The sequence below is a fragment of the Macaca thibetana genome, chromosome 18, assembly GCF_024542745.1.
Source record: "Macaca thibetana thibetana isolate TM-01 chromosome 18, ASM2454274v1, whole genome shotgun sequence".
Classification (NCBI taxonomy): domain Eukaryota; kingdom Metazoa; phylum Chordata; class Mammalia; order Primates; family Cercopithecidae; genus Macaca; species Macaca thibetana.
The window spans coordinates 21,009,974-21,082,062 of record NC_065595.1 but is presented as its reverse complement, the minus strand read 5'-3'; the positions used below and the strand labels follow the sequence as shown (position 1 = coordinate 21,082,062).

The 72,089-nt window shown below is 42.8% G+C and overlaps 1 protein-coding gene across 2 annotated transcripts; it reads left to right on the top strand.

The window, feature by feature from the left end:
• The first annotated feature begins 41,605 nt into the window (after window positions 1–41,605).
• SEC11C (SEC11 homolog C, signal peptidase complex subunit) lies at window positions 41,606–60,662 on the top strand. Of its 2 annotated transcripts, none has more exons than XM_050768065.1 (6): window positions 41,606–41,788; window positions 50,991–51,100; window positions 54,399–54,548; window positions 57,519–57,638; window positions 59,417–59,474; window positions 60,462–60,662. In XM_050768065.1, the coding sequence occupies exons 1-6, from the start codon at window positions 41,702–41,704 to the stop codon at window positions 60,513–60,515; spliced, it is 579 nt and encodes a 192-aa protein (XP_050624022.1). In that variant the 5' UTR covers window positions 41,606–41,701; the 3' UTR covers window positions 60,516–60,662. The 2 variants fall into 2 exon arrangements, with proteins under 2 accessions (XP_050624022.1, XP_050624024.1); XM_050768067.1 differs by having other exon boundaries at window positions 41,682–41,804.
• Window positions 60,663–72,089: the final 11,427 nt, after the last annotated feature.

Here is a 72,089-nt window from a genome sequence, read left to right as displayed (position 1 = left end):
GAATGATATCGGCTATATGGGTCTCCTCCTAGCCTGTAAATCCGTGTGAAGCAATGGATTTAGTGGCTGTTGGGATCAATACAACATGGAATTGACAAATAGTGGAGAAGCGGCATGCATGTGGAGTGAATCCTTCTCATATTTCTGATCACAGAGCCTGGCAAGACAGAACGTTCCATTCTTGTTCACAGTATACACTTCACAGTGGGCTTTTACATAAATTCTTTTGCTTGCTCTTCCATAGAGCAGAGAGGGCTGGTAGAATTATCCCACTTCACACAGGAGGACCCTGAAACTCAGTCACCCTGCTGGTTAGAACCAGAGCTGGTTGAGACTGGCTCCTGCTCTTCTTATCTTATGTAGGACTCTGCAGTCCTAGAGTCCTGGTTATTAATCTAGTTCTGATCATCCCATCACTCAGAAGAGTCATTCTGGAATGTTGTACTGAGCAGGAATATTGAAGCAAGGGACAGGGACAAGTGCTAATGTCAGAAAAGTGCTGCTTTTCTTAGAGCAGTATTTCTTAGATCTTCTTAGATCAGTACTTCTTAGATCAGTGGTTTGTTTTGTTTGTGTTTAAGCAGCAGAACATTTTCTAAAAACAGAAGTAGAATCTGGTAAGTCAAACCGTCATGGGCCAAAAACAAAAAAAATCAGATCTTGTGAAATTCACTACCACAAGAACAATATAAAGGAAATTGATCCCATAATTCAGTTTCCTCCCACCAGGTCCCTCCCACAACATGTGGGAATCATAGAAGCTGCAATTCAAGAAGAGATTTGGGTGGGGACAGAGCCAAACCATATCACAAAGTGACTTGTGTTTCCCTCAAAGTTCAGATGTTGACAGCTAACCCCAATACCTCAAAATTTGACCATATTTAGAAACAGGGTCGTGGAAGATGAAATTCGTTAAGACAAGTTCATACTGGAGTAGTGTGGGCCCAATTTCAACATAATTGATGTCCTTATAAAAGGAAACTTTGGACACAGAGACGAACATAGACGCATGAGGAATACAATGTGAAGATGAAGGCAGAGATGGGAGGACGCAGCAGAAGCCAAGGAACACCAAGATCACCAGCCATGCACCAGAAGCCAGGGGAGAGGCAAGGAACAGAATCTCCCTCGCAGGCCTTGGCAGGAACCAACTCTGCTGACACCTTGTTCTCAGACTTCCAGTATCCAGAACTGGGAGATAATCTGTTTCTGTTGTTTAAGCCCCCAGTTTGTAGCACTTGGTTACAGCAGCCTGAACAGATGAATACACCTGGCACAGACAGCCAAGAGGCAAATCCAGGCCAGGCTGCACGTCCCTCTGCAGACTGCAAGGCCGAGGTGGGCCATCCGCATGCTGAGCGGGAAAGACAGAGTCCCCAACAGTGCATCAGAAACATGTGTCTGAGCATTTAGGAAGAATGACTGGGAGTGAGGGGTGGCACTGTGGGTTAATTGGCCCTCGGGGCTTTGTTTTCCATCCTTCTGTTTTCCCAGCACAGGCAGTGAGAAGAGGCAGAGAAAAGATAAACAGTTGCTGCCAGGTTTGATGACAGGTGCCCAGAAGTGCAGTGGGCGTGTGGGGAGGGTCTTCTAAAGAAAGCATGCCCCAGACCCTCACCACACGGTTTCTGAACCAACAGGTAATTGCAAATACGGTTTCGTCCTGTCTTCTGCCAGCTGGACTTTGTTTGCTGTTTGCAAAGGCGGGTCTCTATTAACCTGCATGCTTCCATTTGGACACACTCTTCCGGCTAATAGCACTTCAGCAGGCTTCTTGGAGATAAACAGGCCTAGAATATTGTTGCTTTATTTGCCAGGTAAATAGCGGGAAGCCTGTGTGAGTACAAAGGCCTCTAACTGAGAAGGCAAATAAATAAAGTGATGAAAAATACAAGATTTCTCAAATTAAAATAAAGTTCAACTGATCAGAGGCATTGAGGAAGATCTACTCATCAAATACCGAGAGCATGTGTGGATTTAGGTGCGTGCTTCAAGGTGAGATAGCCTTTCATTATTCAAAGGAAGGTGCCCAAGTCAGTCCAAATACACAGGGAAGAGTCTAAGAGCAAGGCTACTATCTTAGAATAAAAGAAAGGTATTTTTTTTTTTTTTCTTTTTGAGACAGGGTCTCACTCTGTCTCCCAGGCTGGAGTGCATTAGCACATCTTGGCTCGCTGCAACCTCTGCCTCCCAGGCTCGAGCAATTCTCCTGCCTCAGCCTCCTGAATAGCTGGGATTATAGGCACATGCCACCATGTCCCGCTAATTTTTGTATTTTTAGTAGAGATAGGGTTTCACTATGTTGACCAGCTCGTCTCAAACTCCTGACCTCAAATGATCCACCCGCCTCAGCCTCCTAAAGTATTGGGATTACAGGTGTTGAGCCACCGTGCCTGGCCCAAGAAAAGTATTTTCTAATAAATTCGACCTTATCCTTGTCTGTGGCAGAGAGCAGGACACGCAATTTAAAATGTAGATGATTGTTTTTATATGTAGCTCATTTGGTAACATCAAAACAATAACAATTTACCCTGAAACCATTCCTGAAAGCGGAATATTTTTGGGGGTTGGAGGGAGGGGCTAGTAAGTGAACAGATGTTTTAATCTTCAAAATTCCATTTTAAAATTGCCCATCTGGGAGGAAGATTTTTGATGCATGTACTTTTGTATGTTTTGAATTTGAATTTGTGAATATAGAGCTACTTAGAAAGCAAAGCAAATGCCATTAAAACTGCTTTTTTTTTGTTTTTTACATTGCCTGCTTTTCCAAAATATACCACTGGCTTCCTTCTCCAAACACTCCCCCTCCAGGGTTCCTTTCCATCCAAGCTCCCGCTTGTTCTGGTCATTCGTGTGCACAAGGGAAGTTCATTTTCTTGTCTATGCTGATTTATAACAGGTTTCAATTGATTTTGGTATCAGTTGTTTGCTGAACAATTGCAAAAGGCTCTTTCCTAAATTAGATGGTTTGATGAAGACACGAGACAAGACACAGCCCCTTGATAACAAGCGCTGGTGAGGATGTGGAGAGAAGGGAACCCTTGTACCTGTTGATGGGAATGTAAATTACTACAGCCACTCTGGAGAACAGTTTGGAGTTTTCTCAGAAAGCTAAAAATAGAGCATCCATATGACACAGCCATCCCACTCCTACGTCTATACCCCACCAAAAGGAAATCAGTATTTTGAAGAGATATCCGCACTCCTATGTTTGTTGCAGCGCTGTTCATAATAGCTAAGATTTGGAAGCAATCTACGTGTCCATTAACAGATGAATGAAGAAAATGTGGTACATATACACAACGGAGTACTATTCAGCCATAAAAAGAATGAGATCTTATCATTTGCAACATTTATGGAACTGGAGATCATTATGTTAAATGAAATAAGCCAGGCACAGAAAGACAAACATCCTGTGTTCTCACTTACTTGTGGGATCTAAAAATCAAAACAATGTTACTCATGAACGTAGAGAGTAGAAGGATGGTAATCAGAGACTGAGAAGGATAGTCTGGGGCAAGGGAGGTGAGGAGGGTATTGTTAATGGGTACAAAAAAATAGAAAGCATTAATAAAATCTACTACTACTTGAGAGCACAACAGGTGACTATAGTCAATAATAACTTAATTGTACCTTTTGAAAGAACTAAAGAAGTGCAATTGGATTGGTTGTAATACAAAGGATAACTGCTTGAGGGGTTGGATACCCCATTCTCCATGATGTAATTATTATGCATTGCATGCCTGCATCAGAATATCTCATGTACCTCCTAAAAAAAATACATGCCTACTATGGACCTAAAATTAAAAAAAAAAAAAAAAAAGGTTTTAAAAAAGACACAGCCGTTGCCTGCAGGATTTATTGAGGCAAGAGTCAGACCTGATAACACAAGAAATGTATGGCTTTCTACTAATCAGTGAACCTTACCCAAAGAGTGTTTGGCACTTTCACTGCTGCTCCAGAGAGGTGATTTCTAAGCCCTTGGAATGCGATGCCTGATAAGAGCCTGTTTCTCTGGGGGTTTTGAGTGGCACCAAATGGTCTAACAATATGATTTGTGGGGGGATTTGGGTCATACAGTATCAGCTTGACCTTGTGAAGGGCTGGAGACTGAGCTCAGCCACATGGGCAGCCACAAAGGTCCACATGATGGTGCCCCAGTCAAATCTCCTGACACCAGAGCTTGGGTGAGCTTCTTTGGTTAGCAATACTCAATAGTCTGCCACTGTCACCCATAGTTGCTGAGAAAGTCTGTGACTCCACTGGGGGTAGAAACTCCATGCTTGGAACCTCACTGGCCCCTGCCCCAGGGCTTCTCTCCCTTGGCTGATTTTAGCCTGTGTCCTTTTGCTGCTATAAACCATAAACATGGAAGGTTCTGAGTCCTCTTGGTGAATTACAGAACACAGGGGTGGTTTGGGGGGACCTTTAACCTTGCAATTGGTATCAGAAGCGAGGTTCATTCATCTTGGGGGTTCCTAAACTCTGCAGTTGGAGTCAACTAAGTACCAAAGATTGAAAGAGTCTTAGGGGTTTGGTAATTACTCTTTAATCAACATGTATTGAGTACTTACTACATTCTAGGTACTTTAACACTTTATCTCTTTCAAGCCTCGTAAGAAACTTTGAGGAAGATATTGAAATCTTACAGATTATGGATTTGAGACTCTCAGAAATGAAGGATACCATCCAAGGTCCCACAGTGGACAGGACCAAGCCTCAACTGAGTGAGAGAGCTTGTTCCCTGCAGCCATTGCCTGTGGTGGATTTTCACTGGGGGAAAGCTTAGTCTCTACCCTCCGGGGTCTGACTCAGTGCAGGGAGATAGGTGCGTAGACATAGAATCAACACAAAGCACTAAGTGCTGTGGAAGGTCGAATGGACACTTATTTTTTTGTCTAACCAGCAACCCCCATCCTTCCTCTAAGAACAGCTCCCCTGAGTATTTCTCCTTTCCTGTTTCCAATCGGTGGCTCCAACAGGAGCTGCTGTGTCCTTGCACCCCTGGTCCTGGAACAGGCTTGGACTCCTGACCCAGGTTGGGCCAATGGTAAAACCCTGGCCATGGTTGTTGGACTAGGGGTGAGCATCTGACCCAAGCCAGGCCTAACAGAGCTTTCCCTGGCAAGGTAGAGCTTGAACTAGAAACAGGGCCCCTCTCTCTTTCTGGTGGTGGAGTCAGAAAACATGTAGCTTGAGAGCTCACAGCAGACAGATCTGTGCCACGTGGAGGCAGCTGGTCTGTCCTGAGAGGGAAGGAAGAGAAGAGGAGAGGAGAGAAGAGGAGAGGGGAGGAGAGGGGAGGTTAGGGAGGGGAAGGGTGGGGAGGGGAGGGGAGGGGAGGGGAGGGGAGGGGAGGGGGGGGGAGGGGAGGGGAGGGAAGGAGAATCATTGGCTTATCATTCTCTGGCTGCAGTTTTTTTCTGAGGCCCAGCCCCATTCCTCCCCTAGCCAATGTTCCGGAGACACATGTCCTTCAATTCTGGGTGGTATCTCAGGGGCCTGCTAAAAAAGCTCCCTGTTTCTTAAGTGTGTTTTTCTGTCATTTGCAACTGACCATTTTGGGGGAGTTCAGGAAGGCTTTCTATGGAGATGACAATGAAAGAACAGCCATTAAAAAGAATCAGCCTAAAGCACACATTGAAGGACATGGGAGCTTGGCCTGGAAGAGAGTGGGTGGGAGTGCTTCAAAAGGAACTGTTTGTTGGCTAAATAAAAACTATCATATACCTCTATGATTTTCTAGGATAAAGATGCAGAAAATTATTTGAATTGTGAGTCTGGAAATTTTGCTAACTGGCCTGGCTCCACAAAAGTCTCCTGGACCTCCTGAGGTTGCTTATAAAGCTTCAGGGTCACTATGGGATATTTATTTGTTGGGTCAAAGCATCAGAGAACTTGAGCATCCTAGGCTAAAGGACAAAAGTGTGGAAATACCATTGTTTTCTGAAGAGGCCACTCCAACCTCTGCAGCCTAAACAATGAAGAAATGAGAAAGGCAACTTTTAAAAATCTCATGTAACAGGTAGGTCCAGAGACATGGCAAACTAGATAGTTATAAAGTGTGACTCAGTGATGTCATGAGGACCCAGATTCTTAGGTTCTTGCCATCCTTGGTAGATTGTATAATTGTTCCCAAATATTTACAGTCTCCCTGTGTTAGGATTATGCCACCCGCTCTGTTCACTCAAGCTTGGCCATGTGATTTACTTGGGCTAGTGAAATGTGTAAGAGACACGATCCAGTTCAAACAGAAGTTTTAAGTGCCATATTTAAAGATTTCATGTCTCTTTTCCTCTGCTAAGATGAGCAGGTCCCCTATAAGAGCTGTCTCCATAGACTGGCCTCAGAACAGAGACCCAGGCAAAACCCATCCATGTTGGATATACAGCATGAGCGAGCAATAAACCCCTTTGTTGTAAGCCACTGAGATTTGCCCTTCGGTATTAGCTTCATCTCCAATTGGGCATGAGATGGCTACAACGATTCCGGAATCACCTTCTGGCATGATGACACCCAGAACAAGAAGAGAGACCTACTCTTCCCAAGGGGGTTTCTCTAAAAACAAGGGATGTTGCAAGGAGACCCACATAGAGTTTCCCTCTTCTTATTTGCTGCATGGGGGAGGTAGAAAGACATCTAGGTTCTATTGGTGCTAGTAGGGGTAGTGGCGGGGATTCACCCCAGGCAGGTGGTTGGTACTGCCTGATGCCCGCCCAGGGCTAAGGCTTGCAGCCCACACACTCCCCCATCAGGGCTCCAGTGAGTAACCTGAAGGTCCCCTGTGCCCAGGAGGATTGCTCAACCACTGAACTTCTACTATTATCATTAACAATAACAACACATAATCAATAACCCACAAAACTGCACTCCTAACTCCTTTCTTTCTGAAATCACATTCCTATCTAGGTACAGGGGAAAAAAATCGGGAAAGTGTGTGCCTGGTTAAATATTTATGTATCTACGTATGCATTCCGGTCACTGAAGAAATAAAGGATAGTATAAAACATAGATCAAACCCTCAGAAGCAATTTCAGAGTGGTGAAGGAGAGAAAAGAATCACAAAGGACAAAGCAAGCCTGTGTGACCATCTCCAGCGTAGTGTAGACTACTCTGAGCACGAGTGTCGGAACTAGTGTAGGAACTCTGAGCATGAGTGGCTTTTTTCTCCCGTCCACAAGAGGGTGAGGAGGGACAAAGGAGCCAGCAGGGAGTCCATTCAGCTGCACCGTTCCTAGCATGAGGCAGGTGCATAGCAAGTGTTTCTCCAAGGGAAGTAACAGGGCATCCAGGAAACTCTTAAACACTCCCTCACTCTGAGCCATGTTGCTTGTTTCCATACTGATTGACCTTAAAATGGATTTGTGTATGAAATTTGTTGTGCTTACAAGAGGGTGTTTAAAATTTGTCATCCTTACAAGAGGGTGTATAATGTACTTTTATAGCTCAAAGAAAAATAAATAATCATGTACCTCCCACCCATTTTAAGAAATAAAACATTCCCAAGCCCCTTGGATCTCCCTGGGAGCCCCACTCCAATCATTCTCTGTTCACTTTCTTCAGAGGTAAACACTGTCCTGAATCTGAACTGTCTATTACTTATTTTCTTTTTCTTTATTTCTTTTTCTTTTTTATTTCCTTCCTTCCTTCCTTCCTTTCCTTCCTTTCCTTCCTTTCCTTCCTTCCCTCCCTCCTTGCTTTCTTTCTCTTTCTTTCTTTCTTTCTTTCTTCTTTCTTTCTTTCTTTCTTTCTTTCTTTCTTTCTTTCTTTTTCTTTCTTCTTTCTTTCTTTCTTTCGACAGAGTCTTGCTCTGTCAGCTAGTCTGAAGTACAGTGGCACGATCTTGGCTCACTGCAACCTCCGCCTCCAGGGTTGAGGTGATTCTTCTGTTTCAGCCTACTGAGTAGCTGGGATTACAGGCGTGCACCACCATGCTTGGCTAATTTTTGTACTTTTAGTAGAGATGGGATTTCACCATGTTGGCCAGGCTGGTCTCGAACTCCTGACCTCAAGTGATCCACCTGCCTCGGCCTCCCAAAGTGCTGGGATTGCAGGCGTGAGCAACTGCACCCAGCCACTATTACTCATTTTCATTCACTTCAGAGTTTCACCACAAATGCATGTATCCCTAAGCTTTTACTTAGTTAGATTTGCCTGTTTTTTAAACTTACATAAACTTAATCATACTGCAACTTGCTTTTGATCTGATATTATGCTTTTGAGGTATATCCATGTTGATACACGTGGGAATAAAATATTTTTTATATTTAATATTTCATTGCTTGAATGCATCCTAATTTATCCATTTTACTGTGGATGAGCATTTTGGTTGGTTGCAGTTTTGTCAATAGAATACTGCTACTATAAACATTCTGTGTGTGTCTCCAGATGTGGATGTGCAAGAGTTTCTCTAGAATACATACCTAGGGGCAGATGGCTGCTTCACAGGTTTGTGCATCTTCAGCTGTACTTAATAATGCTCATCTTCTTCCACAGTGGTCCTACCAATTTACTCTGTCACCAGCAGAGGCTGATAGCTTTTGTTGCCCTGAATCTTTAACCCTCCTCATCAGACTTTTAAATTTGGTTCAATCTGGGCAGTATGAAATCTCATTATGGGTTTTGGTTGTATACCCTTCCCGGTTACTAATGAGGTTAAAAAATGTTTTATATGTTTATTAGGCATCCATGTTATTTATGTGAAATGCCTTTTGTTAAAGTCTTTTTTTTTTAGAGAATTATAGGATTTCTTTTATATTCTGGAAACTGGTTCTTTCTTGATTTATGTATTCTAAGTATCTTCTCTCAATTCATGGTATGTTTTATCTCTCTCTTTTGATGATGTCTTTTGATTTTAAAAAGTTCTTAATATTAACGTAATTAAAATTTTCAATATTGTGCTTATTTATTTATTTTTTGAGAAAGGGTCTCACTCTGTCACCCAGGCTGAGTGCAGTGGTACAATCATAGCTCACTGCAGTCTTGATCATCTGTGCTCAGAAGATCCTTCTGCCTCAGCCTCCCCAGTAGCTGGCACTACAGACACACACCACCATGCCCAGCTAATTTTTTATTTTTTGAAGAGACAGATGTCTTCCTCTTCTCTCCAGGCTAGTCTCAAACTCCTGGACTCAAGAGATCTTCCCACCTTGGCCTCTCAATGTGCTGACATTATAGGCATAAGCCTGTGTTTTCTTATAAAGGCTTTTCTTAAAGTTTTCCCTTTACACATTTAAGTCTTTGATCTGTTAGGAATTAATTTGATATGTATGATATCAGATAAGTGCTTTTTTTTTTTTTTTCTTTTTTTTTTTTTTTTTTTTTTTTGAGATGGAGTCTCACTCTGTCACCCAGGCTGGAGTGCAGTGGTGTGATGTCAGGTCACTGCAACCTCCACTTCCCGCATTCAAGCAATTCTCATACCTCAGCCTCCCTAGTAACAGGATTACAGTGTGCACCACCACGCCCAGCTAATTTTTGTATTTTTAGTAAAGACAGTGTTTTGCCATGTTGGCCAGGCTGGTCTCGAACTCCTGACCTCAAGTGATCTGGCCCCCTCAGCCTCCCAAAGTGCTGGGATTACAGGCATGAGCCACCACACCTGGCCTCCTTTTCCTTTTCCTTTTTTTTTTTTTTTATATGAAAAATAAACTTGCACAGCTTTAATCATTTGTTAAACAATCCATTGATTTCCGCTGAGAGTGGGTGCCAGCTTGTTTGGTTCCCATATTTGTGTGAGTCTTTTTTGCACCTTTATTCTATTCTGTTTGTCTACTTGTTTTCCCTGCTGGTACTACCACACTATCTTAATTTCTACTGCTTTGCAAATTATTTTACCTCATTCTTCTTCAAAAGTGTCTTAGCTATTCTTGACCTTTTATTCTTCCATATAAATTTTAGAAGTCAAACCTCTTGGAATTTTGACTTGAATTCCATACAGCAGAGAGACAAATTTAAAGAGAACAGACATCTTTTCAAGAGAGAGTGTTCTATCTGTAACTTTGGCATATATTTCCATTTATTTAGGTCTTCTTTAAAGTGTTTAAAGTTTCTAATTTATGGCATAAAGATAATCGATATTGTATATTAGATTTATTTTTAGATATACATATATTATTGTAACAATTTTTAAATTGTTTTCTATTTTTATTTAAAAATGTAGTTTTAATTTTCCATGTACCTATCTCAGAATTGTGGTTTCATTAGTCATCTATAACCCCATAATATTATAGTCAAAGAATGTGATCTGTATGATATTACTATGTTGACAACTTTTGACACTTCTTTTATAACCATGGATACAACCAGTTTTTCTAAAAGTTTCACATGTGCTTGAAAATGTGCAGTTCTTCACTCATTAGTTATACTATTCCACGTATCGCCATTAGATTAAGATTGTGGATTTTATTTTTCTAGTCATATTGATATTATTGGCTGCTTGATTCATGAAGTTTTCATTTTGTTTTTCACTACAGGCTCTCGCTCTGTTGCCCAGGCTTGAATGTAGTAGCACAATCAGGGTTCACTGCAGCCTTGACCTCCCAGGCTCAAGTGATTCTCTCATGTTGACTTCCAAAGTACTGGGATTACAGGTGTGAGCCGCCATGCCAGGCCAACTGATCAGTTTTTGAAAGAGTGTTAAAATCTCCCAGTATGATGATGAATTTTTTTTTTTTTTTTTTTTGAGACGGAGTCTCGCTCTGCCGCCCAGGCTGGAGTGCAGTGGCCGGATCTCAGCTTACTGCAAGCTCCGCCTCCCGGGTTCCCGCCATTCTCCTGCCTCAGCCTCCCGAGTAGCTGGGACTACAGGCACCCGCCACCTCGCCCGGCTAATTTTTTGTATTTTTAGTAGAGACGGGGTTTCACCGTGTTAGCCAGGATGGTCTCGATCTCCTGACCTCGTGATCCGCCCGTCTCGGCCTCCCAAAGTGCTGGGATTACAGGCTTGAGCCACCGCGCCCGGCCTGATGATGAAATTTTTATTTTTCCTTTTAGTTCTGTCATTTTGCATTATGTGAAACTTTTTTATTACGTGCCCACATATTTAGATCTATTATTTCTTCATGGTGAATTGAGCCTTTCAGTAATATGTAGTGACTTTCTTTATCTCTAATGATGCCTTTTAGCTTAAAGTCTGTTTTGTCTGAAGTTAATATGGTGACTCAAATTTTCTTTTGATTAATACTGGCTTGAAATATCTTTTCTTTCACTTTCAACATTTTCATGACCTTATGTTTTGATGTGACACTTAAAAATAGCTTATAGCTGAAATTTTAAAAGTCAAACGTGACAATATTTATTTTTCAATTGGAGGCTTCATTTTGTTTACATTTATTTTAGTTGCATATTTAGATTCATGTCTATCATCTTATCTTGTAGATTCTCTTGGCTCTATTTTCTTGTTTCTTCTCTTTTCTTACCTTCTTATGGACTGACTTTTTTCCCGCAGTATTTCATTTCTCATTCTCTCTATTATTTGAAAGTTAAACCTTTCATAAATATTCTTTTAGTGGAAACTCTAGAAATTTTGGGAACTACTTTATTATAAGTCTAAAACTGATCAATTTTCACTCTCTTGAATAATATGAGGATCCTAGAACATTTTAACATCAATCACTTCTCATTTACAAACTATTATTATAACGGATTTTAGATCTATTTTGATATTTTTAAACTATATATATTAAATGTTATTTACATTGCTTTATATTAGTGTTTATCGGGATTTTACAATTTATCATTTAACCATTTTCTTTGCTCACCATTCATTCTTCAATCTAATTTCTTCTTTCCAGGATCAACAATTTTCCTCCCATCCAAAGGGCATTTTTAAGAAGTTCCTGGAAGGAACTGTTGGTAATACTCTGCTTCTTATTTGTCTAAATACATCTTTTTTCTTTATTTTTCTTAAAAGATAGTTTTGTTACTTACATATTTCTAGATTCTTAGTTATTTTCTCTCAGTACGTTGAAATAATTGTTTTACTATTTCTGGTTTCTGTTGCTAGTGTTGAGAATCTCTTGTCAACCTAATTGTCACTCTTTGGTATATAATTTTTCTCTTTTTTCTAATTGCTTATAAGATCTTCTCCTTTGCCTTGGTGCTCTGGAGCTTTGTTAATATTTGTCTAGATAAGGATTTGATGTTATTCATTCTGCTTAGGATTCACTGGAATTTCTGAAACTGAGGCTATTCAGGCTGCTCTAACAAAATACAGCAGTCTCTTCAGGCTGCTGTAACAAAATACCATAAACTGAGTGGCTTACAAACAACAGAAATTGATGTCTCACAGTTCTGGAGGCTGGGAAGTCCAAGATTAAGGTGCTGGCAGATTGGGTGTCTGGTAAGAACTGGGTTTCTGGAAGAAAGCTGTCTTCTCATTGTAACCATACATGTCCAGTCAGAGGGGAGAGTAGTCTCTCTAGGGGTCTCTTTTATAAGGGACTAATGCCATTAATCAGAACTCTGCCCTGTAATCTGATCACTTCCCAAATGCCCTACCTCCTAACACCATCACCTTGGGGGTTAGGATTTCAATATGTGAATTTGAGGGGACATAAACAGTCCATTGCAGTGTCTTAGGCTAGTTCTAGAAAACACTGTGTCAAGCGATATTATCAACTGTTTCCACAAGGAATAAACTCATGGAGACCCACTGCCACAAGTAGACAATTGAAAGACGATACTGGGACTGTGTCAGACTTCCCAGGAAGCTCTTTAGTCTAGATGCATATGAATTCCCAAAAGCAGACTGCTGATTCAAGATCTGGCAAATAAAGACTTGATGAAGTATGTCTGAATTAACCAATGAAGGAAACAAAATGTGATTATTTGTTTTAAATATTGTTGGCATTGGTTTTATATTCTGTTTTCTGATGGGCATATAAAGAACCACTTTTATTTCTTGATCTATTCCTAATTCTTGATTTACTAGACTCTAGTCTCACTAACTGAAACACCTTAAAAACAATATCCACCAGCTGCGGTGGCTCACGCCTGTAATCCCAGAACTTTGGGAGGCCTAGGCAGGTGGATCACTTGAGGTCAGGAGTTCAAGACCAGCCTGGCCAATAAGATAAAACCCCATCGCTACTAAAAATACAAAAATTAGCTGGGCATAATGACACACACCTGTAGTCCCAGCTACTCAGGAGACTGGGCAGGAGAATCTCTTCAACCTGGGAAGTGGAAGTTGCAGTGAGCCAAGATGGCACCACTGCACTTCACCCAGGGGACAGAGCAAGTCTTCATCTAAAAAATAAAAAAAGATATTTTTCCCTTTGACATATCAAAATTCAGAATCAACTATTTTCCTGAGTCTTTTTTACATTTCATGGCAATGTAATTATTTGCATAAGCTCAACAAAAAACTGTCTCCTCATTTTAATTTTTAAACTAGAATATAATTAGACAAAATGATTGTATAACCAAGGGCAAACCTGGAATACGTTATCTGAAAATCAATCTCATTTTGTCTGATATGATAAACCTATCAGCAAATAGGCCTAACTTCACAGGTAGAACAAATGTCTGCAAAACACTCCCAGGAAACTGATCTGGTAAAAGGAAAGTTCCTTCTTGGCAGGCCAGGAAACTTAGGAAATGTGGGAACCACCAAGGAGAAAAATATTAATTTATAGATGCTATAAATGAAATCTAGTGGAGATGAATTTTGGTTTTGTAGCCTTAGAATAACTGAAAAAAATAAGAGTGAATTTTTAAATCTCTGGAATGATGGAGGCTATTGAGAATGCAAACTTGGATTCCTTAAGACCTTGCTGGAAAGAAGCTAATTGTCTGGCTTTAGTAGCTACTCAGCTCTTGCTGATCACACAATAGAGAGGCTTATATGTCCTAATACCACTTGCTGCTCTTTCTATGTATGGGAACCAGGCCAAATAGCAAACACATAATGACACTTGCCCCCAACCCCCCCCTTTTTTTTGCATGCATGTAATTTTAAATAATCTTTGGAGAATACCTAGAAACACAATGGGGAGTATTAAGAAAAGTTACTTGAAATTTGGAAGTAAGGCAAAAAGATGATCACCTGCCATACATTGTCATTTAGGGCATCATTTAACAAGCTGCCTAAAAGTCATCTGCCTTTCTAGACAGGGGAAGGAAACTTTTCTTCTTTTGCAATTTCTATTGATTAGAGCCCAGAAAGCTTATGACTCTGGAAAGTTAGATGTTAGTTTATAGAAAATAATTGCTGATGAGATGCAAACAATTTTTGTCTGGCAAAGGAGATAATTCCAAAAGTTATGGCTTTTTTTTTTTCCCCCTGTAGGACATTAAGCCACCAAAAATTATTCAGAAATCGTAATCCAACATTACATGTATATTTATACACATACACAAACAGCACACATGCACATTTAACGTCTCTTCCCTTGAAATGGCAACTGGCTTTGTCATTCTCTGGTTCTCTTATTAATGAGTCAAATAAACATTACCATGTATTTGTATGAGAAAAAGTGGTTTTCTTTAACATTTTGAAAGTATACTTGGCTATTCTTGTCCCCTGTGCATATGGCCCATTAAAATCCAGTGTCTAGGCCACCAGAGGTCAACAAATACCAGCAATAGTGTTGCTTGCACTCTGGGTTCAGGCTTTATTGAGGAATTTCTTTACTTTCCTTACAGTTCAACTGTGCATTAAATTTTTAAAAAATGTTCAGTGTGCTGTACTGAAAGGAATCTCTCTGAATACCTAGTCTGCCATATTGATTAAAATGCAAGCCCTTTCAATTACTTTTTAGGAGTTAGTTATGTATTGTATTTTGCTCATCAGGACATTCCTGGACAAGGAAAATGCCTCTGTGGGTTTCATATCACCCCTACTTCCAATTTATCTCAGGACCCTAAAGGGTGAGAGGATGGCTAGGGCAGGAAAGGGCAGGATGAGTTCGTTCTGAGTCTGGGTCTAGTACAAAGGGAGGATTTGGGCAGCTGTGGGGCAATGTAAAGGCTCTGGATGTCTAAGCCACTGGAGGGAGGGAGGATTGAAAGGAAGGAGGGCAGAGGTGTAGCAGGGTAAGGCATTTCATATCCACATCAAAGTCTTCCTTTGGAACTGCAGTGTGCTTGGCATGATTCCAGGGTGAAAAGGAAGATCATGCAGAACGGCATCTGCAACATATCTGCTGCCTCCTGAGTGATCAGGTTGGCAGTGAACTCGGCTGCTGTGCCAGAGCTGGAAGGCACCTCCCTTGGTTGCTTTCTCCACGAAAGCCGGGTTTGCATTGCATTCACTCACACTTTCTGAGTTTTGCTCCCAGGACTTGGGGAGCTGACTGCAACAGGCAAACCGAGAAAAGGTTACACGGTTTAGGAGTGAGTTGCTATCCTTGGTTATATACCCATGATGTGCCAAATCTTTGCTTTCCCCCTTGGATGGCATCCTAAACTCTAGCAAGGAGAGGATGAGAGATTAAGAATAAAGAAAAAAATAATAAAACACTGTCAAGTTGTGAAATTCAGTATGTTAGAGCATCTACTGTATGTGAAGCACTTTTTTAGGAGTATATGGTTCTTAAGAAAAAACTGCAGATTTTCTAAGACTGTCCTGATTTCGTATATTCTGCCCCAATTTCAGACTTATTGTCAGCATTTTGTCTTTGCTTTTAGATTGCAAACTATGTAACTATACCCAGATGTTCTTAGTTGTTTTTCTTTTTTTTTGTAGTCTGGGATCTGCCACTTACTAGTTGAATACGCACAGACAAGTTGCCCACTCTCTCATTCTCTGCCTCCTCTTCTGTAAAATACAAAGACGCCTATAGAGTGGATATCTGTTGTTTGGTCCTGCCTAGAACCTCTTCTGTCTTTTGAGAACAATATATTTATTTGGGGAACAGCCACTTTCACACCGTAGCCTCCCGATCATGGGGGTCTAGAGAGGGCTCCAGTTGTAGTTCCCATTATCCCTGGACGCAGAGGTGACACATTTCCCAAACCAGTTAGAATCCTCCAGAGTTTTCCTTCTGGAATTAAGGGATTCCTCTCCTCTCTGGAGATAAAGCTGGGAAGGTAATGGCCCCCTGAACTGCTAGATGCTAGGTTTTGGCCCCATGGAAAAAGCCATTCTGAGAGAATAAACTACCATGTTTGGAAAATGAAGAGAGAGAGAGAGAGAGAGAGAGAGAGAGAGAGAGAGAGGAATCTTGAGTCCTGGGGCTCAACTACTCTGCCTTCACAGAGATAGGCTATAGAAACCAGTAGAAATGCCCCTTTCTGCCTAATCAGCTTTGAGTTAGGTTTCTGTCACTTGTAACTTAAATATTTCTGACAACTCCTGATCGTAAAGATTATCCAAAGATCATGTAAATTTGTTAAGCTAAAAATACTACGCAAATGTACAACAAAATTATTATTGTTAAATGATCCTGCATTCAGGGACAAGGCAGATGTAGAGACACTTGACCTGGAATACATAGTTCTAGTATCTGAAAACACTCCCATAGGCATAGAAGTGGACCGGAAGTATATGGAAGTGGACCGAAAGTAATCCAGAAATGGACCAAAGTAGCCCCAGTGAGCACGTTTGCTAGTGAGGTTGAGGCGTGAAGTTATGAAAATCCTTGAACTTGTTCAGACCATGTTGCTCCTTGTGTGAAACTGTTATTAGAGAACGGGTTCCTGCTGCAAATGCAAAATGTATGTGGCTGGGAAGCTCTTCTTGGCAAATTCGAACCCATTATTAATTGCTTCTAATCAAGATCTAACAAAGAAGAAAATTTGCTTCAAAGAAAAGGACTGTTGTTAACTGGAGAAGTCAAATAAATCTCACAGCATATGTGTGAGGGAAGGGAGTGGCTGCTTTATGTCTTACTGAAATTAGCTAAGAAGAGAAGGAAAGCCAGTTTGATTATTGAGAACTGACTATGAACTGCAGGTAAAAATGTAGATAAAAATGCACTGATGGCTCTCCCCTTTGCGCATGGAGTGGGAGCAGCATGAGGTCTGGAAAGGTGTGGACATTAGGAGGTCTCTTATTGAGTCTCTTGGGCTGAGTGATTCATCAGCAAAAAGCTATCCCTGGGGCAGATCCCAGTTTGGTTTGGGGGGACTTTGGGTGCATGTTGGAGGCTCCCAGGGAAGCGCAGCTTTGTGGGGAACACTGTGTTTTCTTCCTGCTGTGGAAAATCAAGTGACCATCTGCCAGGTGGTCTGTGACCCTCTCCAGGGCTCTCTGGGATCCTGTTCAATTTTAACGAACATACAACCCTGATGTGCTGGCACTTCTGGCAAAAACATGTTTTGGCAAAGGCAAAATTGCTAATGAAATTAAGTAACATTCTATGTAGCATCTGTTCTATGACCAATTTACCAACTTCTAAGTAAACTGGCACTTGAGCATTGTCTCAGCCATAGCCTCAGATGTTTCTTACCTGGACTGCAGAGAGCCCCGTGGGGAGAAGGGGCAGGAAGGTTCGGAGGGGAAGAATGCTACGGCCCATCATTTCCTTCCGTGATTGAAGCCTGCACAGCCTTTCCCTTCCCGCTGTTTCTATCTGGCTCTACCTTGACAATTGTAAGGAGGTTTTGAATTGGCTAAGACTATATTTACCAATATACTAAGTGACAGAAAGCTCATTTAGTCCAGCTTAAACCAAAGGGAGACTCTTATGAGGATACCTGGGGGTTTTGCGGAACCCGGGACAGGAATGTGGTTATGGCAGAATTTTTGGAATGTGGAATTCAGCAGGGTCAGGGCTCACTCTCCATTTCTCACCTCCATCCCTCCCTGTGCATACCTTCATGGTCCCTTCTCCCTCTTTCTACAAATGCATCATCTCTACTTCTTTGGTTCATGGAGGAAACATGACAGCAGGTAGTGTAGCCTCAACCACTGAGGGAAAGACACTCACATCCCTAGATTCTGGGAAAAAGCTCACTGTGCAAGCTGAGTCAGGTCCCCCAACCCAGACTGCCATTAAGGTCATGGCAATAGGCACTGTGCTCAGTGCAGCTGTGGTCAGGCATCTATGTCAGGATGTGTGACTGGGGTTGGCCATATCCTACTGGACTATGAGGTTGCTTCTGCAGCTATGTGGGTAGTGAGTGGAGGGGTAAGTTCCCAGAAAAAAAGAGATTAGGGGTAACACAACCCTACAGCTGTCACTACACCACCTGACTGGCCATGTGGCCCGAGTCCCTATATCTCCATTCTACTTTACTTGCCAATGAATTGCTCTTTCTGAAGCCCATCCTCCGTATGTGACTCCTGCTCAGAACGTTCTCTGCCATCCATGGCTTTGACAGTTAGGTCTCAGAGACCTAGAGTCTCTGACTATGAGGTTCTTTAGAGCCCATCTCAACCTACACTTTATCAAATGCATGAATTTCTTCTATAGTTTCCCAGAAGTCTCTGCTGGTATATGTCGAGGGACCAGGAACTCACTACCACTACAGGAAAACCTGTTCCATTTTTCCAACTGCTAATTGTTAGATCTGTTTTCTCTCTAAAGTGACATCTTTCACTCATTGATCCTGGTTCTTCCTTCTGGGGTCTAATGTCTGATGTCCCCTAGAGCTAGTTTAAAGTGGTTGTAATTCCATCCTTACTTCCCCTTCTGCATGTCTTCTTGTTTACAGCCAGAATACCCTCCTTTTCACTTTCCCATGTCCAATTCTTCTGTGTGTGGTTTTTCTTTTCTTTTCTTTTCTTTTTTTTTTTTTTTTGATACGGAGTCTTGCTCTGTTGCTCAGGCTGGAGTGCAGTGGCATGATCTCTGCTCACTGGAACCTCCGCCTCCTGGGTTCCAGCGATTCTTGTGCCTCGGCCTCCTGAGTAGCTGGGTCTATAGGCGTGTACCACCACGCCAAGCTGATTTTTATATTTTTAGTAGAGATGGGATTTTGCCATGTTGGCCAGGCTGGTCTTGAACTCCTGGCCTCAAGTTGATCCACCCGCTTCAGCCTCCCAAAGTACTGGGATTACAGATGTGAGCCACCATGCCCAGCTCCCGTATATATTTCTAATGTGCTGTTACATTCCAGTCCTCTCCATTTTAAAAACTCCTCTCCTGAGGTGCTGTAGTTCGTCAAGGATCCTCTTAAAGCGTTTTGTTCAGCACTGAAAACCATGTACCAGGAAGGCCTCCTCTGCCGAGAGAGGAATGGATCCATTGCTGCAGACATTCTGAAGCTGATATTTGCACTCACGACTCTCACCTTGGGTAGTCTCATCACACTCATGATTATATTCAATTTCAGTCCATGGAAACTGCCTTAGTTCCTGTGATTTAGTCTAATGTTGAACACAGGCCAGTTTCTGTCCCATTTCTTCCTGTCACAGCTGTGTTATTTGGCCTTGCTGCAGAATCCAGAGGCCATCCTGACCAAAAGCGGGAAAAGCTCCCGCCCCATTGGTCTGGTGCTGGTTGACCCAATGTCCCAGTCTGAGAATTGCCTTTCACCTTGTATTTGAGATCTGGTTTCCATCTCACCCTTGACAGACATTTAGTGACTTGATCTTTGTGAGAATCAGCTGAAGATCCTGGTCCCCATATTAACCCATTTATGCTGGAGGTTGCAATGTTTTAAATTTTTGCATGAGTGAAAAATCAGACCTTAGTGATGACCTTAAGCAGTAGGATATGAGTAACTCTCACATGCATAGCATTCCAATAATGGAACACTAGGCATAAGTGGGTTTTAATATCTTAAAGCTCTGCTAGGTGGATGAGTTTTTCCCTTGCTGAGACATTTCCTGCAGATGAGCCTGCTTACTGAGCTTCCCCCATCGCCTCTTCCTGGCTCTCCTCTAGCTCTGCTGTCTGTCTGGTTACTCTGTTCGCAGGTGTTGGACCCAGAAGCTGAGGCTTGATTACACACCCACTGTCTTCTCTTCAACCACATAGGACACTGAGCTATGCCTGTACTGTCTCCCACGACCTGCCATGAAGACTGAGAACCCCTAAGCTGTCCTGCTCCAGTGGGCAGTTGTAAATTCAGATCCTAAATCTTCCCAAGTACCCTCATGTCTTTAAAAGTTTGTCAAAATGAATTCTGCTATGAAATCAAGGAAAATTTTTAAAAAATGTTTTTAGTGCACAGGTTAGGGTGTGTGTGGTAGATTATAAAAATGCACACAATTCTTCATTGTTCTTATAATGAAGAGTCTGTTTTCCTATTCCTTGAGTATGGGTTACCCTGTGACTTTGTGACTTTCTTTCCTTCTTACGCCCATTTGTCCCTGTGCCCACCCACCCCCACCCCCTCAACCTTCTGAAGCAGTGATGGCTTTCATTTTTTTCTTTTTTTTTTTTTGAGACAGAGTCTCACTCTGTCACCCAAGCTGGAGTGCAATGGCGCAATCTCGGTTCACTGCAACCTCTGCCTCCTGGGTTCAAGTGATTCTCCTGCCTTAGCCTCCCGAGTAGCTGGGATTACAGGCACACACCACCACACCTGGCTAATTTTTTTGTATTTTAGTAGAGATGGGGTTTCACCATGTTGCCTAGGCTGGTCTCGAACTCCTGAGCTCAGGCAATCTACCTGCCTTGGCCCCTCAAAGTGCTAGGATTACAGGCATGAGCCACTGTGCCTGGCCAGTGATAGCTTTCTACATGCTGTTATGGTCAATAACAAACAGTCAAGTTATTACAGGCACTTAAAAAAAAACAGCTTCATTGAGATATAATTCACATAACATACAATTCACCCATTTAAAGAATACAATTTGATGCTCTTTCCAGACACTAAATCTGCTGCGATCTTGATTTTGGATTTCTCAGCCTCCAGAACTGTAAGAAATAAACTCCTGTCCTTTATAAGTTACCCAGTCTAAGGTATTTTGTTATACAGCATGTACAGACTAAGATATGAGCCTATAGTTTAGTTTTTTGCTTAAAAGGAATATTTTTCTCAAGAGCACCCTTAGGCTTGAACTTCCCCACATTCTGTTTCAAATAAAGTTGGTTCTTCTGGAGAATATTTTGGAGTTCTTTGTTTTCACCTACTGCCTCTTCCCACTTGTCAAAATCTCTGACCTGCTATCCAGGGAGCTGAGCAGGAGCAGTAGCCTCTGGTCTTCTTGGCTTATCTCTCTTATCATGGAACCACTGCCTTGGGAGTGAGCTGGGGCAAAGGTGACCAGCTCCAAGTATTCATGGGCTTCTGTACCTGAGGTAGAGGCTCCATCCCATGAATGGGAGCTTGACAGAGGAAGGAGGAAGGTATATTAACCTCTTGGTTGCACTCATCAGAAATTTAGCCATTCAACTTGTAGTTGGAGAGGATGAGACATGCTGATGGCCAGTCCCCCATTATGAGTTATGGCTACCTCAGATTGAATAAGAAGATGGAGCTCCATCTTCTTGGTCATACCCACTTGGAGTGGAACTTCCATTAAGCTGAGCTAGGGTAGGGTGAGGGAGGGGTTGGGGTGCAGTTCAAATGCCATGAACTCTTATTCTTCTTAGTGACTTCAATAGATTTTCTTGAGTAAATGTTTCTTCATTTGTTGTGTGCCCTTTTGACAATTTCCAGACACGTTGAATGGTTTGTTTAAATAAATTCCACCAGTTTTTCTTTTTTTCACTGGGGACTGCATCCATGGAATTCCTCATGCTACCATATGGGAAGGGGACCAAGTTATTATAGACTCCTAAACTCCCAGTAGAGACCACAGTCTTGAAAATCTGGACTTTTAAGAACTGGAATCTATAAGAGAGAAATGGCTTTTATTTTCCTTTTTGGTCCAAAACCTTGGGTTTGAAAAGCAAGTGCTGAGTATTCTTGAGGACTGCTGGTTCTCTTTCAGTACATCTGTTTTCATTTCCTTTAGACTTACTATGGTGCAGTAAAAATTTGTGTGTGTGTGTGTGTGTTTAACACATTGTACCTTGAATGTAATTATTTATACATGTCTCAATTCCTTCCTTAATTTGTAAAATTTTGGGGGGCAAAGGCTATGATTTTGTTTGGTTTTGTAACCCTTAGAACTCCCCATAAGTCCTTATAGAATGAATTATATACCTGAATAAATGATGCAAATAAACATATCACTAAATGACATTCTGGTTGCTCCTATGTCCCTACCATCATCTCAACTTTGGGCAACCCAGCTTCGCTGAAATTCACCATTCTATCTGAGTTTCCATATGTGATAATGTCTTTTTACTGTTCTGATCATTTATCCATCTTTTGCAGACAGTTCTAAATGACATCTTTATACTCTAGGCTCTTTTCCTTCTCAGGGCTTTAGCAATTGCTAATCCCTGTGCCCAGGGTGCTCTTCCCCCAAAGCATGGAATGGCTGGCTCCTTCTCATTACTTACAGCAGTATAAATGTCTAAAATTATTTCTCATCTGCTAGTTTACTGTCTTTCTCCATACTAAAGCATCATACAAGCAAGGACCTTGACCTGTACACAGTTGAATCCCCAGTTTCTATAAAAATGTAAGTAGCAAGAATTAAAAATATATGCTTTTTAGTGACTTTAGTGAGTTTCCTCAAAGAGAAGCAAATCTTTAATTTACTTCTGTTTTTTTTTTTTTAGACAGAGTTTTGCTCTTTTTGCCCAGGCTGGAGTGCAACGGCGTGATCTTGGCTCACTGCAACCTCTGCCTCCTAGGTTCAAGCAATTCTCCTGCCTCAGTCTCCCGAGTAGCTGGGATTACAGGCATCCACCACCATAGTCGGCTAATTTTTGTATTTTTAGTAGAGACGGGGATTCACCATGTTGGCCAGGCTGGTCTCAAACTCCTGACTTCAGGTGATCCACCCACCTTGGCCTCCCAAAGTGCTGGGATTACAGGTGTGAGCCACTATGGCCAGCTGCAAACCTTTAATTGAAAACTTAGATTTTCTTTTTTTAAACAGAGTCTCACTCTGTCACCCAGGCTGGAGTACAGTGGCATGAATGTGACTTACTGTACACTTGACTTCTGGTACTCAAGTGATACTCCCACTTCAGCCTCCCAAGTAGCTGGGGCCACAGGTGTACACCACCAGACTTGGCTAATTTTTAAAATTTTTGTAGAGATGGGGGTCTCACTTTTTTGCCCAGGCTGGTCTTAAACTCCTGGCCTCAAGCAATCCTCCCACCTTAGCCTCCCGAATTGCTGAGATTATAGGCATGAACTACCGCACCTAGCCTAAAACTTAGAATTGATACTTAACCAAGTCAAGTCATCCAATCATAGAATTATCATACTGTCATATGTAGTATTGATAGTTTTGCTCCATTTCTCCATGTGTCCATTCTTTTAATACTGCTACATGAATCCCAGGATGCTGTTCTTGCCCCAGTATAGACAGCCAGACATGAACTACCTACTTTGGTGGAAAAAAAAAAAAAAAAAAAAAAAGAGGTCTCTCTAATGCCTGACACTGAAGTGGTGAATTCTTGACTTCTAAGGCTAAAATCACCATTCAGATATAAGGTCAGAAAGATTTAAATGGGGATGACATCGGAAATAATCCATTTTTTCCTTGAAATCCCTTCAAAACTCTAGACTGAGGCTCAGGGAGGAGAGTTAGAGGAGAATCTGAAGAGTTCCCAAGGGCTGTCTTTACATTGTCCCCCGTTCAGCTTAGTCTTGAAGGTGCAGCAATGTATGAAGATAGCTGCCCTTTCTAGGGTTGATAATTCCACAGTGGAAGTGTGTCACCTATACCTCTGAGTGTCAACAGCCTTGCCAGTGTCTCCTGAGCCACAGTGGCATAGGATATTAGAATAGAGATGGGCTCAAGATGTTAGCCAAGAAAGGCCCCAAAGAGAGAGGACTTGAAGCAGCCTGGGGCTTCATGTTTGATGGTTGCAAGTGGGGATGAGGACCACAGCTGTAGCAGGACCTCAGGCACTTCAATGGGGACAGTGAGGACAGGAGCCAATGACTCGGAGGGTGCCACTGTGGAAGACACTTGAGGCCCAGCTAAGACAGGCTACCTTTCAAGGGATGCTAGAACCAGAGTGAGATAGATCAAGAGCGAGAACCAAATACAAAGAGCTGCCCCTGAAGGCCACATTACACCTCCTTAAACTCACTTGTCATGTTGGGGGGAAAAAATGGGCATAGGAGACAATCTTAAAATAATTTCAAATTATTGAGATTACTGAGACGCAGTTTTAAAACTGAAAATGTTGATATTCAGTTGTTGCCAGCCAGATAAAAGGGACTTTAATATAACTTTTTTTTTTTTTTTTTTTTGAGATAGAGTCTCGCTCTGTTGCCCAGGCTGGAGTGCAGTGGTGCGATCTCAGCTCACTGAAACCTCTATCTCCCCAGTTCAAGCTCTATCTCACCAGATTCTGGTGGTGCCTCAGCCTCCCAAGTAGCTGGGATTACAGGTGCCTGCCACATGCCCAGCTGATTTTTGTATTTTTAGTAGAGATGCGGTTTTACCAAGTTGGTCAGGCTGGTCTCGAGCTCCTGGCCTCAAGTGATCTGCCTGCCTCAGCCTCCCAAAGTGCTGGGATTACAGGGGTGAGCCACCGCGCCCAGTCAACTTTTCTAAATGACAGGAAAGTAAAGTTCTGTTTTTGCTCCCTGGAGGCCATAATTGCAAAATTTATACTTGGCACAGAACATGAGAGGCCACCACTTGGTTTTTACAGATGAGAAAACTGAGGCCCAGGGAGTAAGATGGGTGGTTCAAGGTGACACTACTATGTGTGGGTATAGCCAGGAGGATAGCCTGGGTCTCCTGGTTCTGGTTCCAGGCTGCTCAGTATCACACGGTGCTGCCTTCCTGCATCTATCAAACTTATGCAGAAAGTATTAAGTCTCACTGATGCATCAAGTATAAGAAAATATCTCCCAGCATTAAAAATAAAAAATACAGCATTCAATTAAATTTAGGAGCCAAAATTTAACAGCTCTTGACTGTTTCATGACAGTTAAGTAGCATGGGACATAAAATCAAAATAAGCATCTTTTGCTAAGGAACGTTATTTTTCTTTCTATCTTTTTCTCTCTCTCCCTCCCTCTCTCTCTTTAATTATTCCTGACACTTTTCTTAGCATAAAATTCCACATGGCTGCTTGTAGCATCTACAAGGAAAAGCGAGGCAATCAGAACAGTCAGCTGGGGTAGAAGAGGGTGGTAATTTGAGAAATGGCTTATTTTGACAAGAGCACTTAGGCAGCAAAGCGGGAGATGGACTGAGGAGGAGGGATAAGGCAGCCCACATTTCCACCCTCTGATTATGACATCTCTAGGGAACAGAGCTGTTGCTCTGAGGCATACCCTTCCACAGATGCAAAAGATGGAGAAGGCAGGGCGTGACTCAGAGAGCCGGTGTCTGGCACCATTAACCAGCTGCTTCTGACTCAGATCTGAGACGATACAACTCATTCCTATCCAGACAGCTTGCAGTGTTTTTGCTAGGGTTGACCAAATTCTCAGTCATTCATCATATGTCTTTCTGTTTGTGCTTCATTGAAGAATGAGTTCTACCTCTCTCCATCAGGAAAAAATAGAACAGGATCCCTGAGGTTCTGCAGCACTCATGACTTGGAGCTGCTGTTGGTCTCCCCCACCATCAGTCTATAGGCAAAAACTTGAACTCACAAACTGGAAGCTTTACCTGAGGCTGGGTTTGCTCATGCAGCCTAGTGGCTTCTAAGGGTAGGAAAAACTGAGGAGAGGCTGTGTGGTGCAGCAGATGGCAGTTTGGATTTGGCAGACCTGTATTCAAGTTAGGCACCGTCATCTCTTAGCTCTGTGACGTCAGCCATGTTGCTTACCATCTCTGAGAACTACTACCCATTTTCTATAAAATAGTGTTTTTTTTGTAAGAATGACATTGATAGTAAATATAAAGATGTACTTAACTGATACAAAATAAACACATAGGAAATGTTATCTGGCATTACTTCTGTAGCAATTCACCCTCCCCACTCATAAGGGCTACCCTGGTATGCTGAGAGTGCGTACCTTTGATGATGGCCTATCTTGTTCACCTGTTATCCCATTACAGATGTCACCCTGCACATTTACAGCTTTAACTGGATCCAAGGACAGTGTCTTATTCACCTCTGGTTTCCTAGTGCCAGATGGAGCAAATAATTTAATAAATAAGAAAGAGAACAAACTGTTGCATGAAAGACTTCTTAAATTTCTATTTCTGATGATCTCACCTGAAGAAAACAAGGCTGTCTAGGAATTATAAAGAGATGGTTTGTGGTGTGTGTCAGCCTGTGTTTATGGAATTTCATATGGAAAATGTACATGTTTATTTTTCCATGGAAAAGGGAGAAATAAAGCAATACTATGCTTTGATTTAACCTACATAATCAAGAAAATGCTATAATGACCAGGACCTAAGCAAAGAGAGGATTCTTGATTTCTAACGCTAGTTAAACTAGATCTCCCCAGATGCTGGCAGAGCCAACGGCAATCAGACTCTGCTTTTCATAGGTCTTTGAAAGAACAGGCCGATTAGAGCTAAGACCCTGTATTTGATATCGCTGCACAATTGGAGATGGAAAAACGAAGAGCTAGGAACAGAGAACAGAGAGGGAGAGAGCTGATCCCCAGCAAAGGGTGGGGACTCTTTAGGTGCTTGATGAACCTGTGAGGTTTCACTTGACTTTACTGACTTCCTTTGTAAGCACAAGTCAAGAAGACAAAACTAGGGGCCCAGCAGCATCAAGAATTGATCCAAGAGGCATCTTCAAGATCACATCTGTCACAGCCACATCCATGCTGAGGGACCGTATGGATGCTCAGAGTGTACCCTTCCTTGTGAACAGGGCTGTGAGGTTGGAAGGATGGGTGGTTGGGTGTCACTGCTTCTGCTTTTTTGCTTTCATCACTTAGGCCTCTTTTCCTGTTTTTTAAGGGCCTACCGTTAAGGAAGTGCCATATGAACAGTGTTGAGGATAATTTTTGGTAAGTGCTTGTCCCTTTGCTCCATTTTCACTAGTGAATTTAGGAACTGTTCAGTAACATTTCAAGAGAGGTTCTAGGATTGCCTAGTCTTTTAGAGAAGATGCTGCTGTAGGTAGAAATTTGACCTTGATGGATTCTAAATCCCTTTGAAGCCTTAGGTGTTATGATTCTAAAAAACAACTGGCCAATAGCTGGGTGATTTGGACTGCAAATTCACCCATGGCCAAGACGCATAGATCATTTTGTTTGAAATATAGGGCTGTTGGAAGAGTGGTTATACTAAGAGTTGCCTCAGTTCTCCACTTTGCTTTGGGTCAACAAGACTTAAATATTGAACCATTATTTTGAATATAATTCCTTAAAAGCCTAGTCCAACAACTTAAGTTTCCCCCTGCCTTCTAGATTTATTATTTGTATGACATTGATGAAAAGTCATTTCTCTCTCTCAGCCTTAGTTCACCATCAGTTAGGTGAAAAAGTTTTACCCATGTGATTTCTATGGTACCTTCTAACTTTGACATACCTTAATTGTCTACAATCTTTTTTTTTTTTTTGAAATGGAGTTCTTGCTCTGTCACCCAGGCTGGAGTGCAGTGGCACGATCTTGGCTAACTGCAACCTCTGTCTCTTGGGTTCAAGTGATTCTCCTGCCTCAGCCTCCCAAGTAGCTGGGATTACAGGTGCATCTACAATGCCTGGCTAATTTTTGTCTTTTTAGTAGAGACGGGGTTCACCATGTTGGCCAGGCTGGTCTCAAACTCCTGACCTCAAGTGATCTGCCCACTTCAGCTTCCCAAAGTGCTGGGATTACAGACGTGAGCTACTGCGACTGGCTAAAATCTTATTGTGTGGGATGAGAATTTAGTTTATTCTTTCCGGAGGGAAATTTAAAATTTAAATGTTAATGCTCTTTGGCTAAGTGATCCAATTTCTAGGAATTTTATCTTACAAAACTACCAAGACACCGCCACCCCCCCACCCCCAGCACGCCATAACATTGCTTCAAAAGCAAAAAGTAGAAATAAATTAATAAGAAGGGAGAGGGGCTAGGTCTGGAAGGACACACATCATACTTCCAACACTGGGAAGTAACTGGGATTGCATTGAGAGTGGAGTGGGGTTAAGGGAGATTTCATTTGTGTATAATTTGGGTTTTCTATGGGAATATTTATGTGTTACTTGTGTGACTATATGAAAAAAAACCCACCCAGCTTATTAAGTCAGATATTGTGTTTTGTGGTTGGAGCAGCTTCTTCAATGATTAGTTATACGACTCAGGGTGCAGTCAAGAGACAAAGATCACACCAGTAATTTGAACAGAGAAAATTTAATATGTTAGTAACTAGCAACTAATAACAGTGGATTAACTACTAAGGGAGTAAAGAAAATTCTAAAGAATACAGGACTAGCAGATACAGGGAGTAGCCATGACTTACAGGGCTGAGGCAGTATACCTAAGAAAAGAACAAACTTGAAAGAGGATCTGCCTCCTAATGTCTGAGATAAGATTTCAAAGCTGTGGCTGTGTCCCCTGGATGGTAGAGAAGTTCTCTGAGGTGTGATGGGCTAGAATGGCAAGTAGGAAACTGCCCACAGAAGTGCCAGTGAGATGCACTGGAAGGCCATCTGGGGCACGGGTGAAACTCAAAGGGGAGCCAACCTCTGTGCAAACATTGCGACTTGCTGGAGGGTGAGCAGCACTGGGAATCTCGCGTGCCACTGGTATCTAAATACCACAGGCATCTACATCCCACAGGAACAGGGGAAAAGGCACGCGAGGGCCTGCTCTCCTCCAGTGTGCCCCAGTGCTCTCTATTGGCAAAGCTTAACATTGCGTCAGCTGGCAAAGGACGAATATTCACAGGGTTCAGCTCTGTATCACAAAGCAGGGCAAGAAAGGGTAGATTTAGAGAGCGGCCATAAATTGTTCAAAGGCACAGGTCGCTTATTTAGCTAGTCAGCTTCCATATGCATCCTCCTATACATGTTTGAACTTCTGGAAAACAATTGAACAACTCTATATTTTCAATGAACAAGCAGCAGCTAACCTTTGAATAAGTGAAAAAGTTCTCACTTTCTCCAAAATGAGGACATATGCAGTCCCAGTCATTGTATCCTTGCTGGTTATATTAGTTATTTTTAAAATTCAGTCACAGTTCCACTGAATATTCTGTTACCTAAAGACTAAATTGTAAAGTTAACCTCCAAGAACTTGCATGTAAATGGATAATAGGTAGAAGGAAGAAGAACAAAATGGTTATAACATGAAAATTAATATGTACATATAATAGACAAAGAAAAAATATGCAACTCTAATATAGCCCTCATTTCTATAATTGGCCACAAGGTCAAGGTGATGATTTTCTTCTACCACTACCCATTCCCTTATTTTCAGTGCAAAACTTGGCTGGTAAGTATTGTTTATATGGTGAAGTAACCAAAAACTTTGTTTCTCAAAGGTCTGAGTCCTCAATAGCTGTCTTTTAAAACATTTTTGGCTGCCGTAGCCTTTTTTATTGATCATGAAAGAACTAAAAGACATCCTAGAGTACCCAATGGGTTTCAGATAGAGCTCTCCTTGGCCGCGTTTTGTAGTGGCAATCCGATTTTCTTCTGGTAATCAGAATCAGTTATTCCAGCCATTTTTCTGCTTTCTGATTCAGTGTATAAGGAGCCCCAAGGGGCTAGAGGGTAGTTTCATCTTCCAATTTGATGGAGCCATTGCTGTGTCCCTAGCAGGAGCATTTCCCCTTGGAGAATAAGATTTCCAACTAGTGGAGTTTAAGGTTGCCAAAACGGGAAGCAACTTTTTGAGCGTACATTACTGGGTATAATAGTGAGAGGAACCAATCTCACCTCTGCTCTTTTATTTCTGTACTCATGTATTCTGGCTGTGGAAACAGCACCACATAATTGTTATCAGTTGAAAGCATACACTGCATTCTATAAGATGAAACTAAAATTTTTAGAATTGTCTCCAAATTGATATCATTATCAAAGCTTCAGGGAGCCCTCCTACTTTTCAGTCAGGCCAGCTGCTTATGAGTGATGAGGTACGTAGTAAAAGCAGCTTATTACATAGGCATGAACCAATGCTGAATATGTTCTTTGCTGTGAAATTAGTTCCTTGATCAGAAGCAATAGTGATGCTGCATGTAATGCCACGATGTTGGGTGAGGAATGCTATGAGTCCACAGATGGTGTTGCTAGCAGAAGTATTTGATGCAGAGAAGGCATACCCATATTTGGATATGTATCTATTTCAGTGAGAATAAATCTCTTCCCTCTCCATGATAGAAAATATCCAATGTAATCAACACCTGTGACCAGCTGGCTGGTTAGCCCAACCAAAAAATTTTGCCATATTGGGGCTCAATGTCAGTCTCTGCTATCTGCAGAGTAGGCAATCAGCAGTGGCATTATTCAGGTCAGCCTTGGAGAAGGAAAGGCCATATTTTGGCGCATACATAACCTCTATCTTGATACCGTGTCCAATTTAGTTACAGGCATATTGAGCAAGCACTTGGATGGCTGAGAAAAGAGGCTGATTGATATCCATGGAGAATATAATTTTGTCCTCTTGGTTATTAATAGCCTCCTCTGTATGATACGCGTTTGATAAGCATTCACTTGGGACACAAATATCTTCATAATTTGCACCCATTTTGAGAGAGTTGTCACATACCTCTTCCAGAGACATTCTTGTCACCAACTTTCCCGTACAGTTCCTTCCACATCCCTGATGATCCAGTCAAATAATTAGCAAATGTCCACAGATCACTGTAGAACCATGCTTCTGGCCCCCTCTCAACCCAATGTACTACTTTAAGTTTTGCCTACTGAGATGCTTTGCCTTCAGGTGTCCTTTGGAATCGCCTCTATGTGGGGCTGTCAGGTGGCACAACTGTCCACTTTCAGGTGGTACCAGCATATCATGCAGACCCTATTGTAAACCAGGCTTGAGCTTTTTCTTTTTTCTTTTTTTTTTTTTTTGAGGCGGAGTCTGGCTCTCTTGCCCAGGCTGGAGTACAGTGGCCGGATCTCAGCTCACTGCAAGCTCCGCCTCCTGGGTTCACGCTATTCTCCTGCCTCAGCCTTCTGAGTAGCTGGGACTACAGGCGCCCGCCACCTCGCCCGGCTAGTTTTTTGTATTTTTTAGTAGAGACGGGGTTTCACTGTGTTAGCCAGGATGGTCTCGATCTCCTGACCTCATGATCCGCCCGTCTCGGCCTCCCAAAGTGCTGGGATTACAGGCTTGAGCCACCGCGCCCAGCCGAGCTTTTTCTTTATCAGTTAACTGCAGATGGGAAAATTCCCAGAAGGGGACTGAAAGTATGGACTGGAGAGGACGCAATGCAGTAGTATTGAAGGAGTCTGAGCCACCTGCTTATTCAAATTATTCATTCCTTCTGGATCTGCCTGAGCTTGGTCTTTTATATACCATTTCCACTTGGTGGCAAATTGCTGCTGCATACATCCATCCTAATGACTAGGTGGGTCATTAAATACTCAGTACATGATAAGAAGCTTGAGTTGCATGGTCACCTGAGGTCCCACATTTGGATTTTCAGTCCCTCCAAGGACCAATGGCAATACAGAAGCTGTTTCTTAAAAAGAGAAGAGTTATCTAGAGACAGGGGCATAGGTTTCCTCCAAAATCCTAAAAATCTGCTCTGCAATTTTCCTTTGGTAGTTGCTAGAGTTTTCATATAGCTTTCTTATTTGTCATGCACACTTTGAGTTATTATTGTATCTGTTGGATAATGAGATCTAAGCAGTACAGTAGCTTTCACAGGAGCTGGATTTGCTGCAGAGTCTTCTCTTTTTATGGTCCCTTCTTAAAACAGAGGCTTCACTTTTTATGTTCCCCTCTTAAAACTGGCAGCCTTGTGGGTTACTGGCAGCCTATGAGTCACAGACGGGTTAAAGTAACACACTCAAAGTGGTCTATGTTGTCTCCAGATTCCAAAAAGACCTACCAACTGTTGTGCATCTTTACTTGCAGTAGTTGTTTAGAGACATAACAACTCGTCTATCACTTTGGAAGCAATACCTCAACATTATCCAGACCATTGAACCACCAGAAACATCACTAAGATGGCAGATGTGAAATTTGTGTGTGTGTGTTTTTTTCTCACGCCTTCTAGTTTGCGTGAGATTCTAAGGCATCGCGTGAGTTATTTCTAAGGCATCTAGTGCACTTTCTAGTTCCAGTTCATCAGCTCCAATCAGTATAATTTTACCAATGTAGTAGAAGAATGTGATGTTTTTCAGAGTGTCAAGATGATAAAGATTTCTGTAACTATATTATAGCAGGCAGCAGGAAAGTTGACATAGTCCCAAGATAAGATTGTGTGGGTGTACTACTGGCCCTGCCAGGTATAAGCAAATTGGTTCTGCTGGTTCTTACAAATTGATATGAGGGGGAAAAGTATTATTTAAGTCAACAGCTGCATACCAAGTGCCAGGGGCTGTGTGGCTCAAATACAGATCTGGAATAGCAACACAATTAGAATCACCATTTGGTTAAGTTTATAATAATCCATAGCCATTCTCTAATATTTACCCATATTCTGTACAGGTCAAACAGGTGAGTTAAATGGGAATGTGATAGATATCACAAACTCTGTATCATTTTATTCATTAATAGTGGCCTTGATTTCTGCTCCCCCACCCCCAGGGATGCAGTATTGCTTCTGGTTTACTATCCTGGTGAAGAGGGAACTTTCTATGGGCTTCTTAGTCCTTCCTACCACAATGGCCCTTACCTATGGGTCAGAGAAAGAACTTGGGGATTCTGAGAGTGACAAGTATATCAATTTCAAATACACATCCAAGAGGTGAGGAAAAATCCACTGGGGGAAGGGAAGCATAGACAAATTGGTCCCACTATAAGTCAGATGTGGGCTAAGGCTTAATCTGCCACCTGACTGCTATAAGCCTCCACTTTGACTTGTGAGCACGGTCACATTTTAGGTCTCTAGGAGTTAATCAATACAGAGACAATGTCTGCTAATTCCCAAAATATCTGGGTAGTTCCTTTTCCCCAGTGTACAGTCACTCTTATAAATGACTACATGTTCCACTGGGAAAGCTTACGAAAAAAACCTAAGGTATACAGTACCCGACTGAGTATTAGTTATCTGAACTGTGACAGACTGGGACTGGCAAAGCGGAAACTGCCTACTTTGGTGCTGATGAGACTCCCTGAGAAGCCACCCTCTGAGGTATAATTTACACTTGCTAGGGAGCCACTCTAAGTGGTACTGGGAAAACTTGCTGGAAAGCATGTACCCCTGGGTGTCCCACAGGCCACTGGAACTAGAAAGAGAAGCCCCTTCCTCCTCTAGTGTCTCTGCAGCACCATCTACTGAAAAAGCTTAACAACATTTAAAGTTATTCCAGCTGACAACGGAGAAATGTTTCCAGTATCACTAAGCAGAATGAAGAAGGATGAACTTGGAGCTGAGAGGCAAGAAATTGATAAGGGTATTTATTGTATCAGTGTTTAAAAAATTGAGCACCTGTTACTTGCCAGGCATGGTATTTGCTGCCAGGCATGCAGAATTTAAGAGATCCAATTGATGGCAGTGGCTGCCATCACACTAGCTGTAGCAGGGAGGTGTGGCTGGGGCTGCACACCCCATGGAGCTGGTGGGAGCCCTGCTCCTTCTGAGTTGGGGAAAGAGCTCCCTGCTTATTGCTGCAGCCCCCCAAACTGTGGCTGGTGGTTTGGGTGGTTTAGTTCTGGTGCTTCTTATAAGTTGATATGAAGGGGAAAAGCATTGTTTAAGTCAACAGTGTATACCAAGTGCCACGGGCTGTGTTCCTCAAATACAGATCTGGAACAGCAACACACAGACGTGCAGGACCTGGGTGTCTCTCCAGCCTGCACCCTGGGGGGCCTGGGAATCCGCTCCCCCGCCCCTGCAGGCTCAGGGGTGTCTGCTCCTGCTGCCTGGCCTCTCTTCACTCCCTGTGCTGGCTCTGCTCTCAGAGTGGGCAGTTGGGGTAGAGCCCTAGGGCCATGAATGGCAGGGTTCAGGCCAGGGCCTGAAGGCTAGGGGCTGGGCTGCCAGTCCTGCTGACCAGAGCAGGGACTTGTGGTGCCTCTTCCAGGCCTGGCCATGGCTCCTCATGGACCAATCAGCAAATACTTCCTCCCCTTTGAGGTTCATAAAAGTCCTGGTCTCAGCCAGAGCAGGGCTCAGCCAGAGCAGGAGAGAGGACAACCAGAGCAGGGCAGAGAATGGAGAGATGATGGGATGACCACCTCAGAGAGGAGCTATCCTCTTTGCTGAGATCTTCAGAGACATGCAGAGATGTCTGAAGAATCCGCCTGGGAGAGGAGCCACCCTCTCCAGGGTTGCTCTTCTCTGCTAAGAGTAGCAGACATCCAGGGTCTCCTCTCTGCTGAGAGCAGTAGATGTCAGGATAACCAGTGGGCAGAGACAAGCCACCCTCTTCAGGGCTTCTCTCTGCTGAGAGATGAACACACGACAGGACGACCTGCCTACAGAGAGGAGCTAGCTACCCCACTGTGGGTCTCCTCTGAGCTGTTCTAAAACTAAATAAAGCTCCTCTTTGTCTTCTTCACCCTTTACTTGTCTGTCAACCTCATTCTTCCTGGACGCAGGACAAGAACTTGGGCAAAGGCACTACCAGTTGCAGAGGTTTCTGGGAAGAAAACTGACATCCCAAAGATCTTGTAACACAATCTCTACCCTAGGGAATCACATAGATCCATGAGAAGATAGGAAATATACAGAACAACTATAAGAAAAGGGGTGTCTAATGGACAGCAGGGGAAATAGGAAAAGGGAAATCTGAGAGTACCAGGGAAATGGCTTCCCGCAGAGAAGTAGGGTTGGGCCTTTTTTCTTCCAGGGTGTGGAGGAGTCTTCTAGACAGAGAACTGGGACAAAGGGAGGGCATTATAAAAAGGGACTCCAGCAGGAAAAAGACAGGGAGGCATGATCACATACGGTGTTCAGAGCACCATGAGTAATTCAACAATGATGCAGTACAAATTTCAAGAAGGGAAAGATTAAAGATGAAGCTGGTGTCATTCTACGTGTATGTGTTTAGGACTCTCCCCTGTCATGCAAAGGAGTTGGATAAACTCCACAAAGTCACATGGCATTAGCTAAGACACAGGCTTTGTTGGAAAACATGCAAACTCACAAAGCCAAGGTCTGCAAGCAGAGGTGCGTATAGTTCTCCAGTCTTCTCTTTTTCCCCATGGACAAGTCTGCTAGGGTATGTGATAAACATGGCATAAGTTCTACTCCAGTGGATGGAGCCTTAGCCTATCTGGGTTTTTATGGATCAAGCGAGAGAATGTTCTTGTCAGCAGGAGAATACACAGGCTGCTTAGCACAAGGCTGGATTTGAGAAAGCCAGCTGCCCTGCACCCTGGGAAATTTGGAGCAGTGTGATGTTAGAAGTTTTTATTCTAGAAGGAGGAGGCTGTGGTCATGTAGGAAGCTAGGCTTGGGTGTCACCCTCTTGTGGAACCAGAGGATCCCCTGGGACTCAGCTAGCTGCCTGTTTGGGCAACTCATGGTGGGCCCTCAGTCTCATTTCCAGACAATATTGCCCTTTGCATATCAGACAAGCATGCAAAGGCCAAATAATAAGGATTTTATTGCCATGTTAAGTAGTTTTGCTTTTAACTGGTTAGGCAATAGAGACCACCAAAAAATTCTGAGTGGCAGCTTTCTCAACATCATTGCACTTGCAGATTAAAAAGAACAGTCCAGTAGCAGTGTGGAGGTTAGACTGGAGGGGTGTGAGACCAGAGGCAGAGAAATGAATAAAGCTAAAGAAAAAGAAGAGGAAGCTTGAGCCAGGGCATTGACAGAACATGAAAAGGAAAAGATATGGGAGATATTTGGAAGTAGAATCAACAGGCTTTCCGGCTAACAACTAGATGTGGGATTAAAGTACAGGAGATTGCAGGAGCAATCAAGGATTAACTTCCAGGTTTCTAGCTTAGAAATCTTGGTAGATAGAGGTGCCATTAATCAAGAAGAGGGATATGGGAATGAAGGAGAGTAGCTGAAGATTTAAAAAGGAAGACAATGATGAATTTCCATCTTGGAAATGTTGAGTTTGATGTCCTTGGGACACCCATGAGGTTGTGTCCATATGCAGTTGGATTTATGGGTTCAGATCTCTGCAGGAAGACCTTGCCTGGAATATAGATTTGAGAATCTCCAGAATATAAGTGTAGGCTGAAGGTTATGATGGGGGAAGAAACTGTACACGAGTGTAAGTATAAACTCCCCCGCAAAACTGCCAGAATAGTGACATTGAGTTATTATGGCAGCCCCAGCCCAAGGTCAAGAAGAGTAACTCAGTGAATCTTACGAAAAGGCTTAGAATCCTCTAGAGTTCATGGAAAAAAGTACTTCATTTGGGAAGGGACCACCAGTGACAGAACAACGAAGAGAATGCTCTAGTTCTCTAAATTACTTATCATCATGGATTAAGAAAAAAATAGTAATGACAATTCTTACTACTGCTTCTGAGAGTCTATTTTGAGTCAGATAGGTGTTTTTACATATTACCTCACTTGACTCTCACAACATCTCTGTTAGGTAGTTTCATTAGCTTCATTTTATTGCAGAAGATACTGACATTCAGAGAGATTACTTCACTCGCCTAAAGTGACCAGTTAGTAAATGGTAGAGCTGGGATTTGCATCCAGAACACCATCAACAGTGCACCTTTCACTATGGTTTAGGCATGGGGTAAAAATCCATCCCTGAAATGCTTTGTGTCAACTTCATGGTGGAAAAGCACCAGCCCAAGGACCTGGTATCAAGTCTTGGCAGTGCCTAGGTTGGTTGTTTGCCATTGGGTGCACCCCTTACCCTCTGCGAGAGGGGACGTTCTCAGAAAATGACTGCAAGAAGCATAGGGCAGGGGCTGGCACATAAAGTCACAACAAGATCAGGTAAAGAGAGGGAATATGGCCAGACCAGGAGCTGAGAAAGTGGCCTGCAGGGTAGCACACTTATCCCAGAGCCATCCACCCATGCCAGGAAATTCAGATTGAAGTTACTATTAGGGCAGCCTCAGGGAGGAAAAGACGGCACCAAAGAGCAGCCTTCTATGTGCCAGGGGATGGGTGGGTATTAATGTCTCCCTCCTCGTCCCCCAGCAACAGTGTAGAGCTGGATGGACATCTTGATAAAGGATTCCCCACCTAGCACTGTCCCATGAGCCTTGCTTCATCACGGTGCTAGATGCAGGGCAGGGAAAAGCGTACTTTCCTTGCTGTGGGCCCTGGGCTGGTGCTGGCTTCCATCTTAGTGGTGCTAGCCTGTCTATTTCATGTAGTCTTCAGTGGCCTCCCTGTCCTTCACATCCTATTTTTTGATGACCGTCTCTGGGTTCACCGCAAATGGATTCATGGTTTTCCAATGGCAAAACAAACATGAGAACAGCTCAGTAGTTAGAGGACCTGATGAGTGTTAAAATGGAAGTTTATGACGCTTCTCTCTGGTCAGGAAAGCACCAGGTGTATGTGAGTTACACTAAGAACAAGCTGCACCTGCCATTAGAATGTCTGTAATACATGCAGAGAGATGGTAAAGACTTCAGCTATGAACCCGAATGGTGGTGATCATTGTGCTGATCACTGGTAGTAATTAATGATGATGATGATGATGATGACTAACATTTAATGAGCACTATGTGTCACACACTGTTCTATGTGCCTTACATATAGAGATGACTCTTCATAACCTACTCCTGTGAGGTAGGTGTAACCATTATCACTGTAAAAAGAGGCAAAGAAAGGTGAGATAACTTATTTAGGGCCACACAGCTAGTAAGTTTTAGAACCTGGATTGGTACCCAAGGCTGTCTTTTGCTTAGAGCTTAGGCTCTAAACCTCTCTGCTAAGCTATTATTCCAGTGTACAAACTACATGTTATGGGTCAAATTGTGTCCTCCAAGAAGACATTTTCAAGTCCTAACACCTGGTACCTGTGACTGTGACCTTATTTGGATATAGGGTCTTTTATTGCAGATGTAATCAAGTTACAAAGAGATCATGTTAGAGTAGGGTGGGTTCTAACAAATATGGCCATTAACCTTAGAAGAGAAGAGGAAAGATACATACACAGAGTGGAGACAGCCATGGGAAGATGGAGGCAGAGACTGGAGTTATGCTGTAGAAGCCGAGGAATGCCTAGGGCTACCAGAATGTGGAAGAAGCAAGCAAAGATCCTTCTGTAGAGGATTCGGGGGAAGCAAGTCTCAGTAAAACCTCCAGAATGTCAGAAAACAAATTTCCGTTGTTTTAAGTCACCTGACTTTGGCATTTTGTTACGGCAGCCCTGAGAAATAAATCTGCTGTATACCAGTCACAAAAGTGGGGGAGACATCTTCGCAGGGCCCATGCTCTAATGGCTCCGTGCAGGCCAACGTGGTTTATACCTCCATTTCCAGGGGCTGATTCTCTACATGCTTGTATCTAACGTTTATAACATTTACAGTCTACAAAGCATTTTTACATATCCTACCTGTGATTGTCATAACCATCAAGGCAGATGCTACCGACAGTCAAAAAACTTTTTAAAACTAGACTTTATTTTTATTATTTATTTATTTCTATTTCAATAATTTTTGGGATACAGATGGTTTTTGGGTTCTTTACGTGAGTGAGTTCTTTAGTGGTGAATTCTGAGATCTTAGTGTACTCATCACCTGAGCAGTGTATGCTGTACCCAAAATCTTTAGGCTTTATTTTTTTGGAGTAGTTTTAGGTTTACAGCAAAAATGAGTGGAAAGTATAGAGATATACCCATCTACTCCTGCCCTCCACACACGCACAGTCTCCTCCACTATCAACTTCCCCTGACAGAGTAGTACATTTGTCACAATTGGTGAATCTACACTGACACATCTTTCTCACCCAAAGTCCACAGTTTACATCAGGGTTCACTCTGGGGTTGTACAGTCTATGTTTTGACAAATATATAATGATATGTACTCATCATTATAGTCTCATGCTCTCCCCTCTACCCCTGGTAACCACTAATCATTTTACTGTCTCCATAGTCTTGCCTCTAGAGTTCATGGGAAGGAGTACTTCATTGGGAAAGAGGTCACCAATGACAGAACAATGAAGTTAACACTCTAGTTCTCTTAATCACTTATGTCCTGGATTAAGAAAAAAAATATTAATGGTAGCCATAATTCCTCCTACGGGTTCTGAGAGTCTATTTTGAGTCAGGTAGGAGGGTTTTTTGTTTTTTGTTTTTTTCATATTATTAATACCTCACTTGACTCTCACAACATCCCTTACCTTTTTCAGTATGCCATGTAGTTGGGATCTTACAGTATGTAGCCATTTCAGATAGGCTTCTTTCACTTAGTAATATGCAGTTAAGCTTCCCTCCTGTCTTTTCATGGCTTGATATTACATCTCTTTTTTGCACTGAATAGTATTTTATTTTCTGGATATCCTGCAGTTTATTTATCCATTCATCCACTAAAGGACATCTTGGTTACTTCCAAGTGTTGACAATTATGAATAAAGATGCTAAAAACATCCATGTACAGGCTTTTGTGTGGACATCCGTTTTCAAGCTGGTATTTGGGTAAATACCAAGTAGTGCAATTGCTGCATCATATGGTGAGAAGATGCTTAGTTTTGGAAGAAATTGCCAAACTGTCTTCCAAAGTGGCTGTAACAAATACAGTTTTTATTTGGTGGATGAGCAAAGGGTTCATGGAGGTGAATAAATTAGTCTAAGACTGGACAATATGCAGGGACTTCTACCCAGTGTCTTCCTGTGTTGCTTCTCACCCAATGCTCAACCTAAGCAGGAGCCTGGAGGCCGGGCCAAAGGTTCTGACCTGAAAATATCACACTGGGTTCTAGGTTTATTGGTCACATTTTGGACCCTTACTCTGTTTCCACAAACCTGTTCCACCCACAGCTTTCCTCATTGCAGTTGAGGGGAACTCTACCCTTCTAGTTCTGTAGGTTAAAAATCCGGAGTCAGCTTCAATCTCTTTTCTTCTTTCATGCCCTATATTTATTCTTTCAAAAAATCCTGAAGACTCTTTCTTCAAAATGTATCCAGATTCTGAATCTTTAGTGCTGCCACCTTAGTTCCAGCAATTATTAGTGACGGCGTTAACTATCACCATATCTTCCTATGTACTAAGCACTGTGTCTTCCACTTACAATTTTATACATCTGATATTTGGAAGAATTTCACACAGACTAGCTTCTGAATCTGTACATTTCAAACCTTAGTTTTTCTCTCCTACCCACATACTTCCAAGGCCAGGTGCTGCAGAACACTTTCATATCAGATGCCACTTCCAGTGCTTCTCCCTGCCACGGTGCCAGGTGAGTTGGCACAGTGGATGGCAGTATTCCCAGAAGCCATTTTTTACACCAGGATGGCAGGAAAGACCGTGAATCACATAAAATACATTCACCAAACTCAAACTAAATGTATCTCCAACTCGTTTCCTCCTTAGCTGGATCCCCAAAATTCTCTTTGTCCCTCCAACAGCAGGTGAAATGTAATGGAGGTGAAGTTGGAATGCAAAGAAACAGAACTCTTGACCAATGGCAATTGCAATATCTTGTTTTTGAAAATTTTACACATTCTGTGGTTAAGTTTCTCCCACGCCTTGGAAAACACCTTTGAAACTGAAGGGACCCAAAACTTACCTTTCATTAGCTTCATGGTAAGTCAGCTTCTGGTATATTTTAAATTGCAACCTGATCCTTTCCCCCGGACCTCCCCATTCAACTTATCTGCTTTTCCTGTTGTCATACCACCTCCATCCTTTAGGTACTGTATAAATTATCTATTATATCTGTCTTCGGTAGAATATAAGCTTCATGAGGGCAAGAATCTTTGTTTGTTTTGTTCACTGATGTTTTTCAAGTGCCTAGAACAAGGCCAGGTGCATGATAGGTGCTCCATAAAGATTTGTGGATAAATAAATACAATAAATAATGCATAAACGAGTGAGTGAATGAACCAAAGGTAATCTAGGATCAGAATTGTGATGATCTAGGACTTCTAAATTTAAAACTTTGAGTTCTATTCCAGACTCATTTCCACTTAACCTTGGCCATGTCAGTGAACCTTTCTGGGCCTCTGCTTTCTCGTGTATGAAATTAGGTGGTTATGTATTCTTTTAATTAATATCCATTGCAACCCAACTGTGGTCAAGGCATTCAAAGATACCTCCTTGCATTCAAGTGGTACCACTCAAAACGCAGAATTCATTGGCATCAAAGTCCAACCTCTTCCAAGCCCCGCCCACCTCACGTCCATCTTTAGGCCCTGCCCCGATTCGGTTCAGCCCGCCCCCAGCGTAGAGGCACCACCTTTCCTCGTTGCAGTCATCCAATAGCCAAGATACACGGCTAGGTGATTTGCGAGCGGGAGTTAGGTGTCCTCTTGGCGCCTGACCAGAGTCGGGAAATTCGGCTTCTCTTGAGTAGTCCCTTCCCCGAGTTGGCCCCGAGGTATGCGGGGTCACTCGCTGCTCGATGTTCCCTCCGAAGGGTCGGACAAGGCTCCGGAGCCCTGTCGCTGCCCTCCCTAGGAGCCCTGGGTCTTCACTGGCCGAGGTGCCCGCCCCGCGGCATTCTGGGAGTGGTAGTTTTCTTCCTTCAGGTTCCTTCCTGGCTGGCCAGTGCCCAAGACTAGCGAGACTACGATTCCCAGACGCCCAAGCGAGTCGCCGGTCACGTGGCCGCAAGGACGCGGGGCCGGTGGGCGGGGGCCGGCAGGTGCCCCGCTGCTGTCTGTCACATCCAGAGCCGGCGAGCCGCTAGGTCCCCAGAGACCCCGCCATGGTACGCGCGGGCGCCGTGGGGGCGCATCTCCCCGCGTCCGGTTTGGACATCTTCGGGGACCTGAGGAAGATGAACAAGCGCCAGGTGACGGAGGCGGGTGGTGAGCGCGCCCAGGCCGGGACCGGCTGTGCTTGCGAGGAGTTGGGGCTTCCAGTGCAGGGCTCCAGGAAGGGCAGCTCCCAGTGACTGCGGCCGGGAGGCCACCCGAAGCTCCCGCGCTGGGCTCTCAGGCCCTGGGTTCTACGCCCACGTGTGGGCATGGGTGTGCACTTCCTTGCCCTGACAAGAGCACAATTAGGGGAGGGTGTAGGAAAGGGGAGAATAGAAACCCCGTGCCATGGAATGTCAAATGTGGATGAGAAAGCCATAGCCACGCTTGTGGGAGAGTTGACTATGTGAACGACAGCTGTTTGCGCGTATTTGAAGGGCCACCCGGTGAAGAGGGAACCGATTTCTCTGTGGGGCTTCAGAGGCCTGACTGCCTGCGGGTGGAAGTGGCAGAAAAGCAGGCGAGAGGGAAGAACTTTCCTACAATGGGAGCTGTCCAGCGATGCCTCCCAAAGCAGTTTCTTTCCAACCTGGGCAGTTGTTTTTCCTCTGACCGTGGGTCTGGACTCAATAATGCTCCCTGTGCCTAGAGAGCTCACAAGCGGTGCGCAATCATTGTGGACTCAACCCATGTTCCCAGCGGGATTCCAGAAGCCTTCGCTAACTTCTGAGATGCCATCATTCTGGCTGCACTATGAATATAGGAGGCAGTGTAGGGTCTTTGGGCAGCTGGGGTGGTTGAATTCCCTCTCCTTTGTGAGAAGACCTAAGAGGAAAACGTTCCTCTTGCTCTCTCCTTAGCCACTTATTAGCCATCATCACTGTCTTTGGGTCCTTATCTCTTCACTATAAGGTTAAGAGTGAGTAGGGATTGGAAAGGAAGCCTTCTCAGTCAGGAAAAATACGATTATGTAAGCTTCTAGGTAGAGAATTTGGGGGACCTGCAGGGCCTAAATATCACGGTGGATACTAATGCCACTATTACTACTAATAAATTGTGCTAAGAAAAATGGGACCTTCCAACCAAGGGATTTTGCTTGTCTTTGAAAATGGTATTAATCCCCATTATTTTGAGGGCATCCAGTTTCATTTGCTCCATCAGTTGAGATGTGGGGTGATGCCCATGGGAAGTCACAACTACTCCTTAAGGCATATGTGTTTTTCCCCTCTCACTCTCCTCCCCCTCCCCCAAGTAGAATTTCAGACTAGTGCAGTCGTGTGGGAAAGTATGATAATTTCTATTTCATCAACCGTGTTTAGGATGTGGTAGTGTCTAGGTGTGCACAGCTGATATACTCCTGTTTCTGGAAGATGAGTTGTAGTAGAGATTATCACCAGCTTAAAAAAGTAACTGCTAATGTCCTGAGCATTGATGCTGTTCACAAGAATACCCTACAGGAAGTAGAGCTTTGTTTAAAAATTTAGACTTAATGGCTGGGTTTTTAAAATGTCTCTAAAATTAGTACTGACTACTGATGGCTGTAATTGCAGACTGTTAGAAAAGGCCCTCTGATGAGCATATTGATCCCTAAACCACTTTGCCCTTTGAAAGATCAGTGTGTTTTTTGCTCTCAATGATAAGGCCTGCCAGTAGCTGGCTGTATTGCCTGTTTTGCTAGTCTTCTAATTAAAATTCAGCAAGCTCAAATCTACTGCTTCTCGGTACTTTTTAAAAAAGCTTTGTCCGTTTGCTTTTTTTTGTTGTTGTTCCTCTTCTTCCCTCCAAAATAGCATCTTATGACACCTTGTCAGGCCTGCATGCTCCACCAGTCTTGAAAGCAGGACCTTCTTTCTCTGCCGCCCCTGCTTACTATTAAAGCAGGACCCACATGCAAGACAAGGGCTCTTTGTTTCTGCAGTGAGGAAGAGAGGAAGAAATACAGCTACTGGCAGTGCTGCTGCTGTCAGCCAGAATCTTTGGTCTGAAATGTTTGCTTAAAACTCTTAGACGTTGGCTGTTTCATCTTTGGTTGACAATGACTGAGTGTGGACTTACTTCTACACTCTTGTCGTGAGCATTAAGTGCTGAGCATACAAAGTTGGTAGGCAAAGGTGAACAACAACAAAAGCACCCGTGAAACGTGGTGGTGGTTTGGTTTTTTTAGACCCCAGTCAGCTTGTCAGGAGTTCAGTCAAAATTACTTTTCTGGATTCCAGGATTTTAAGCCTAGAATCTGATTAGTAGATTTCTTAAAGTTAAGGTGTTGCAAGTATGATCTGTGGTTTCTTAGTTTGATTTTTAGATTTTTGTGTATTTGGGCATTTCCTTAGCAGGTAGATGGTTTGCTCAATGGAAGCTTTTTTGAGGAATTGATTTTGCTTCCCCTTACTGAACTTTTCAAGCTTGGGAAATTATACGGGAAAATATATTCTTGGTACGAGGTCTTTACTGGATAAGTGGCAAGATTTTATAATTTGCTTTTATCAGGGTGGAACCAGATGGCTTGAAAACTTGCCTAAAAACGGCAATCTTTGTTTAAAACCATGGTTTGGGGCTTTCCTAATTGGATATGTAATTCATTATGGAACAGTGGTGATTTATCAAGTGCTTTCAGTCAGGCAGAGCAGCTGGGGAGGGTTTTGAATGTGAATTCCAGTGAACAACTTCTGCTTTAGCGTGGCGTGACTTGTAAGGCTGATTTTACTTTAGAAGCAGTGTTTTGTTGTTGTTGTTGTTGGACACTCAATATTTATTGAATGAAGACATGAATTTTTTTATCTCTTCTAAATGCTCACTTCGTTGCATTCTTAAATATTTGCTTTGTGATTTTTGATTTTTTCTGTTATGCTCTTTGAGCTTACGGTGAAATGGTGTAAAGACTTTGATTGTTTCATGGCAACTTTCTGGTAAACATTCTTCATTTGATGAGAGATAAAAGACCACATATTGGGTACAGTGCACACTGCTCCAGTGACAGGTGCACTAAAATCTTAGAAACGACCACTAAAGAACTTAATCCATGTAACCAGAAGAAGCAATGGTTTAACGTATTATAGCCCAACACTTTGACAATGTCTGCTTAGCACTCCAGTTTCATTTTTCAGTCTCCTGGGAATATAATGATAGTTTCATAATTTGCTATTGACACAGTAGCCAAGTCGCTTTAAAAAATGGTGTGTAGGCTGAGTGCAGTGGCTCACGCTTGCAATCCTAGCACCTTGGGAGGCCGAGGCAGGTGGATCATTTGAGGTCAGGAGTTCAACACCAGCCTGGCCAACATGGTGAAGCCCTGTCTCTACTAAAAATATAAAAATTAGCCGGGTGTGGTGGCGCACGCCTATTATCTCAGCTACTCGGCAGGCTGAGGCAGGAGAATCGCTTGAGCCAGGGAGGCGGAGGTTGCAGTGAGCAGAGATCGCGCCATTGCACCCCAGCCTGGGCAACAGAGTGAGACTCCATCTCAAAAAAAAAAAAAAAAAAAAAAAAAAAAAAAGGTGTAACTTTAATGTTGAATTATATTTATGTTCCTATTTTGATTTATTGCACCAAATACACTAACTATTATCTTAATTCACTTATGTCCTCACTTTCAGTTGTATCCTTCATAATTGCATCAGATTACCTATTGTTACAGTTTTAACATTAACAAGAGACAGTTTTGAGCTCTGCTTTTCCTACCTTACATCAGTCAGAATACGTTTTCAGAATAGAGAAAAGTTTAAAGAAGAAAAGTCAATGACTCGTAATTTCACTATCCTAAAATAGCCTCTCTTAGAGTCTTGGGGCATCTCTTTGTGTTTGTTTTATCGTTTGGTGAGCTCCTACTGCAGCTTACATTTTTCACTCAACATACTGTGTTTGGTTGTGTCATTAAACTTCCTTTTTATTTTCCTCCCCTAACCCAACCCACTTTCTCCTCCACTCCCATTAAGTTCTTTATGCATTGTTTTAAATAGCGGACTAATCTGCCATTTTCTTTTTCTTTTCTTTTCTTTTCTTTTTTTTTTTTTGAGATAGAGTCTTGCTCTGTCACCCAGGCTGGAGTGCAGTGGTGCTATCTCGGCTCATTGCAACCTCCGCCTCCCGGGTTCAAGAGATTCTTGTGCCTCAGCCTCCCGAGTAGCTGGGATTACAGGCGCATGTGCCACCATGCCGGGCTAATTTTTGCATTTTTAGTAGAGTTGGCGTTTCACCATGTTGGCCAGGCTGGTCTTGAACTCTTGAGCTCAGATTATCTGCCCACCTCGGCCTCTCAAAGTACTGGGATTACAGGCGTGAGCTACACCGCACCTGGCCCCATTTTCTACTCAGTTATTTCCCTGTTGTTGCTCATTTATTGCCTTTTCCACATTATTAGAATTAAGACTGTAATGAATGTCTTCGGGCCATAATTCTCAACCTGCACTCACCATTAAAGATGGTTATTTTATCACTATTTGTTCAACAAATTGAATACTTAGCTTTTTGCCAAGCCCATGTTGAATCTTGAGGATACAGCTATGAGCAAGGCTGAAATGATGCCTACTTTTGTGGAATGTAAGGTCTAGTGCAAAAGACACTTTAGGTAATTACATGCTTAATTATGATGCTGATGAACGATATTAAGAAATACAGGATGCAGTGAGAATATGTAATAGGAAGACCTAGGCTGGCCAGAGTGGAGGTTGGCAAACCCCACTGCACCACCTGTTTTTGTAAAGTTTGATTGGCACACAGCCATGCTCTTTCTTTTACATATTGTCTATGGCTGCCTTCCCGCTACATTGGCAGGGCTGAGTAGTTTCAATGAGACTATGTGACCCGTAAACATAAAATATTTACTGTCTTACCCTTTACACAAAAAGTTTGCTGATTTCTGGTCTAGCCGGTCAGGGCAGGGTTCTGTTGGGCACTGGCATTTAATGGTGGATGTAAAGGTGAGTGTTGGTAAACTGAGGGGTCCAGGGAGGGAGCCTTCTGGGTGAAGGCCCTGGGGTGGAAAGAAGCATGTGAGGTGGAAGCATGGACAGTACCACCAGTGCAGCTGGGGTGAGGCGAGCTTCAGCAGCTGAAGTGGGGCTGGGGGGATATATCAGACAGGGCATTAGAGGCCATATTGTAGTTTAGTCTTCATCCTCAGAGTAGTGGGATACAATCAAAGGGCTTTAGGCAGGGCATAGACATGACCAGGTGACCAGATGTGCATTTGAAAACCAGTACAGTCAAGCACCATATAATGATGTTTCTGTCAATGATGGACCACATACACGATGGTGGTCTCATAAAATTATACCATATTTTTACTCTGCCTTTTCTATGCTTAGTTACACAAATACTTAGCAGTGTGTTACAGTCGCCTGTAGTATTCAATCTAGTAGCAAGCTGTACAGGTTTCTAGCCTAGGAGCAATAGGCTACACCGTATAGCTTAGGGGTGTAGTAAGCGACACCATCTGGGTTTGTATAAGTACTCTCTATGATGTTCAAACAACAATAAAATCATCTAACAACGCATTTTTTCAGAATGTGTCTGTCATAAAGTGGCCCATGACTGCCCTGATTGTAGCACAGAGAATGGATCGGAAGAGGTGTGCACGGGCATTAGGAGACCTGTCATGAGGCTGTCACAGCAGCCTGATGGGCCCCGTTGGTGATATGAGAGTGGCGGCAGTGGGAATAGAGAGAACTGTACAAACTCCAGACATGTTTGGAAAGCCAGAATGTATAGAATGAATGGGTACGGGGTGGCCCCAAATAACAGGGCAATAATAATGTCATTTACTGAGAGAAGGATCACTAGCACTGAAAGCTTTTGGAAAAGGTAAGTTTAATTTTGACATGTTGAGCAGGAGGTATCTTTAAAGACATCTGAGTGGAAACGTCAGGTAGGCAGTTGGAAGTCTCTGAATTGGGAGTAGTTAGCATGACGGGACCCATGCCAGCATTCAGGTAGAGGAGGTGGTTCAGGTGGAGGAGGAGCAACTGGCAGGAAGACAAGAAAGTGGTCAGAAGTGGATGGCATGCCATCGTGGAAGGCAGGGGCCAAGGGTTTGAAGAAATGATCATGTGTATTGAGAGCTGCTGGAAGGTCAGGTAAGGTGAGGGCTGACAGTTATCCTTTGCATTTAGTGAGCATGTGACTGATTATGTAGGTTGAGGACTGAATATAGATGGTGAAGAAGGGGAGCAACTTGGGGTAGACACTGTTTTGAGAAGAGCTGTGAAGGAGAAGAGAGAGTGTGAAAGCTGGAGGAGGATGTGAGGTGGAGGAAGGGTTTGCGATGGGAGAGTCTTTAGCTGATGGGAGGAGGAGGTATAGAGCCATGATTCAACTTTCACTGCACCTCAGAATCACCCCACCCCTCCCAGCGATCCAGCTGGTCTGGGATGGACTTTCCAGGGCTTCCCCGATGATTCTAAGGTGCAGCCAAGGTTGAGAACCAATGGTATAGAGCAGTGGTTCTCAGCTGTGATTCCCACGCCAGCAGCTTTCATGTCGCCTGGGAATGTGTCTGAAGTGCAGTCCTCAGGCATCGCCAGCTGATCCTAGTGCACACTGATGCTTGCACGCTGCCGCTGTAAAGAACGGTCCATATACCCAGAAGTCAGAACCACGTAGAACCACCTGGGAAGTCTCTATTTGAACTTCCTGAGTGTCTTTCAGCCTGACTTTTCCAGGCCTTGTGTATTTTTTTTTTTATTTATTATTTTTTTGGAGATGGAGTCTCGCTCTGTCGCCCAGACTGGAGTGCAGTGGCCAGATCTCAGCTCATTGCAAGCTCTGCCTCCCGGGTTTACACCATTCTGCCTCAGCCTCCCGAGTAGCTGGTACTACAGGTGCCCGCCACCTCGCCCGGCTAATTTTTTTGGTATCTTTTAATAGAGACGGGGTTTCACCGTGTTAGCCAGGATGGTCTTGATATCCTGACCTCGTGATCCGCCCGTCTCAGCTTCCCAAAGTGCTGGGATTACAGGCTTGAGCCACCGCGCCTGGCCGGCCTTGTGTATTTTAAACTGTATTTAAACTGTGTTTAAAACTGTATTTTAAATTGTACTCAATGCTCAAAAAGAGTTCATACCACCACATTCCAGCTCAGTTAAAATTGAATTTGGATAGTTGAGGAAAATGATGTTGCCCAGAGCCACGTGATCCAGGTCCTCACTCCAAACTCAATTCAAAAGGATGTTCTGGAAAGCTGGTAGGGAGCTAAGGTGGGATCTAACTTGTCTAACATCACTGCCTCCAAAACACTAAAACTATATTAATAGCAAGGAGGTTTTAGAAGTTATCAGTTACTCCAGGATATGCCCAGGAAAGGAAACAAGATCAGCCAAATACTAGAAGCTGGAAAACAGATGGAAGAATGGGAACTGGCACAGCCAGAGAAAGCCAGGATCTGAGCGGCACTGGGGGAGGCTGTGGCTCTTCAGGTTTGTGAGGCAGAGAGAGTCCTGAGACCCAGGAATTGGTGTCCCCAGAACTGAAGGCGAAGGGGAGATAGGGCTGAAATAAATTTGATTGGGTAGAAAGGCATAGAAGCAGTGAGACCCCCCGCTCTCCTGTCTTCCACCCAGAGGCCTCACCTTCCTCAGCAGAGGTCTGGGAGTTCATTGCCTGGAGAGGGGAACGGAAATCTCTGGAGGAGGGGCTGCCAGGCCTGGTAGGGTTGTGGCTCCCACCCTATAAGTGACTGTGCATGCTACATGCTGAGGGTAGAAAAACAGAAGTGAGGGGTGAAGGACCTGACAGAACATGGGTCCTCAGGTATACACAGAGCTGAGCACAGGTGCCAGGAGAATAGGCACCTGCGGCCCGGTGGAAGGGGGTCATTGAACCAGTGGGGATAGACCCACGTGGGGATAGAGCCATTTTGGTTCCGGGGTGTGTTGCTGAGAGTGGGTGGCCCCAGTGGAGGGGAGCTCTTTGGAGATGTGGATGGGGGCCCAGGAATTAAGATAGCACAGTGTTGATGGACCACCCACCTGGCTCTGCAGATCACCCCAACAACTGCAGGGGTTGTGAAGAGGAAGATTGAGGCAGGTACCAAAGTAAGGAGGCTCCCTGGTGGGCGGTGCTGGCGATGCCACGAGGGGCTTTGATTTTGAGTGGTCCTAGCCACAGCAGCGTTAGGCCCTGTCGCGCCTGGAAGGAAGGCGGATGTTTGGGCTGACAGGTCAGCTCCAGCCCGACAGGGTGTTGGCACATGGGCAGGTGTTGTTTTCTCCTTTAGTCACCAGGAGTTGGCAGGTGCAGCAGGCAGCTGTCAGCAAGGAAGAGCCTGTGCTTCAGCTTGTGCCATGCCGCAAGGAGCGAGGCAAGCCCAGTGGGTCTAAACGCAGTGGTCTGAGGTAGAGTGGGTGGGCTTCTACCTCCTTCTCAGAGCTGATGTAACTAGTGCTTATGCGTTAACTCGTGTGACCTGCCCACCTGTACTCTTTTTTTTTTTTTTTTTTTTTTGTAACGGAGTCTCGCTCTGTCGCCCAGGCTGGGGTGCAGTGGTGCGATCTCGGCTCACTGCAAGCTCCACCTCCCGGGTTCACGCCATTCTCCTGCCTCAGCCTCCTCCCAAGTAGCTGAGACCACAGGCGCCCGCCGCTACGCCCAGCTAAATTTTTTTTGTATTTTTTAGTAGAAACGGGGTTTCACTGTGTTAGTCTCGATCTCCTGACCTCGTGATCTGCCTGCCTCAGCCTCCCAAAGTGCTGGGATTACAGGCGTGAGCCACTGTGCCCGGCCCCTAACCACATATTTGTTATTTACCTTTTAAAACATTTATGAAAAATTTAAACATTAAGATGTTTAGCATTTCTGTTCACTGGTTTTAAAATGTCATTTTTAGATGCAGGATGACCTCATTGCCAAGCACTATAGGAATCGGAAGCTTCCGTTTGAGGCTAAAGGTAGTTGTAGGTGAATCCACAGTGTGCGGATCTGGGTGAGACCTGTGCTCAGCATGCTGCACTGTGTCTGGGAATGGTCTTCATCGGGAGGCTCTGGTGGCAGGCCTTGAGTAGCGCAACCCTCTAGGGTCTAAGGTGCTGGGAAATCCCGAAGAGGTGATGAGGGCCTCCTTGGGGCTTTAACAAGACAGGCCTCACAGATTGCTCTTTTTTCCTCCCCTCTCTCTCACTTAAGGAGAGATATTTGCCAGGCTCTTTCCAGGGACAAAAGTTGAAATACTGCAGAATTTTGTCCCTTGTGTTAGTTTCCTGTCCTAAAACCGTGTCTTTGGAAAAAGTTTGATGAGTGCATCTCCAGCTTCAGGGTGGCGGGTCTTCTGCCACTGGTTTTCACTGTGGTTCCTCTTTTTCATTCCAGCTCTATTACCAGGTTTTAAACTTCGCCATGATTGTGTCTTCTGCACTCATGATATGGAAAGGCTTGATCGTGCTCACCGGCAGCGAGAGCCCCATCGTGGTGGTGCTGAGGTAGGTCCCCCAGGCTGGCCTCCAGCCTCCAGCCTCCATCACAAGGCTGCCCTGGGTCTGAGGAGCGGAGCAGCCTTACGTGAAAACCTGTATGACAGCTGAAATTCAAGATTTTAATTGGATAAATTATTAGTCTTTATTGATATCTATTTTGAGAATGTTTCTTTTTTTCTGGCTTTTGAAAAATCTTATCTTTCTTAGTAGACATTTTAGAGCTTTAACCATGTTGGTGCTTGTGCACCTAATCCATGTCAAATGACAATTTAATAATATGGTATTCATGCATTATTTCTATACAAATTGATTTTTAAACATAACTAAAAATGTTACTTCATTTTCTTTGTACCAAACAGGCAGGGCATCCGTATCCCCAGTGCGTAGCATTGTGTCTAGTATTTTTTTCAAGCTTCTTCAGTACTACTGGTGTATTGATGGCTACTATCTTCTTGAGACTATGATGCTTATAAAAGTACAGCATGTTTATTTTAGAAAAGTTACCACTAGAGTTAACTTCACACAGCCATAAAGCCATCCAAGGGGAAAAACTTAACATCAGTTTGAAATCAAATGGCTGTGTTTGGGAGCTGGTAGGTGCTTCAAGATGCCGTCTGTCTGGTGTGTCTTAGGTCATCAGATCTGTTGTTTTCAAGGTGGCATGGTGGGCTGTGGCAGTAACTTGGGCAGAGTCACAGCTTACCAGTGCAGGAGCCGAGGCCAGAACATAGGGCTCTTAGCTCCCATACCAGTGCCCTTTCCCTCCACCGGGCCTTGCCACCACCTTGTGGGGTCATAGCCATGATCCACGCCCCACCAGGCCGCCCTCATGTGGTTGGCCAAGGGGCCCACTTCTAGAGATGGAGTTTCCGTGAATTTAGAAGAGGCCAGCCTAGCTCACAGCAGAGCTGTGGGACCTCCGACCCACTCGTGTTCACACTGTGCTTTAGGGAGGCCCCTGGCGTTGGGGTGGGTGGATTAGGAGTGGGGAGAAGGGAGGTACACTCATGGATTCAGGAAACCTTAGCCTTGCTTCACGTGTAACAGTTCCATGCTTGTGTGTTTTATGTGGTTACACTTCCTGGTAAGATTTCATTTGAAGGAAGGATTTTAAGGCTTTTTTTTTTTTTTTTTTTTTTTTTAAAGAAGAAGGAAGTTAAAACCTCAAATTTAGATGGACTCTCTCCTTTAACAGGAGAGATGGACTCTCTCCTTTAACAGACAAGGAACCTGAGGCCCAATGAGGCCAGGCCTCAAGCATCTCCCAGTAACTTTTGGCAGAGCCAACACTAGATCTGAGATTTCCTGGCCCTCCTCAGATGTCACAGACACACTTCCACACAGGAGCTAGTGTGAAATTGCTGCACTTAGGGACTTTTTTTTTTTTTTTTTAAAGCATCCTTTGTAATGTTAAAGCAATTTGGTTTGTCAGCATAAACCAATGACATCCCTAAGGGATGTGTAGTTTTTGGGGGAATCTGGCCCATGAGGAAAGCAAGCAGACATTGATATTAGTGAAACATTGAAGAGAACTGCTGTCCTGATAGGACATGATAGTGACCCTTGATGTCCAACTTCAGGACACCCATGGCCTCTGTCGTCTGTGCAGGGATCTTTTCCTAGCTGCAGTTCTCTTACACTGTTACTTTTCTATCAACATCTTCCCACTGTATCTTCAGGAATTTTGTCGAAGGAGTAAAGATGAAGCCACAGATGAAGAAATTATCTTAAGCATTTTAGCTTTTTTTTTTTTTTTTAACCCTGAAACAACGATGTTTTATTTTCAGAAGAAGACAAAATAGAATTTCATATTGGGGGACAGAACAAACTCAAATTTGTTGACTGTGATGTTTTCTTTTAAGTCAGTTGTATTTCTAGCCGTTTTCCCCTGTCATTCAGATTGGCTGACTTTGAATGCTTCATCCATGACCATACTTAGTGGCACTGGTTTGACAGGCTGCATTTCTCCTTGCCACCTTCTGCACCTGCTGAGATGTTCGAGGTGGGCCAGGCTGGAGGGAAGGAGGGCAAGCTTCTCGAACTCTTGTTGGGAGCCATGGTTTTCTTTGTTTCCGCTAGAGCTCCACGGAGCTTCAGTGGTTCATTCTCCTCAGGTTCTTCCTGCTCAGCAGCCGTTACTCGTCCTTGGTTGCACAGCCCCCTGTCAAGCTGTATTTCTAGGTCTTATTCTCTCACGTATTAAAGCAAAGAATTAGCACACACATACGTGTGTGTGTGTATATATATATACTATATATATATATTTAAAAAAATGAACTTTTCAAATTTTAGCTTCCAGCATATTGCAATTTACTTTGAATCCACCAAAGATTTTGGCACAGGTTTAAATTGGTATCATGTGGAATTATTTATTGACTTCCACAATAACTCAGTCCATATTTGTTAGAATTGGACTTTTGTAGAATATGGTGGAATTCTCCACCATATTCTCCTGCTGCTGCAGGAGGCGAAGGACTTGGGTTCCCGTTTTGTCCCAGCCTCAGTTTGGCATCAGGGTGGGTTGTGCTCCCCAAGTGCTTTCATGTGTGCCTCATTTTTTTTTTTTTTTTTTTTTTTTTTTTCTGGAGACGGAGTCTCGCTCTGTCGCCCGGGCTGGAGTGCAGTGGCCGGATCTCGGCTCACTGCAAGCTCCGTCTCCCGGGTTCACGCCATTCTCCTGCCTCAGCCTCCCGAGTAGCTGGGACTACAGGCGCCCGCCACCTCGCCCGGCTAGTTTTTTGTATTTTTTAGTAGAGACGGGGTTTCACTGTGTTAGCCAGGATGGTCTCGATCTCCTGACCTCGTGATCCGCCCGTCTCGGCCTCCCAAAGTGCTGGGATTACAGGCTTGAGCCACCGCGCCCGGCCGGTGTGTGCCTCATTTCTTAAGTAAGGATTGCAGTATCCTAAGTGCTGGGGATCTGCTCTAAATGAAAGGATTGCCCTAGATGATTAGCTGTAAGTCTGCAGTTCTGGAGGAAAACGCTACTGTATTTGTAGATGCAGGACTTTTTTGAAAGCTAAAAATTGGTAGCTTTTACTTCAGAGTTGACATTAATCCTGCTTGCTTTTCTACCTGATACGAACTGCAGAGGGTCCTGCCAGTGCTCATGACACGTTAATGTCAGTAGAAGTCATTTCCTTTCGCACATGTTACTACCTTGAGCAGTCAGAAGGAAGCCTCAGTGGCTTGTTTTATAGCTCCTGAGACCTACTTGACTATTGAGTTTCACCTCTGACATGTTTATTCTGATCGCCTTTTGGACACAGGGTAATGCTGATACTGACTTTGTGCTTCTTTCTAGTGGCAGTATGGAGCCGGCCTTTCACAGAGGAGACCTCCTGTTCCTCACAAATTTCCGGGAAGACCCAATCAGAGCTGGTGAAATAGTTGTTTTTAAAGTTGAAGGACGAGACATTCCAATAGTTCACAGAGTAATCAAAGTTCATGAAAAGTAAAGAGGCTTATTTCTTTTTGATTTTGTTTTGTAAATTTTTGGTAGATTCGTGGCTAATTAGAAACTAGTAAAAGCACAGGATGATGTCGTGAGTTCTGCTATTTTCTCACTGGGTGACTTTGGACCGACTGCGTAACTCTTTCTGTAGGATGAGAGTTGTGGTAGTTAAACCCTCAGTAACTCACAGAGTGATTATGAGAATTGAGTGAACTAATGTTTACTAAAGCAATTCAGAAACTTAAATTGCTGCACAAATGTAAGGTGTGATATATTATGACATGGTAGTTATTTGAAGGAGTTCAAAGAAAATCAAACAGTTTTGATATGAAAATTATTTTCTGAAATGCAAAAAAACTAGCTGTTTTTTCTATGTTTGGCCAAAGTGGCATTTTCAGCAGTAATATTAGTCCTGGATGGATAAAAATTCCTTTTCCAACTCATCTCATGATTTGGTCGTTGCATATTCTGCATTAATTTTCCATTGCCACATCCCCCACTCCCCAAACAGCCTTGCTGTTAATACCAGCCATGACTTACTTATTAAGATCCTTTTCTGGAACCGGAAACATTTGCTTCTTGCTCAAATATATAAAGTTCCCGTGAGAGAGTACTTCACATGATTAGTAAAAGTGTTACATTTCATATATACTTGGTTATTCATTTACCTTTATGCAGCTTAGCATGGATTTTTATCTGTATGAGTCAGAATTAAATTCAGGTATGCCAAGGTATGTTTTTAAATAATGGAGCATTTCTCACTCTGTATGTGTGTGTGAGTTTGAGAGAGAGAAGTAACTCCTTGTACATATCTGGTATTAGATTCCCATTCCATTCACTGCTGCTTTTTTTGAGATGGAGTCTCACTCTGTCGCCTAGGCTGGAGTACAATGGTGTGATCTCCGCTCACTGCAACTTCCGCCTCCCGGGTTCAAGCGACTCTGCTGCCCCAGCCCCCTGAGTACCTGGGACTACAAGCATGCACCATCATGCCTGGCTAATTTTTTTTTTTTTTTTTGAGACAGAGCCTCGTTCTTGTCTCCTCGGCTGGAGTGCAATGGCGTGATCTCAGCTCACTGCAGCCTCTGCCTCCTGGGTTCAGGCAGTTCTCCCTTAGCCTCTCAAGTAGCTGGAATTACAGGCACGTGCCACCACACCTGACTAATTTTTGTATTTTTAGTAGAGATGGGTTTTCGCCATGTTGGCCAGGCTGGTCTCAAACTCCTGACCTCAGGTGATCCACCCGTCTCAGCCTCCCACATTGCTGGGATTATAGGCGTGAGTAACCGCGCCTGGCCCATTTACTGCTTCTTCACAAGTGTACCCCACAGATATGGATACTTATTCACTTCACATTACTCTACACATGAGAACAATCCAGTTTCATCCTGTGCTGATACACTGGTCCTGTGCTAACGGTTACTTGATGCCTACCTGTTAGATTCCTGAGGAAGAAGCATCCTCAATCATGATGTGACAGTACTTGCACTGACTTACAATTAATTTCTAAAGATGATCCATTGTTCCAAGTTGAGGAAATGATTATTTGCTCTAATTTGCATGAATTATGAGACACTGTCAGGATTTTTATCCTGATTTCCTTTATAACCGTGTCTGCAAATCAGCTTGCTCTTTTTAATATGGTTTCAAATCTTTGGGGGTTTTTGGCATTTTATCACATTATAATAGTGCATTCTTTTTTCGTCTCTCTTATTGAAAGAAGACCCTCTTTACAGCTCCATAATACTACAATATTATGTTTCTAGAGTCAAGGCTATCTGAGCACCAGTTTAGAATGCTTAAAATGGGTCCCACATGTCTCTTTAACACACTGGTGTTATGCCATTTGTGATTCTTGTTTCCCTGCAAATTCTACTTTATGCTACCGTGGTCAGTGGTGAAGGAAGTAATGCAGTAACAAATTGTGCATTTGGCAAGGAAAAGGAAATCTGAGGACAGCCTAGAGCACAGTTGCATTTAAATTACCTTGTGCTCAAATCTGTGTGATCTAGGATTAAGTTTATATCTAGAGTGAAGAGGAATATCATCCATGTTAACAAATTGGTCTATGAGGCTGGGCATGGTGGCTTATGCCTGTAATCCCAGCACTTTGGGAGGCCGAGGCGGGTGGATCACTTGAGGTCAGGAGTTCTAGATCAGCCTGGCCAACGTGGCAAAACCCCACCTCTACTAAAAGTGCAAAAGTTACCTCGGTGTGGTGGCTCCCACCTGTAATTCCAGCTGCTCAGAGACAGGCAGGAGAATCGCTTGAACCTGGGAGGCAGAGGTTGCAGTGAGCTGAGATCGCACATGGCACTCCAGCCTGGGTGACAGAGCAAGACTCCATCTCAGACGAACAAACACACAAACAAAAAACCGAATTGTTCCATGAGGTCTAAGAATGAAAACAGTTCAAGTCCAGCACAGGTTGTTAAACCACCTTCATGTCCTGACTTCTGACCTGTTCTGACTTGAAGTGAATGAAGTGAGCCTGGAAAAGCTCCTTGTCAGCAGTGTTTTTGTGTATTACGAATCTGGACTTGAAAGAATTGCACAGTGGTGATTCACATGATTTTACCTACTGATGAATGACACGAATACACTTGTTTACAGGTTAAAAAAATATTAGGTCCTAGTATATTCGTCATTCCCAGAAGCCATGTGGTGAGATGGAATTCTTCATTGTGTGCTGTGCTGGAAGCAAATTGTTGCCCTTGTGCTTGGTCATGCTTTTTGTTGTCACGGTTACTTGAATGTTTTGGAATTGAAGTCTACAAAATGGTCATTAGATTTGTGCTTCAGTTGAATGGTTGTCTTAAGCAGTCATCTTAGATTTAAAAAAGGTCAGGTTATCTTTGACTGTTTTTCTAAATGCTCCTGTCTGACAGTAAACTCTTGGGTAAACTAATATTTTTGTAAATGACGCTGTGCTGAAAATAATTTTTGAGAGGACATTATTTTGCTTTCCAGAGATAACGGAGACATCAAATTTCTGACTAAAGGAGATAATAATGAAGTTGACGATAGAGGCTTGTACAAAGAAGGCCAGAACTGGCTGGAAAAGAAGGACGTGGTGGGAAGAGCACGAGGGTGAGAATTCACCTTTAAGTTATATAGAAGGCTATGGAAAACACTTAGAAATGAAGAAATTAAATCGATAGGCTGAATCGTTAATTACAAATCAGGAGAGTTCTAAGCAGTTCTAGTTTATCCTGTGAAGACAAATACAACTTATAAATTCCTAAAGACCTAAAATCTAAAACGGAGCCCAGTTACCCGTATGATGGGTTCAAATCTATTTAAAAATAAATCCAGCCAGGCGCAGTGGCTCACACCTGTAATCCCAGCACCTTTGGGAGGCCAAGGCAGGAGGATCACTTGAGCCCAGGAGTTCAAGACCAGCCTGGGTAACATAGGGATACCCCATCTCTATTAATAAAAATTATTAAAAAATTGTTCTTAAAAAATGAATAAAAATAAATCCTGAGAGATTAGTTATTTGTGGATTTTAAATAACCATTACAAGAAAGTCTCCCAGAGATAACCACTGTTTAACATTTCAGGGAATGCTGTAGATACTCTCTGGGCTGGTACAGATGTGTGTTATACATATATATAATTTTACTTAGAATTTGATTGTTTTTCACCCAGCAGGAAGTTGGAAATAGCTTTTCGTGTCAAATCTACATCTATATCTTTTTAAGTGGCTACAAGCTGTTTTATTGCGAATACAAATTTATTTAACCAATCCCCTTTTGGTGGACACTTAGATCATTTCGTATTTTTCGTAACTAGAAACATTTCTGTGATACATCTTTTAGTATTCATCTTTGTATAGTTGTCCAGCAATGAGTTCTGCTTCTGATTGACATAACAGAGAATGTGTCCTCATTAAAAACCAAAAAAGGGAATTCTTCCCCTCTCGGCAACCCGTTTTATGTTGAACAGATGTAGAAATGTTTTTTTCTTATCTTACCTAAATCTCACTAGCTTTTTAAGGCTGGAGAGACTGGCTACCATTTTGTAAGATTCAGCGTTATCAGTCAGATTGTGGCTTACGGCTTCTTCCTACTCCTTTAACCATTTTTCTTTGTTGCATTTTCACTTGAATATCTCCGGGGGGACCAGGAGGGCTTCCAGTTAGTCCATCCTGTCTTTCTAGACACTCTGGTGAAAGACTTTGGATAAGAGAGAGGATGGAGCTACTGATGTATAAAAGACTGGAAGGTACTATGGGTGTGTTAGCTTGTCTCCCACGAGCAGAGGTGATTGAGACCTGGGTCCATCTGATTACATATTGCTGTTAATTTTGTCAGCGTAATCATTGGCTGGTTTATGCACTGAACCTCCTCTCTCCGGGCTCATAATCATATATGAGTATAAGTTATGCTATTCACATTTGTATTTGCTACCCAATACATTTATTTATTATATCTGACAAGCACTGGGAAATCAAAATAATTATTTGCATTACAAACTCATTACTCATGTGCTTTGAAAGCTTTATCTAACAGCAGTTTTTATATAGGCTATCTGAATCTTCTCTTCTAAATAAAAACTAGATTTGTGAAAGTTGCCTATTCTTTTTGTATAAGCGGCTTAACTATTTTAATTGTAGCAAGTGAAGACAACCAGCATCACTATCTCAACTCAAGTGCCTACTTAGAAAACTTGTCCTGGCTGCCAGTGCTGATGCTCCTTACTAATAAAGCTGTTTGAGACAGGGCTGAATACATCCTTACAGCCCCGGTCAGTGGCATTCCCACGTACGATTCATTTCCTAAGACTGATTTATAGTATTTTCATATGTTGCCATCATCATGTTATAAACAATTTTTATATCTCTTGCTTTTTATCCCACAATTTAGGTTTTTACCATATGTTGGTATGGTCACCATAATAATGAATGACTATCCAAAATTCAAGGTAGGAATTTATGTGTGTCTATATTCGTTTACTTAGTTAAATATTGGAGCTTTTACTTGTGCAACTGTAAAGAGGCAGTCTTCTTAAAACATGTTGCCATTAATAGGCCTGCAGAATATCTATAGTTAACCACAAATTAATGTAGTCATTTAAAGTAGCAACATTTAAATTAATTATTTAAAATAGCTACTTTCCCCCTGTGTGTTCATGTTCTAAAATGGCATTTATCTAATTGCTGCTTTTTATTATGGAAATTTTCACACACACACAAAAGTAGTCCCATAAACTAGTAATGCTTACCTCTCAACTTCAACAAAAATGGTATCTCTCTCTCTCTCAATATGTATGTGTATATATGTGTGTGTATATATCATATATATGTAAATGTGTGTGTGTGTGTGTGTATATATATATATTTTTTTTTTTTTGGACGGAATCGGGCTCTGTCACCCAGGCTAGAGTGCAGTGGCACAATTTCGGCTCACCGCAACCTCCGCCTCCCAGGTTCAAGTGATTCTCCTTCCTCAGCCTCCCTAGTGGCCGGGATTACAGGTGTGCACCACCACGCCCAGCTCATTTTTGTATTTTTAGTAGAGACAGGGTTTCACCATGTTGGCCAGCCTGGTCTCGAACTCCTGACCTCAGGTGATCTGCCCGCCTTAGCCTCCCAAAGTGCTGGGATTACAGGCATGTATCTAAGTATTTTTTTAAAAAATCACTTGACAAACAATGGGAAACCTGCGTAGGAGTAAGCACTGCATTTGCTGTGTTTGTTCTTTGTCTGATCTTCAGTCCATCAGTATATTTTTAGGTTTTTGATCATAATGTGGCATTGAACAGCTCATTTAGAGAACAAGGCATGGGGGGAAGAGGTAATCTTTTGATTCTGTCCTCAGCCCAGTATTTAACGGACTTCATCTGAATACATTTACAGACCAAGTTTCTTTGTAGACCTCACAGTGATTTTCCATTGTGTTTTCTTTCCAGTATGCTCTTTTGGCTATAATGGGTGCATATGTGTTACTAAAACGTGAATCCTAAAATGAGAAGCAGTTCCTGGGACCAGATTGAAATGAATTCTGTTGAAAAAGAGAAAAACTAATATATTTGAGATGTTCCATTTTCTGTATAAAAGGGAACAGTGTGGAGATGTTTTTGTCTTGTCCAAATAAAAGATTCACCAGTAAAGATGGTTTTCTTTTGTGGAATCTGATTTGAATCTGCTCAATCTCTCTGCCAATTGTGGGAAGCTCTACACTGAGTGTGAGGGTCTGCACCACTTCAATAACAAGGCAGGCTGTTTAGGGCCTGGCCTGCTAGTGGGGCAAGGCATGGTCCACATGTATAGTTGTAATGTCTGAGTTTCAAAAGTAAAATTCTTAATATAATGACATTTCTGGGGGTAAACAAAGAGGCCCTTAAAAGGACATAGTTTCTTATTAAAGTATAATCTGAGAAACTAAGAAAGCCAACATCTTTTAGAAGGAAGGGATGTAATCTGCTTTGTTTTGTGGTATGATATATCTTGAGATAGTTTGTTAAATTATTTGAGAAGTGTTTAATAAATTATTTAAAATGGTGCATACTCTTTTGAAAACCTGCAAAAACTCCAGAAGGGTAAAAGTTGAAAATTGCAAAAACTACAAAAGGTCTCTTTCCTCAGACTTCCCTTTCCGCTTACCAGGGATATCCACCACTAAATTAGACATTTGCACGCTATATAGTCCTGCAGAGAAAGTAGACCCTCTTGCAAGTATTTATCAAGCGCTTTTACCCAGCCACCGTCTGATGTGCTGGAGGTACAAAGTCCCTGCCCTGACGGAGCCCACACTGGAGCAGGAGGAACAGATAACACATGAGCCTATGATTTCAGGTACTGGTCATTGCTATGAAGAAAGATAAAGCATGTTAAGCAGATAGAGGGTGACAGACGACACTGCTTTTCAGATGGAAGTCAGAGGAGACCTCTCTAAGGAGGTGACATTAAGCAGAGTTGAAAGAAATGAGAGGGAGTGGAGCACATATATCCCGGGAAGTGCATTGTAGCCAAGTGCAGAAAAGGGAGTGCTGTTGGCGGGCTAGAGGGTTCTCATACTTTAAGGAGTACACAGCCACCTGTCTTGTTCACGGCTGATGCGGACTCAGGAGGTTTGGGGTGAGCCTGACGTTACGCACTTCTAACACGCTCCCAGGGGATGCTCATGCTGCTGGTGCCCACTTCGCATAGTGAAATATTAGAAGAATCAAAAGGAGGCCAGTGATGTTTTAAAATGCACTCTTCAGTTTTACTAAAATGTTCTCTTTTCACCAAACACAATGATGTTGACATCCTTTCAATCAGGACTTACAAATCTACCTCATTCTTTTACATTTGTTCAATTCTGATCTAAGAATTTAGAAGCCCTAAAAGTCACTTAACCACTTATGTGGCCTCAGGCGAGTTACCTTCCCTTAGCCTCAGATGGAGAATAAGAACTGCACTTACCGAACGGGGCTGTTGTGAGCAATAAGCCGCGTGGTCCTTGACACGTCCACAGTATCCGCTCGATAGACGTTCCCTATTGTTGCTCATTTTTTCCCTTTCAGTGTAAACCTGTGTCACACCTGTATGGTTACTTTTCCTGAGTGAGCACCTGGCTTGGTAAGGACCAGCGGGAGTGATCTGCTGGGGACAGCTTGCCCTTTAATCCTTTCTCTCTGCTAATATAGGCTATTGCAACGATAATGGACCTCGAACTGTTGAAATCGGCAAAGTCAAAGAAAAGAAGATTTACAGAATACTTTCTAAAAACGTTATTCCCTTGGGTCCTGTAATAAATTGTTTTCTTAAGAAAAAATGGATTTTTTTCCCTTACCTAAAACTGGTATTTTAAAATGTTGGGTCAAAATCGTATTATTTTATCATCTTCTTAAGAGGGCTTCTGTAAATTTTTAAAAAACTCTTATCATGGCTAAGCTTTTTGGTAATTCTTTGAACATGGCTAACATTCTGAAGTGAACTTTACAAAGACACCTAAGAACCCTGACAGGGCTCAGCCAGTGCCATTGAATTGTGGATTTTAGTGACAGAGGTGTCTTTTGACCTCCCTGATGCTGTTGGTCCTTATAAAATGGGAGCGATGGCAATTAATGTTGGATTGAAGTTCTTTTATCTGGGGGTCTCAGTGGTAACCTCAGTGTCTGGAACATATCAACACGAACCAAGGATGTATCTGAGCAGACAAAATCAGCACTAGAACATCCAAGCTGCTTGCAGTTGATTCATCAGGTAGAACCTCTTATTGGGAGCTTTTCAATGTTCATGTGACACATTTCTCACATGGTTACACAACTGCTTTTCCACTTTGCAACAGCTTAGAAGCATCAGAGTAGAGGGTTTCTGGTAGGCAATGGCCAGACAGGTAATACCCACTGAGAAGGAAGAATATAAACTATAAAAAAACAGATGCAAGGATTTCAGGAAGCAGCCCGGGGTATCCACAAAGGCGACACTGTGCTATAAGAAGACACTTAGGAAGAAGTTAAATGGCATTTGCCATACTGCCTTTGAGATCAATTTAGGTTTTCATCCAGATTGGAAAGTTTCTACTACGGGGTAGGGTGAGCTTCAGTTTTTTCAAGAGGTGAGTGGTGGAACCTGTGGTTGATTTCCTAAGCCACAGGCCTGAGTCCTGCTCTTCCACCCCTTTCCCCCTTGACAATATGTTAACATTATGCAAATCCTAGAAAAACAGCTCCTGCAGACATGCACAAACCAACAACCAGATTGTGGGCACTAAATCGCTCTTCTATTGAGATTCTGGACCTGCCACTGTCCCAGCAAGTCTGGGCAAATGAAACATTGTTGGGAAGAGAAGGAAGCCTAACCTTTCTAAGTTAGCAACGTAGGAGAATCTCTAATTTAGAGGAAGCAAACCTGGGCATCTGGTCTTTAAAAAAACCTCCCTAGGTGACTAATGTGTGGTCAGTATTGAGAACCACCGAGAAACAGACGTCTGCACACATTAGTTGAGAATAAATGTGATTAGGATGCTTGACTGTTCATATCTTCCTTCTCGGCTTATGAAGTTATTTTCAGATTGCATAAGAATAAACCAGAAACACACTGCATCTATGTGTCATCCTCTTGCCACCATTTCCCCCACTAAGATGATGCTAACCTCTCTGAATGGTCACTTGATTTCCAGGTGAGCCCTCATCTTACAAAGTACCCTTTGGCCCAGGGCACTGGGCGATCAACTTAGTCTCATCCTGAGCTTCTGGGCGGAGATCCATCCTTTACCACTTGTGTTCATCAAGTAATCTTTATTTCTTTTTGAGTCAGAGTCTTGCTCTGTCGCCCAGGCTGGAGTGCAGTGGTGCGATCTCGGCTCACTGCAGGCTCTGCCTCCCGGGTTCACGCCATTCTCCTGCCCCAGCCTCCTGAGTAGCTGGGACTACAGGCGCCCGCCACCATGCCTGGCTAATTTTTTATATTTTTAGTAGAGACGGGGTTTCACCGTGTTAGCCAGGATGGTCTCAATCTGCTGACCTCGTGATCTGCCCGCCTTGGCCTCCCAAAGGGCTGGGATTACAGGGGTGAGCCACTGCACCTGGCCAGGTTCTCTTCATTTCAAATGAGGAGTATGGGGTGGGGTAGGATAGAAGGAGGAGTTGGGAGTCACACTGTGATTTAAGCCCTGCCTTAAATCTTTAACAAATTCAGACTCAGTTTCCCTATCTCCAGAATTAGCATCAGGGCAGGTCAAGAGTTTATCGGATGCCGGGATTTAATCAAACAGAGCTTTACTATTTCTTCTTCAAGATCACTGAATTTGAGTACTTAGAATTAATTAAAGCCTCCCAATTCTCTTGAACACTCTTCTCTATTGTCTTTGGCCATAAAATTCTACCTATATTTTCTCTGAATTTTAAGTCTCCCTGCCTAGATTGTTGCAGACATATCCTATGGCAGGGACATTTTTTTCCCAGGGATCTTGCTTTTAGCTGCATGAAGCTTCAGGATGGTGCAGGGGGACAGAAACCTCTTTTACACTGAGTCTTGTTTCTGCGCCAGTTCTGTGCCAGGAGGGGAAAAAACGCTAGCTACACATGTGCTGTGGCCAGGCCTTCTTTTGTAGGATTCCCTCTGGCCTCCCTCTCTTCTACAGTCTCATCAACCAAACACTCTCTGTCATCTGCCTCTTCTCAGGGTTAGTGATTTCCCTACTAGTGTTTAGCTTCTGCCATACTGCAGGATATTTTCTTTAATAGGCCTTATTTTTGAGAGCAGTTTTAGGTTCATAGCAAAATTGAATGGAAAGTATAGAGGTTTCCCATATACCTCCTACCCCTACACAGGCACAGCCTCTACTACTACTTACCACCCCACCAGAGTGATTCATTTGTTACAATCAATTAACCTACACTGATGCATCATTATCACCCAAAGTCCATAGTTAACACTGAGATCTACTCTTGGTGCTGTACATTCTATGGATTGGGACAAATGTGTAATGACATCTATCCTCCATCATAGCACCATACAGAATAGTGTCATGGCCATAAAAAAATTCCCTGTGCTTCACCTATTCAGCCCTCCCTACCTTCAACCACTGATTATTTTACTGTCTCTAGAGTTTTCCCTTTTCCAGTATGTCATATAGTTGGAATCATGGCATGCAGCCTTTTCAGGTAGGCTTTTTTTTTTTTTTTTTTTTTCCCACTTAGTAATGTACATTTAAGTTTTCTCTATGTATTTTTTATTTATTTATTTATTTTTTTTTTTTTGAGGCAGAGTCTTGCTCTGTTAGCCAGGCTAGAGTGCCCTGGCGCAACCTCAGTGGTGCAGGTTTTTGTGTGGACATCAGTTTGCAGACTCACTTGGGTAGATACCAAGAAACAATCCACGATTGGTGGATCATACGGTGACTGCGTTTAGTTTTGTAAGAAACGGCCACACTGTCTTCCCAAGCAGGTGTACCATTTTGCATTCCCACCAGCGATTAATCAGCTTCTGTTGCTCTACTTCCTCTTCATAATTTGGTGTTCTCAGTGTTTTGGATTTTGGTCATTCTAATAGGTATGTCATTGTTTTAATTTGCAATTCCCTAATGACATATGATGTTGAACATCTTTTCATATTTATTTGCCATCTGTATACCTTCTTCTTTGGTGAGGTATTTGTTCAGGTCTTTTGCCCTCCCCCCACCTTTTTTTTTTTTTGAGACAAAGTCTCACTCAGGCTGGAGTGCAGTGGTATTATCTCGGCTCACTGAAACCTCCGCCTCCTGGGTTCAAGCCATTCTCCTGCCTCAGCCTCCCAAGTAGCTGGGATTACAGGCGCCCTCTACCATGCCCAGCTAATTTTTGTGTTTTTAGTAGAGAAAGGGTTTCACCATGTTGGCCAGGCTGGCCTCAAACCCCTGACCTCAAGTGATCTGCCTGCCTCGGCCTCCCAAAGTGCTGGGATAATAGGCATGAGCCACCATGCCTGGCCCCATTTTTAAATTGGGTTATTTTCTTACTGTTGCGTTTTAAGAGTTCCTTGTATATTTAGAATAATAGTCCTTTTTTCAGATGTGTCTTTTGCCATGTATATTCTCCAGTGTGTTGCTAGTCTCATTCCCTTAACATTGTCTTTCACAGAGCAGAGGTCTTTAATTTTAATGGAGTCCTGCTTACCGGTTATCTCCTTAGTGGATCATACCTTTAGGGCTATATCTAAAAAGTCATCACCATGTCCAAGGTTATCTGGATTTTCTCCTATGTTATCTTCTAGGAGTTTATAGTTTTGTGTTTTACATTTAGGACTGCGATCTATTTTGAGTTAATTTCTATAGGTGTAAGATCTGTGTCTAGATTAAGTGTTTTTGCATGTGAATGTCTAGTTCTTCCAACACCATTTGTTAAAAACACTATCTTTTCTCCACTCTATTGCTTTTGCTCCTTTGTCAAAGATCAGTTGGTTATATTTATGTGGATTTCTGGGCTGTCTATTCTGTTCTGTTGATCAATTTGTCCATTCTTTTACCAGTACTACCTCGTCTTGATTACTGTAGCTTTATAGTAAGTCCTGAAGTCGGGTAGTGTCAGTCTTCCAGCTTGGATTTTTTTCCTTAAATATTGTATTGGCTATTCTAGGTCTTTTGCCTCTCTCTATAAACTTTAGAATTCGTTTGTCTATACCCACATCGTAGCATTTTTATTAAGTGTTTATGTCTGGAGAAAACATGCAACCTTCCATTGCCATATTCCTTTGTAAGTCTCATTTCTCAACCCCATCTATGAGGTAGAATTCCTCTCTTTTTAAAAATCTCAATTTAATTTTTATCTACTTGCCTTGATTTGTGCAATGGTATAGAAACGCCTGAGTTTCTTCTTCTCCCTGAGAATTATTGGGAGCTTCCTCTGTTATTTTTCTGTTTCACTGGACATGGCTGATATCCTTTCCAGCATCTGGTTAATTTCTTGCGTCTGGGTATACATTCCCCCTCCCTCTTGGTTATCAGTTTCAAGCTCTCTTGATTCGATCAGTGGATTTAAAGGCAGATGGATTGATTTTGACTTCTCACTAAAGAAGGAACACAGCCTAACAGAATCAGCCTGCCATTTAGATAGAGCTCCTCCTACCTGGTAACACAAGGAATAGTCAACTGGAGCTTGATAGTGGATTAAAGACCCAAGGGGAGTCCTGTGATTCATTCTCAAATTTCACAAATCATCCTTCAGATGGTACATTTTAGTTTCTCATACCTCATGGTCCCACTTCATACATGGTTCATAGGCCAGATGCCTTTTCAATTAACATGGGAAACAAACATGAAAAAGAGCACTGAAATACCATTTTTTCTATTTTTATCCCTAAAATGTTATGTTTTCTACTCTGATTTTTTTTTGAGACAGAGTCTCGCTCCGTCGCCCAGGCTGGAGTGCAGTGGTACGATCTCGGCTCACTGCAAGCTCTGCCTCCCAGGTTCACACCATTCTCCTGCCTCAGCCTCCCAAGTAGCTGGGACTGCAGGCGCCTGCTACCGTGCCTGGCTAATTTTTTGTATTTTTAGTAGAGACAGGGTTTCACCGTGGTCTTGATCTCCTGACCTCGTGATCTGCCAGTATCAGCCTCCCAAAGTGCTGGGATTACAGGTGTGAGCCACCGCGCCCGGTCTCTACTCTGATTTTTAATGGCTAAGTGAATAAAAAAAGGGTTTTAAATATTTTTAAAACTGAACAATGGTCCATACAAAAGCTTCCTGACACATGTGTAGAAAGTCACAGTTTACAAAGGGCTGGCTTTTTATTTGCTCCCTGGCCATCAGGAGCAAGGCAGGCTGCTGCACTCAAAGGCATTGAAAGGAATGTCGACTATAAGAAACTAAGTGGAAAAACACTTCCCATGGAAAATGCCCTCCTCTGTGTTTTTAAATTTTCTTTTCTTTTCCTGTTTGAGATGGAGTCTCCTGTTGCCCGGCCTGGAGTGCAGTGGCGCAATCTCAGCTCCCTGCAACCTCTGCCTCTCAGGTTCAAGCAATTCCTGCCTCACCTCTCAAGGAGCTGAGACTACAGGCACCCACCACCACAACTGGCTAATTTTTATATTTTTAGTAGAGAAGGGGTTTTTGCCATGTTGGCCAGGATGGTCTCAAACTTCTGACCTCAGGTCATCACCCGCCTCAGCCTCCCAAAGTGCTGGGATTACAGGTGTGAGCCACCACGCCAGCTTTAAATTTTCTTTTCTTTTCTTTTTTTGAGCCAAGTTTTACTCTGTTGCCCAGGCTGAGTGCAGTGGCATGATCTTGGCTCACTGCAACCTCCACCTCCCGGGTTCAAGCCATTCTTGTGCTTCAGCCTCCTGAGTAGCTGAGACTACAGGCATGCACCACTATATCTGGCTACTTTTTGTATTTTTAGTAGAGATGGGGTTTCGCCATGTTGGCCAGGCTGGTCTCGATCTCCTGAACTCAGGTGATCTGCCTGCCTTGGCCTCCCAAAGTGTTGGGATTACAGATGTGAGCCACTGCACCTGGCCTAAATTTTGTTTTCAAAGAACCTCTTCAGTCTGTTGCTTCCAAGATGACCTCTCTGACCACATGCTTCTCATGAGAAGAGAAGAAGCTTCTCTTACACATTTCTAGACTTTCTCCAGACTGAGTAAGATCCTCAAGGTGGAAAATTGAGATGAGAGGATCCTTATAAAGTCCAAAGAAGTGATGGAACTTCTAGGGAGTTGTGGATGCCTGACATTTAATATGTAATGCCTTCTCACTTTCCAAATGCATTCTGGTACGGGAATCTGTTAGGTTCAGTTAGCAGAAACACCCAGAACACTTCTCAAGGTATTAGACTAGCGAATGACCTGGGGTGATCCACAATAATTTCCTGTTTCTCAGAAGCAAAGAAGACAGAACTTTGGGGAACGCCAACATTGAAAGGGTGAGTGGAGAAGTCCACAAAAGAGCATGATGAGAAGTGGCTGAACTGCAGGAGGAATCCAGGACAGAGGGGTGGTAGGGACTCCTCCATCAGAGGGGTGATATGGACTCCTCAACATCCTCCATATCACCCAGGGAGGGAGAGATCTATGTATGCAGCCATGAGATCATGGAAAAAATCTGACTTCACCCCACCCAAATCTGACTTCATCCTGGTGACCAGGGTGAGAGCTGGGTTAATGGAGGGGCAGAAGTCAGATTTGGGTGGGGTGAAGAGTGAATGATGTCAGAGGCTGATCAACATTAACATTTTGTTGAGCATTATATGCAAGGCGCTAAAGCCACCAGCCTTGGTTTTGATCCTACACATAGGGCAGCAATTTTCTATTTTATTTTGATAGCCCAGACACCTGATGCATTTATCTTACTAAACAATCATATTCAGCTGGGTGCGGTGGCTCACACCTATAATCCCAGCACTTTGGGAGGCCAAGGCGGGCGGATCACCAAGTCAGGAGATTGAGACCATCCTGGCTAACACAGTATAACCCTATCTCTACTAAATATACAAAAAATTAGCTGGGCGTGGTGGCGGCGCCTGTAGTCCCAGCTACTTGGGAGGCTAAGGCAGGAGAATGGCGTGAACCCAGGAGGTGGAGCTTGCAGTGAGCCGAGATCGCGCCACTGCACTCCAGCCCGGGCAACAGAGCAAGATGGGACTTGATCTGCACTACAGACAAATCAAACCTAATAGACATGTACAGAACATTTTTATCCAACAGCTTCAGAATACACATTTTTCTCCTCAGCACACAGAACTTTCTTGAGGATAGACCATATGTTAAGTCCCAAAACAAGTCTCAAATAATTTTTAAAAAGTAAAATTATATCAAGTATCTTTTCTGACCACAATGGAATAAAAATAGAAATCCATAACTAGAGGAACTTTGAAAACCACACAAATACATGGAAATTAAACATGCTCCTGAATGGTCACTGGTCACGAAATGAAAAAGGAAATTTTAAAATTTCCTGAAACAAATGAAAATGGAAACACCATACCCAAACCTGTGATATAGCAAAAGCAATATAAAGAGGAACATTTACAGCAATAAACACCTATATTAAAAATACAGAAAGACTTCAAATAAATAACCTAACTAGAAAAGCAAGAGGAAACCAAAGGCAAAATTAGTAGAAAAATTTATGACCAGAGCAGAAATTAAAACATTGAGACTAAAGAAAATTACAAAAGATCAATGAAAAAAGGTTTTTTAAAAAAAAATAGGTAAACAAGGTTGCTGTTTGGACTCTTGTGAAGATGGCTTGAACTGCCGCATGGTTCCCGGCCAACCAGGATAGGTTTATTTGTATCTATGCTGCTTATTTAAGTAATAAGACCATCGCAGAGAGAAGGCGAATCCCCGTAAGTGAGGCTGTTGAAAATCCTACAGCTACAGAGATTCAAGATGTGTGTTCAGAAGTTGGACTTAATGTATTTCTTGAGAAAAATAAAATGTACTCTAGAGAACGGAATCATGATGTCCAACACGGAGACAGAGTCCGGGTCCAGCTCAGACAGGAAGATGGGGGCCTCTGCCTTGCACAGTTCCTGTCATGTAAGTCAGTAATGTTGTATGCAGCAGAAATAACACCGAAACTAAAAAGGAGGACACAAAAAACAGGAGTTGGTGACCAAAGTCTTCAACAAGGAGAGGAAAGGAAAAAAAGGAAAGGAAAGAAAAAGAAGTAACCTAGTATCAGCATCGAGTTGGTGGTACTGCTGTCAGAAACATGAATGGAAGCTTTGAATTTGTATCGGAGGAAAACAGAAGCTTGTTTTGTATCATTTAACTGAACTATGAACCCTTGTGAAAGATGGGAACCTCTCATCTTTGTCGTCGAAGTTGACAGTTAAATAAATTTACATCAGAAGTTTGCATCTCGCTTTTATGCAGTGTAAAAGAAGTTCTTAGTCTTTCAATGCAGTTTTTTGGAAGAAAAAATATTTTTAAATGGACAATGGACTGTACAATAAGTTACTTGAAATAAGTTACTTGTTTCAGATAAATTTCAATTCGATTTGAAATAAACATTTTGTCTACCTTTTCAGTTAATGAAATAAAATTTGAAACTGAAAAAAGCAGTAGGCAAACAAAATTGGCAAACCTTTAGCTATACTAAGAAGAAAAGAGAGAAGGCCCAAATAAAATTATAGACAAAAGGAGACATTACAACTGTTACCACAGGAATTCAAAGGATCATCACAGACTATTATGAGCAACTATATGCCAATAAGTTGGAAAAAGTAGAAGAAATGGACAAAAGCTCTCAGCAAACTACATATAGAAAGAATATACCTCAACACAACAAGGACCATATTTGACAAACCCACAGCTAATATAATACCGAACAGGGAAAACTGAAAACCTTCCTTAAGATCTAGAACAAGGAAAGGATGTCCAGTTTCACCACTTTTATTCAACATAGTACTAGAAGTCTTAGCCAGAGCAATTAAATAAGAGAAAGAAATAAAGGACATCCAAATGAGAAAGGCAGATATCAGATTATCCATGTTTCAGATGACATGATATTATATTTAGAAAAACCTAAAGATTCCACCAAAAAACTATTAGAACTGTAAATTTAATAAAATTGCAAGATACAAAATTAACATACAAATCAGTAGCATTTCTATATGCCAACAGTGAACTATCTGTAAACGAAACCAAGAAAGCAATTCCATTTACCATAGCTGCACATAAAATAAAAGAGCCAGACCCATAGATTGTACCTGTAATCCTAGCCACTCAGGAGGCTGAGGCAAAAGGATCACTTGAGCCCAGGAGTTCAAGGTTGCAGCTACTTGTAATCACTCCACTGCACTCCAGCTTGGGTGACAGAGTGAGAACCCCATCTCTAAAAAAAAAAAAATAATAATGATAATAAAATAAAATATCTAGGAATAAACTTAATCAAAGAAGTGAAAGATCTCTACAATGAACACTATAAAACATTGATGAAAGAAACTGAAGTGGACACCAAAATACGGAAAGATTCCATGTTCATGGATTGGAAGAAATAATATTGTTAAAGTATCCATACTACCCAAAGCAATTTATGGACTCAATGCAATCCCTATCAAAATACCAATGACATTCTTAACATAAAGGAAAAAACAATCCTAATATTTATATGGAACTGT

Coding starts and splice junctions, on each gene's coding strand:
- SEC11C (XM_050768065.1), top strand. CDS start 41,702: ATGGTACGCGCGGGCGCCGTGGGGGCGCATCTCCCCGCGTCCGGTTTG. Junction 51,101..54,398: donor CCCATCGTGGTGGTGCTGAG/GTAGGTCCCCCA, acceptor GCTTCTTTCTAG/TGGCAGTATGGAGCCGGCCT. Junction 59,475..60,461: donor ATGACTATCCAAAATTCAAG/GTAGGAATTTAT, acceptor TTTTCTTTCCAG/TATGCTCTTTTGGCTATAAT.